The 66,984-nt window shown below is 42.4% G+C and overlaps 1 protein-coding gene and 1 long non-coding RNA gene across 2 annotated transcripts; both read right to left on the bottom strand.

The window, feature by feature from the left end:
• Positions 1-43,210: 43,210 nt before the first annotated feature.
• On the bottom strand, positions 43,211-65,406 carry LOC140785484 (uncharacterized). The gene is made up of 3 exons (XM_073133324.1): positions 64,944-65,406; positions 43,680-43,814; positions 43,211-43,562 (listed from the first exon to the last, which is right to left on the bottom strand). Exons 1-3 carry the CDS (start codon positions 65,341-65,343, stop codon positions 43,420-43,422), a joined length of 678 nt encoding a protein of 225 aa, XP_072989425.1. The 5' UTR covers positions 65,344-65,406; the 3' UTR covers positions 43,211-43,419.
• Positions 55,129-63,443, bottom strand: LOC140785492 (uncharacterized). Its single transcript, XR_012108469.1, has 2 exons — positions 62,283-63,443; positions 55,129-62,185 (listed from the first exon to the last, which is right to left on the bottom strand). It is a non-coding gene; the product is annotated as an uncharacterized lncRNA (long non-coding RNA).
• Positions 65,407-66,984: the final 1,578 nt, after the last annotated feature.

The raw sequence follows: 66,984 nt of genomic DNA, 5'->3' as shown, positions 1-66,984 counted from the left end.
AATTCTCGAACAACTTTCACATAAGTAGTCCCGCTCATCCGACACACCGATAACCATCCTTGCTTAGTAAATATCTATTCTATCCCCAAAGAAGAAAAATCGGAAATGACCACGGGTCGTTCACAGATAACAGGACGGGTGCCAAAATTATGTTTGTATCGCCCTGCAGCCATTGAAGTAGAAAACTTTGGAGCTGAAGATGGTGACGAAGGCGGCCTAGGTTTTTTGGAAACTGCAGCTTTTCTAGGCATTCTTGAGAAAGAAACAAGATCTTGATAAAAAATAGGAAAATTGATGGATGATCATACCTCGCAAAAGTGAAGAAAAACTAAGAAATTCGGCTGAAAGATGCTAGATCTGGAGGAGAACGACCCTTTAAAAGGGTTTGTAGTGAGAAATTTGATGAAAAATACCAAGATCTTGAAGATTTGAGAGGGGGAAAATGAAGGGTTTCTAGGGTTTGGAAGATAGAAGATGAAAACCTTTGGGTTCGGACGCAATATATAAAGAATCCTCGAGTGCGTTCGAACGCACTAGTCTGCGCGTTTGAACACGCCAGTCACCGCGTTCGAACCCAAAAATTTGCATTCGAAGGCCCCTTTTTTTTAAGTAATAAAAAATCAAAAAAAAAAATCTTTTTGGAGATGCACCTCTAAAAATTCAAAATAGATTCAAGACATAGAATATGACAATCGAATGAAATAAGTCATACACAGATCAATCAAATCATCAAAAGCATATTATAATCAATTCTAATGCAACACTAAAAATTAAATTAATCTTGATTGATCATAACAATATACATATGCAAGGTGAGCATAGATAACATGAAACATTCTTCTTAAATAAACTTTCCTATTTAATCAATGATACAACACAGTAGTCAAACCAACTTAGTATTTAAATTTGCACTTTTCGACTTATTCTCCATAACCGAACAAGAATTTTTCCTGTATTATTTTTTATACATAAACCATATAGGTGCAATGATGGCTTTCACACATGAGTAGGTAGCCCTTTTCTTGTAGTACATATTAAACAATATGCAAGAAGATATTCACAAACATCAAAAAAATTTATTTAATTTGCAAGCAATGTACTGAGTCAAATTGGACTCTAAATAAGATGGCTTTCACACAAACTCATTATAGCCCTTTTCATTGATCTTTTATGAACACATTTGTGATGACTAAGCATGAGGTCAAACTGTGCAAATCAACGTCAATAGTGAGCTATTTAAAGAAAAATTCATAATGTCATGCTCACTCAAGAATATACACACGTTATGAGTGCATTAAATTTAGTTTAACTATCATAGAAGTCGAGAGAGTGAGCAAATCAGAAATGATACAATATACTGCAAGATGACAAAATTGACTATCATAACTCATAATCAAGAGAAAAATCATATTTATATGTCAAGAGTATATTATTGAATCTAGTAGTGCATCAAATTTTTTTTAATGACAAACTCTTGACAAATCTGAAACTAAAACCAAAGAAAAGTTCAGATTAAAGAAAACCTAAAAAGAAACAAAAAGAAATAATAAAAAAGAAACACGCAAACCAAACTAAAAAAAAATCAATCCAAAGCACAAATCCCTAAAGAAGTACGAAGATACTCAAATCTCTGTAAATCCAAAGGTTTTGTAAATAGATCACCAAACTGTTTCTCCGTCTCAACATGTTCTAGTGCTATTGTTTTGTCTTCAACTAACTCGCGTATAAAATGATGTCGGATATCCATATGTTTTGTACGCGAGTGTTGAACAGAATTTTTCAATATATTAATAGCACTCATGTTGTCACAATAAAGCACCATAGTATCTTGTTCAATGCCGTAATCTTTGACCATCTGTTTCATCCATAGTAACTGTGAACAACAACTTCTCGCTGCAATGTACTCGGCCTCCGCAGTAGATAAAGTTATCGAGTTTTGTTTCTTACTGTGCCAAGCAACCAGATTGTTTCCAATATAAAAACATCCACCTGAGATACTTTTTCTATCATCACATGAACCTACCCAATCAGAACCGTGTATCCAGATATGATAGCTCCCGAGTCATACGTAAACCAGATACCTAAGTCAACTGTGCCATCGATATATTTTATGATACGTTTCACAGCAAACAAATGTGTCTCCTTAGGTTTAGACTAAAACCTACCACACACATCGACACTAAATACAATGTCTGGTCTACTAGCAGTTAAGTACAAAAGACTACCAATCATGCTCCTATATAGTATTTGATCAACACTTTCTCCTGAAATATCCTTACCTAGTTTGGTAGTTGTACTCATAGGAGTTCTAGCATGTTTTGCATTTTCTAAACTGAATTTAATCACAAGATCCTTAGCATACTTGGTTTGAGCGATAAATTTTCCTCTTTCCAATTGAGTAATTTGAAGTCCCAAAAAGAACTTTAACTCACCCATCATGCTCATCTCAAAATGACTATGCATAAGATCTACAAACTCCTTAGCTAATGATTGACTCGTTGCCCCGAAGACAATGTCATCCACATATATTTGTGCCACAACTAAACTCTTGTTCGACCGTGTAATGAACAATGTCTTGTCCACTCCCCCTCGAGTGAACCCCGCATTAACTAAAAAAATGTTCAACTTCTCATACCAAGCTCTTGGAGCTTGTTTTAGCCCGTAGATGTCCTTTTTTAGTTTAAACACATGAGAATGACATTTTTGATCTTCGAACCCTTTCGGTTGTTCCACATAAACATCTTCGTTTAGAGTACCATTCAAGAAAGCACTTTTAACATCCATTTGAAACAATTTAAATTTTAAGTGACAAGCAATAGCAAGCAGTATATGAATAGATTCTAATCTAGCAACATGAGCAAATGTCTCATCAAAATCTATACCCTCAACCTGAGTATATCCCTGTGCTACGAGTCTAGCTTTATTTCGAACTATATTGCCATGTTCATCACTTTTATTCTTGTAAATCCATTTTGTTCCAATGACGTTCACATTCTTAGGTCTAGGAACTAAATACCAAACATCATTTCTAGAAAATTGCTCTAATTCCTCATGCATAGCATTAACCCAAGAATTGTCTAACAATGCTTCCTTCACATTTTTAGGTTCAAAAGAAGATGTATAACAAGTAAATGATACCTCACTTTGGATTTGTCGTCTTGTCTTAATTGGTTCAGTCACATCTCCGATCACTTGTGATAGTGGATGATTTGATTTCACTCTGGCAGATGGTTCCGGTACATTGCAGTCATCTTTGTTCATTTCAACTTTGTCATCGTCCTGATTCTCAATTTCTAAATCAAGCTCCTTTCCTATTTCTTCGTCATATGTATCTGCAGAAACAGAAATAGGAGTAGCTTCAGTTAAATTAGCCGTGGATTCATCTATCATAACATTAGCAAATTCCATAACAGTAGAAGTGTCGAGATTAAATACTCTGTAGGCCCTACTATTATTCGAATACCCTAAGAAAATGCCTTCGCTACTTCTAGTGTCAAATTTAGTCAAATATTCTCGATCACATAAGATATAACATTTACTACCAAAAACTCGAAAATATTTAACACTAGGTTTCTTACCTTTCCAGATTTCATAAGCAGTCATTTTTGTACCTGGTCTTAGATAAACACGATTTATCACATGTACGACTGTATTGACCGCCTCCGCCCAAAACCTTTGAGTAATCTTTTTAGCGTAAAGCATAACCCTAACCATTTCCTGCACAACTCAGTTCTTTCTTTCAACAATCCCGTTTTGTTGTGGAGTTATAGGAGCTAAAAACTCATGTTGAATACCAAGAGAATCGCAAAATATAGAAAAATTTTCATTTTCAAATTCTCTACCATGATCAAAACGAATCCTAACTAGGGTTGTAGATTTTTCATTCTGCAATTTTAAGCATAGTGATTTAAAATTTCAAAGGTTTCAGACTTCTCACGTAGAAAGGCAACCCAGGTATATATGGAATAATCATCGACCATTAAGAATATATAGCGTTTACCTCCAAGACTTTCAATTTTTGTTGGACCCATCAAGTCCATGTGAACTAATTGAAGCACACGGTCGGTGGTAGCTGCATTTATCTTCTTGTGTGAGATCCGAATTTGTTTTCTAATTTGACATGAACCGCACACTCTTTTTGACATTTCTTTTATCATAGGTATTCCTCTTACCACTTCTTGTTTGGACAAAGTAAATAATTCCTTGTGATTCACATGTCTAAGACGTTGATGCCAAACATCTGCAATATCGAAAGAGGCACTGTTACATTTTAGTTTATGTGACGTTCCAACAACATAGCAATTATCAGATGTTCTAGATCCATAACATATAACATTACCACCATGATCTAGAATAGTACAATCATTTTTGAAGAATTTTACCTCATAATCTTCATCACAAAATTGACTGATACTCAGAAGATTTGCTTTCAAGCCCTTAACATAAAGAACATTTTCAAGAATAGGAACCCACGGAGAATTTACCTTTCCTTTACCTATTACCTTGGATGAGTTACTATCTCCGAATGTCACAACTCCCTCTTCATGTTTTTCAAGATTAGAAAATAATGACTTGTTACCCGACATATGTCTTGAACAGCCACTCTCTAAATACCACAAATCAAAATTTAAAGTTTTCAAGGCTGTATGCACAACATAACATTTCAAATCACTTTTCTTGACCCATATGACCTTTCTTTTCATTTCATAAATGAAAGTAGTTCTAGATTTTTGCAAAAAATTGTAATGAGGTCGAATATGCCCTAGAATGCCGCAATGATAGAATGTCGGAACAAACCCTTTTCTACTCACCTTTTGTCGAGGAGTGTGACTAAAGTTTACCTTTGGTGCCGTTGACGATCCACCAGTTTGTAGATTCACCTTCAATTTAGAAGCATTCATCCATGATTGCTTTGTAAATGCAGTTGATGACTTCAGATATTCTTCCTTTTGTATACCTACAGAAACGAAGACAATTTTATTATTATTTGAATTACTAGTGTATCCAACACCATACCTGTCTTTTCCAGAGATCTGAGCCTTTAGAATATCATCAAGTTTGTTCTTCCCTTTTAGAAATGTCACTTCCTTATTCAGTCGCTCTAGTTCAATTTCATCAGCCTTCATTTTATTTTTTGCATTGTCAAGTTGTTCAGAAAGGTTTTTGACACGTTCAAGTTCCAATTTGTACTTCTCCTCAAATTGAATTCTTTCTAATTTGATTACATTGAGTCATTGAAGTAGTCTAAGATTGCTTTTCTTGAGTTTAAACGACTCCAGGTACAGGTCATTATATGCCTTTTGAATTTTAGATTCATCTTCCTCAGCTGGTAACATATCCTGATCATTTGTACTATCAATATCAACAACAAAATCGATATTAAGTAGAGAAGAGGCAAAAGCAACAAAATTTTCTCTGTCTTTCCCAAAATCATCATCAGATTCATCTGAGTCATCCCAAGTAACTTTCATAGCTTTACCCTTCTTCTTAAGGCGATTAGGGCATTCTTGTGCTATGTGTCCAAAACCAGATCATTCAAAACATCAAACTTTATTCTCATAATTCTTATTTTTCTGTTTGACAAGTTTAGAAAGTTTTACAGCCATAGTTCCTTCGTGAGTAGTTTCTAAGATCGTCCAAGCTTCTTTTGCTATCTAACAAGTAGAAATTCTTCTAAATTCTTCCGAGGAAACACAACTAAAAATTACATTTATTGTCTTGCTATTCCATCCAACTTTTTTATAGTCTGACCTATTCCATGACTCTATCAGTTTATCAACAAGTTTATCATCCACCATGTACATTTGTCGACTCTAACCGTTCACAACGGCAAACCATACTCGTTCATCTATAGACTTCAAGTAAACTCTCATTCTAGCTTTCCAATATCCATAATTTGATCCATCTAGGATAGGAGGTCTAATAGATGATGGTCCATCTCTATGAAAATCCATGCCTGAGAGAACCTGCTCTAATACCAATTGAAAAACACCTAGACACAAGTATGTATCTAAATACTAGGCAATGATATCACTCGTTCGCTTAAGTAAAAATCCGTAGAAATATTAGAAACAAAAGCAGAGATGAACGCCAAGATTTTAACGTGGAAAAACTCAAACGGGAAAAAAAACCACAGATATAAACTCGGATCAAAACCAATCACTAGAATAGAGATAGGGCATCACAATGCTTCAAGAAGTCTCCTTCAATAATGCTTCTTCAAACCCCCTAGAGATAGGGCATCACAATCCTTATATATGAGCTCCAAAATAGAGCCAAATCTAAGTCTTATCCGTACACACGAAAGTCCAATTTTATCAAACTTCATTGACACATTCAAACGCGGTCCGGGTGCGTTCGAACGGCATGACTTGATCTCAAGTGAGTTCAAACGGGCCCGAGTGCGTTCAAATGCGACAACTTGAATTCTTCAGGTTGCGTTCGAACGCGTTTGTGAACGCAGCTCTCGGTTTGTGTGAACGCAAGTACCTGCGTTCGAACGTATTTGTGAACGCGACTCTCTGTATGTGTGAACGCAGTACCCGCGTTCGAATCCGTTTGTGAACGCAACTCTTTGTCTGTGTGAACGCAGATTCCGCGTTCGAACGCGTTTGTGAATGCGGTGTGAATCTTGCAATTCTTCAAACCAGAGATATTCTAGACTTGTGTAAATCTCATATACATAAAAAAATACACATAGAATATTTTGTACACAATTGCCAACAAATAAAAACCTAACACCTACACATCATCCCCCATCTCCGTTACAAAACCCAAGACCGACGGTGGTGGAATTAGAGAGGCGTGCAGCACCGGTGTGCTTCGTCGATGAGAAGGATTAGCATTTTGAGGATGAGGTTGATCCCTTTGGAGATGGTGATGGATGTGCTCGAGGATTTAGAGAAGGGGATCAACTTGCACAAAGGTTTAGTCCTGAACCAAGGATCTTTCGTGAAATCGACAATGCTATTCAGGGGAGAACCGCACGCTTGGATTTCTCAAAATTCCATGGCGGTGATCGAATGGATTGGGTGTTTCAAGTTGAACAATATTTTGATTGTTAAGGTACAGCGAAAGATGCAAAGGTCCAGATGATAAGCTTTCACCTCTAAGGAACGGCATTGCATTGGTATAGATCGGTAATTCGTGGTGGAGGATTTACTAGATGGGCTAATTTTTGTAGGAGGATTATATGCAGATTTGAGACAGCGACATATGAAGATTTTGCTGCCACATTAAGCAAGATGGTTCAGAGGATGACCGTATTTGAGTACCAAGCTGAGTTTGAAAGAGTTAGTAGTTGTTGTGTGCCATCTTTGCTCGAACCGACATTAATGAGCACATTTATTTTAAGGCTGCCGGATGAGATTCAGGCAAATGTTCGTGCTCTTTGCCCTACTACTCTTGAGGAGGCCGTGAGGATGGAGCAAAAGCGTAAGGCTCTAAAGATGGCAGCGAAAAGCAATTGAGGCAACTAAGATGGGCGATTTGTACCAAGAATGCCGGCTGGAAATTCTGCAGGTTCAAGGACAGCGGCTGCTAGTACTAGACCACGACAACCTTTGAGACCTTCTTCTAATGTTAGAAGAGGCACAAGACCCCCCATTCGGACTCTGGATGAAATTACGAGTTTCAGGTGATGCCTTTTTGTCTCACCAATGCTCCAGCTACTTTTCAATGCCTCATGAATGATATATTTTGGCCTCTCTTGCGTAGGTATGTCTTGGTATTTTTTGGCAACATTTGAGTGTATAACAGGACTGAATTGGAGAATTGGCTGTATTTGGAGGATATGCTGAATTTGTTGAAGTAAAACCAATTGAAGATTATGAAGTCCAAGTGCCTATGGAGAGTTCCACAAGTGGAGTATTTAGGCCACATCATTTCAGTGGATGGTGTAGTGGCGGATCCTCAAAAACTTGCATGCATGACTGCTTGGCCTATTCCTACTACTACCACTAGATTGAGAGGATTTTTGGGGCTGACTGGATATTATCGCCGAATCATCGCCGGATATGGCGAGATCGCTGCTCCTCTCACTTCTTTGTTGATGAATGATTCTTTTAGATGGACGGATGAGGCTAGCCAACAAGTCCTAAAAAATATGAAACCCTAATTCTAGAATTTTCCAGTCGATTGCGTTTGAATGCGCTCGATTGCATTTGAACGCGCCCGATCGCATTTGAACGCACCAAAAGACGTTCTCTATATGTGCGAACGCGATGTAGGGGTTTGAACGCGGGCGTTCAAACTCGCCAGACCGCATTCGAACGCACAATATGCGTTCTCTATATTTGCGAACCTGATATAGGCGTTCGCAAGGGCGTTCGAATGCGATCCCTCCTACGTTCGAACGCGACCTACATGAATTTTTTTTTAATGAAAATAAATACCTAATGCAATAAGAAAAGTTTCTAACTAAGTGTATCAGCCCACCACGCTCCCCCCACCTTGCCCTCAAGGTAAAAAGTTAGGGAAACAGCTCCAATATATTAGTCTCCAACTCCCATGTCGCCTCATCAGATGGCTTACCAAGCCACTCAGCTAGAATCTCCATCTCTAATCTGGTACCATGTCGCCATCGTCGGCGGCGTCTAGCAAGTGATCGAACTGGCTCTCCGATCTCTATCTTCTTTGATGGCTCTGGTAGAACCGATCCAACAATCTCATGATCTCCAATGCGCTCTCTCAATAATAAAACATGAAAAGTAGGATGTGCTCTCGACCCCCTCCGGCAGCTCCAAAAATAGGATGCACTCTCAATATGGCTGCACTCTCACAATCACTCAATTGCCGATGTTGAGCTCTTGCTCCCTATGGCTATAATCATAAACTTACTTCATGCGGTTTTGAGTAAGTTTAAGATGAGCACGCAACCTCCTCAATGTGGTGTCTCTATCCATCAAAGCTAAGTCCACCTCCGTACGATCTGCAGATGCCACTGGATCATAAGCGCGTAACGTCAGAGCCATGCATCCATACACCACCTCAAATGGAGTCATGCCAATACTGCTATGGTAGGCATGTTATAAGACCGCTCCGCTCACGGTAAGAACTCCAACCATCGTCTCGGCATCTCTCCCACAAAGCACCTCAAGTACCACTCAATGCCTCGATTGACCACCTCGGTTTGGCTGTCTGTTTGTGGATGGTAGGCCGAATTGAAGTTCAATCGAGTCCCATGCAACCTGAAAAGCTCAGTCCAAAAGTTACTCATAAATATACAATCATGATCCGAGACAATTGTGCGTGGCATGCCATGTAACTGAGCAACATCTCTAACAAAAATTTTAGCCACTAACTTGGCTGAAAACAAATGTGACAATGCCGAAAAGTGTGTATACTTGCTCAATCTATCAACCACCACAAAGATAACAGAATAACCATGTACCAGCAGAAGACTCTCTATGAAATCTATAGAAATGTCTTCCCAAACCCTCAAGTTAAGCTTGCTAAATATAGTCACCCCTACAAGCTCGTCCAGCAGCTCCTCTATAACCGGAATAGGATACCGATTTTTGACAGTAATAGTGTTTAGTGCCCGATAGTTAACACAAAAATGTCATGTCCTATTATTTTTTCCCACCAATAGCACGGGGGATGAGTATGAGCTATGACTTGGTTGTATGAGGCCTTGCTCCAAAATCTCGGCTATCATCTTGGAAATAACTTCTTTTCGCACATGTGGATACCGATATGACCTCACGTTCGCCGGTGCAGCCTCGGGCATAGTCTCTATGCGATGTTCTGTTGCTCTCCTCGGTGACAACTCCTATGACTCCTCAAACAATCTAGAAAAGTTATCTAATAAATATATAATTCAATGGTAGTACCTGAACTTGTTTGAGGTTATCTTCTACTGGTCCTAACTAAAGAAGATAGGCCAAATCTTACTAATACACTTAGTTAGGATCTTTTCTTATTGCATTATGTATTTATTTTCATTAAAATAAAATTCATATAGGTCGTGTTCAAACGCAGGTGGAGTCGCATTCAAATGCCCTAGTGAACGCCTTGTAAACGCCCATGTTCGAACACTTGTGTCACGTTCGCAAATCCAGAGAAGGGGCTTTTTGAGTGAGTTCAAACGCGATTGGGCACATTCGAAAGCGATCGATGGGAATCCTCTAGAATTAGGGTTTTATATTATTTTAGGACTTGTTGGCTAGCCTCTATAAATTCATAATGCTATTGGATTCTTGATTTCTTGCATCCTATCTTCTCTATAAACTCCTCCCTCCTCCCTCTTCACCATCCTTCCACCTCTACTATTGGCAAGGTTTCTTCTCCCTTCTAATCTCCCTCTTGAGTCACCCATCTTCTTTAGGATCTCGACCACTTCATTTCCCTTCGTCTACTTCCCTTAATCACTTCCACAATCAACCCTCATCTCCATATCCATCCATAACCCTAATATCCACTCCACCCGTCACCACCACCATCACCACGTTATTCTATATTTTCGTCCATGTTACATTTCTAATCTGTGAAGGGCTTAAATACAAAAGTTGTAGATCAGGAAATTACGGATCCAATCCAATTTGTTTCGTAATTTTCTAAGTAATGTAGAATATCTGACGAATAATTTCCCACCGTTGCGCGGACTAAATCCTGTAATAAATTTAGATGTTGAAGGAATCTTAGCATGACCTATCTTTGGTTCCAGATCCTATCAATTTGGTATCAAAGCCTATCAATTGGTATCAGAAATTATTAAATTGGTATCAGAGAAGATGAACCTCAGACTTCCATTAATGGTTGAAACAACGAAGATGACATCAACAAGGAGACCTATAGAGAGCACACCAAAAAGGGAGGACTCAATGCACGATAATCTTAACCGTGAGGCCGATTCCTTTCGAGCGACCACAGCAGAACTGAGTCAACCAATGTCCATGAGTTCAAATATGGATGAACTTAGGGACATGTTCCAAATATTGTTGCATAGAGTTGACAATATGCAAAAGGATCATAATGAATTCAAAGAATATGTCACGAATCGATTGGGTTCGTCATCTCCTTGACGACGAACGGAGTTTCAAGAAGGAGCAGCGGTGAGACCCTATCGAATCGATACTCTACAGGTCCAGGTGCGTGATATGAGTGTCAATGATCCCCTCCTACCTATGCCTTCACATCATCCCCCACCTTCGTTACAAAACCCAAGACCGACGGTGGTGGAACCCGAGAGGCGTGCGACATTTGTGCGCTTTGTCGATGAGGAGGATTGGCACTATCATGATGAGGTTGATCCCTATGGAAATGGTGATGTACGTGCTCAAGGATTTAGAGAAGGTGATCAACATGCACAAAGGTTTAGACCTAAACCAAGAATCTTTTGCGAACCCGACAACGCTATTCGAGGGAGAACTGCACATTTGGACTTTCTAAAATTCTAAGATGGTGATCCAACGGATTGGGTATTTCAAGTTGAACAATATTTTAATTGTAAAGGTACAATAGAAGATGCAAAAGTCCAGATGGCAAGCTTTCACCTCCAAACAACGGCATTGCATTGGTATAGATCGATAATTCGTGGTGGTGGATTTACCGAATGGGTTGATTTTTGTAGGAGGATTACACGCAGATTTGGAACTGCGGCATATGAAGATTTTACTGCCACATTAAGCAACATAGTTCAAAGGACGACCATATTGGAGTACCAAGCTGAGTTTGAAAGAGTTAGTAGTCATTGTGAGCCATCTTGGCCTGAACGGACATTGATGAGTACATTTATTTTAGGGCTGCGAGAGGAGATACAAATGGATGTTCGTGCTCTATGTCCTACTACTCTTGAGGAGACCTTCGAGAAGGCCAGGAGGATGGAACAAAAGCATAGGGCTTTAAGGATGGCAGCAAAAAACAATTGGGGCAACCAAGAAGGGCAGTTTGCACCTAGTACGCCGGTTGGAAATTCTGTGGTTTCAAAAGCAACGACTACGACTACTAGACCACGACCACCTTGGAGACCTTCTTCTGATGTTAGAGGAGGCACAAGACCCCCATTTGATCTCCTACACCTGCCCAGGTGGAGGAGCGGAGAGCGAAGGGCCTTTGCTTTCGATGTGATGAGCGTTTCACCCCTGGTTATCGATGTTCTAAACCGACCGGGAGTGTGATATTTATTGATGGCCTTGACGAAGATGATGAGATTGATGATGGTGGAGAGTGTCCAGAGGAGGCCCATGAGGAGGCCGTTGTGGAGGGCGTTGATGAAGATATCCAAGCTAAAATATCGATGCATGCATATTCGGGTACTTCTGCGCCGAGGACGTTACGAGTAGATGGACTCGTTAAAAAGCATTGTGTGCACATCCTCATCGATTCGGGGAGTACACACAACTTTCTAGACGAGAGGCTAGTGAGGAGATTGGGTTTGGATGCCGAATCGACTACGGGGTTTGACATTGCTATTGAAGACGGCACGAAGATTAGGGCAGAGAGCTTGTGTCGCCGAGTCGGTATAAGGGTGCAAGGACACGACATCATTGTGGACTTATATCCGTTGGTGTTGTGAGGAGCATACATTGTCCTTCGTGCTTAGTAGTTACAAAGTTTGGGACCCGTCATATTTGATTTTCGGAGCATGTGGATGAAATATAAATAAGAAAACAAAGATGTGCGGCTTGATGGTGTTCGGTCATCACTGATTCCTACGATACAGCCTATGATTTGGCCTATCTACTTCAGTTAGGACCAGCAAGAGATCAGCCTCAAATAAGTTCAGGTACTATCTTTGAATTGTCTAATTTATTAGATAACTTTTCTGGACTATTTGAGGAGCTGCAAGAGTTGCCACCAAGGAGAGCGGCGAACCATCGTATAGATATTGTACCCGGGGCTACACTGGCGAACATGAGGCCATATCGGTATCCACATGTGCAAAAAGAAGTTATCTTAAAGATGGTAGCCGAGATGTTGGAGCAAGGCCTTATACAACCAAGTCATAGCTCATATTCATCCCCTGTGCTTTTGGTGCGACAAAACGACGGGAGATGGTGTTTTTGTGTCGACTATCGAGCACTAAACGCTATTACCGTCAAGGACCGGTATACTATTCCGGTTGTCGAGGAGTTGCTGGATGAGCTTGCAGGAGCGATTATACATTATGGGACAGCGCATACACATTACGACATAGCAGCGATGGGTCACAAAATTGCTATGGTTTGATAATAAAATTTAATTGAAAAAGGGAAATGAAAATAGAGCGACGGATGCACTTCCTTGACTTTCCCTTCCTTGACGAGTTGAGGTATGCATGTACATTTGACCCATATATTTTGAGATTGTTGTAGGAGGTGATGGATGATCCGGAGCTTCATCCTGACTGGAGAATTGAGGCGGTTTGCTGCTGGACCGCGGATGCATTCGAGTGCCTGCAAATGACGGATTGCGACAGAAATTATTGGAGCACTTTCACCAAACTCTAGAGGCTGGTAATAACGGTGTCTTGAGGACTTATAGGAGGATATCTCTGAGTTGCACGTGGCCAGGATTGAGACGGGATGTGAGGAGTTTTGTCCGTGTTTGCAAAGTCTGTCAAAGGGCTAAAATAACCATTTTGAAACTGGCCAGATTACTACAACCTTTACCTATACCGCACCATGTTTGGGACGACATTTTTATAGACTTCATAGAGGATCTTCCGTTGGGACGTGGTTATTTTGTTATCTTTGTGGTGGTTGACAGATTGAGCAAGTATGCGCACTTTTTGACATTGTCACATCCGTTTTCAACCAAGATGGTGGCTAAATATTTTGTTAGAGATATTGCTTGATTACATGGCATGCCACGCACAATTGTCTTAGATCGTGATTATGTATTTATGAGAAACTTTTCGATTGAGTTTTTCAGATTGCAGGGGACTCGATTAAACTTTAGTTTGGCCTACCATCCATAGATAGACGGCCAAACCGAGGTGGTTAATCGAGGCATTGAGCAATATTTGAGGTGCTTTGTTGGAGAGATGCCGAGACGATGGTTGGAGTTCTTACCGTGGGCGGAGTGATCTTATAACACCGCCTACCATAGCAGCATTGGCATGACTCCATTTAAGGTGGTGTATGGACGCACGGCTCCGACGTTATGTGCTTATGATCCAGTGGCATCGACAGATAGGACGAAGGTGGACTTAGCATTGATGGATAGAGACGCCATATTGAGGAGGTTGTGTGCTCATCTTTAACTTGCTCAAAATCGCATGAAGCAAGTTTATGATCGTAGCCATAGGGAGCAGGAGTTTGACATCGACAGTTGGGCGTTTGTGAGGGTGCAACCGTATCGACAGGTGACCTTACGTCCGATGCGAAACCTAAAGTTAGCACATCGCTACTTTGGTCTATTTCGGGTGTTGGAGCGTATTGGTCCGGTTGCATATCGTTTGGAATTGCCAGAGGGGTCTAGAGTGCACCCTGTCTTTTATGTTTCATTATTGAGAGAGTGCATTGGAGATCATGAGATTGTTGGATCGGTTCTACCAGAGCCATTGGAGGAGATAGAGATCGTAGAGCCAGTTCGAGTACTTGCTAGACGTCGACGATGACATGGTACCAGATTGGAGATGGAGATTCTAGTTGAGTGGCTTGGCAAGCTATCTAATGAGGTGACATGGGAGTTGGAGACTAATATCTTGGAGCGTTTCCCTGACTTTTCACCTTGAGGGCAAGGTGGGGGAAGCGTGGTGGGCTGATACACTTAGGTATTTATTTTTATCAAAATAAAATTCCTGTAGGTCGTGTTCGAACGCAGGTGGAGTCGCGTTCGAACGCCCTTGTGAACGCTCGCGTTCGAACGCTTGTGTCTCGTTTGCAAATCCAGAGAAGGGGCTTTTTGAGTGCGTTTGGACACGATCGGGCACGTTCGAACGCGATCGACGGGAATCCTTTAGTGTAATGCCCCCGCCCGGCACGGGCACGTGCACGCCCACACGCCCACAAGTCGGGCGGGGCTCGTCACGCATAGATACTCTCCTTTGCACATATAATCATTACATCATCAAATAAAACCTACTAACATATCCATGATCACAACTATATTTAACAAGCTTGACTTGAGGGCCGGGTATCATCAAATTAGAGTTCATCCGGCGGATGCGCAGAAAACTGCATTTCAGACTCCAGACGGGCATTACGTGTTCCAGGAAATGCATTTTGGTCTCACCAATGCTCTAGCTACCTTGCAAGGCCTCACGAATGATATATTTCGGCCACTTTTGTGAAGTTATGTCTCGATATTTTTTGATGATATTTTGTTGTATAGCAGGACTGAATTGAGCATTGGCGGTATTTGGAGGACGTGCTGAATTTGTTGGAGCAAAACCAATTGAAGATCAAGAAGTCCAACTGCCTATGGGGAGTACCAAAGGTGGAGTATTTAGGCAACATCATTTCAGCTGATGGTGTAGCGGCAGATCCTCGAAAGGTTGCATGTATGACTGCTTGGCCTATTCCTACCACTACCACCGGATTGAGAGCAAACATCTTTTGTCCGTTCGAACACGATTGGGCACATTCGAACGCGATCGGCAGGAATCTTCTAGAATTAGAGTTACATATTATTTTAGGACTTGTTGGCTAGGCTCTATAAATATGTGTTGGCTAGGCTCTATAAATATGTGGATGGCAGCCAACTTCATTAGGCTATTGGATTATTGATTTCTTGCCTCTCTATCATCTCTCTAACCAAATCTCCCTCCTCCCTCTTCACCATCCTTCCACCTCTACCTTGGCAAGGTTTCTCCTAACTTCTATTCTCCTTCGACTATCGAGTCACCCCTCTTCTTTAGGATCTCGATCACTTCGTTCCCTTCGTATATATCCCTTAATCACATCCACCATCCACCTTCATCTCAATACCCATCCATTACCCTAACATCCACTCCACCCATCACCACCACCATCACCCATGTTTTTCTATGTTTTCGTCCCAGTGTTAGTCCGAATATGCAAAGGGCGTAAATACGAAAGTTGTATCAGGAAGTTACGAATCAAATCCCTTCGGTTTAGTAATTTTCAGACTACTAGAGGATATTTGACGAATATTTATCCACCGTTGTGTGGACTGCTTTCTGCAATAAATTCCAATCTTAAGGGAATTGTTTCGAAGCATATCTTTTGGTAGCGTAGAACTTATCAAGAAGATTAGAAGTTAGGAGAGATATTACCAACGGTAGAGGTGGTAGGTTGGTGAAGAGGGAGGTGGGAGATTAGGGTAGAGAGAAGATAGAGAGGCAAAAAATTAATATTCCAATAGCATAATAATTTTGGCTACCATCCACACATTTATAGAGGCTAGCCAAGAAGCCGTAATAACAATAACTAACCGTAATCCTAGTTGAATCCCACCGATCGCGTTCGAACGTGCTCGATCGCGTTCAAATGCACAAAAGTTATTGTTTGTATGTGCGAACACGATGCAGGCATTTGAACGCGCCCGATTACGTTCGAACGCACATTTTGCATTCTCTATTTTTGCGAACTTGATGTAGGCATTCGGAAGGGCATTCGAATGCGACCCCTTCCGTGTTCGAATGTGACCTATAGGAATTTTATTTTAATAAAAATAAACAACTAATGCAATAAGAAAAGACCCTAACTAAATGTATCACTCTTGTCGCCTATATTTCCCGCATCATTTTCATCATCATCTGATTATTGATGGCCATCTGTTCGGAAAGAGATTCAATCAAGGCTTGAAAACTAGGCACTTCCGTACTCAAATTTGGTCAGGCGGTTTCTGTGGGTGGAAGTGCTTACAGCCGTTTCCCCCTCCTTTATTGGGAAGATCTTATCCTTCTCATTTTGCTGTGCAGCCATGGCTCTAGTTGTCATCATAGAAAGAGCGTGTCTGAGAAACGGTGGGTTTGATACCACTCTTGGTACGATCTTCCCTTAGGCTAAGGTTTGGTCTATCCCGTTTTCAGATCTGGACAGGATATAGCATGGAATTTTGGAAGAGGATTCCAGAAGTTATAGCCGTTGGATCAATGTAAAATTTTGATATGTTGTAGACCTGGAAAAGAGTTTTCCAACGAATCTAATTTTAGGAAAATTGGACCGAAAGATCTAGCGATATCATTAGATATGCAGGAGAATATTAGGGAGTTCGTTCTATGGATCCGTGGATGGAGGCATGAGATCCTAGGTGGACTATGGAGGTGGTAGGCTAGCGGTAATGGGGTGGCACCAATGAGTAAGGTGGTGGTGGAATAATTATGGATGATGAAAAGGGTTAGGGCAAGGGTAGAGAGATTTGAAAAAGGGGGATGAAAGGCTCTGATACCAATTTGATAAGATCTAAAACCAAAGATAGGCTACGCTAAGATTCCTTCAAGATCTAAATTTATTATAGAAATCAGTCCGTGCAATCAAACAAAAATATTCGTGTGATATTCTCCGGTAGTCAGAAAATTACGAAATCAATTGGGTTGGATCTGCAACTTCCTAATGTACAACTTTCATATTTACGCACATTACATATTCGAACTGTAGCAGGGATGAAAATATGAAATAACGTGGGTGATGCTGGTGGTGACGGGTGGAGTGGATGTTAGGGTTATGGATGGGTATGCAGATGAGGGTGGATTGTGGAAGTGATTAAGAAAAGTAGACAAAGGGAACGAAGTGGTCGAGATCCCAAAGAAGAGGGGTGATTCGGCAGACGATAAAGATTAGAAGCGAGGAGAAATTAAGAATCCAATTCCAATATGAAGTTGGTTGCCATCCACATATTTATAGAGGCTAGCCAACAAGTCCTAAAACAATATAAACCCTAATTCTACAGGATTCCCATCGAACGCGCCCGATCGTGTTCGAACGCACTCAAAAAACCCCTTCTCTGGATTTGCGAACGCAACACAGGCATTCACAAGTCGTTCGAACGCGGACGTTCACAAATGCATTCGCAAGGCGTTCACAAACGCGAGTGTTCACAAGGCGTTCACAAGACGTTAACAAACGTTCACAAGGCATTGACAAGCATTGACAAGTGTTCACAAGATGTTCACAAGCGTTCGAACGCGACTACACCTACATTCGAAAGCGATAGTAATTTTATTTTAATGAAAATAAACACCTAATGCAATAAGAAAAGATCCTAATTAAGTGTATCAGCCCACCATGCTTCCCCCACCTTGCCCTCATAGTGAAAAGTCAGGAAAACTCTCCAAGAAATCAGTCTCCAACTCCCATGTCGCCTCATCAGATGGCTTGCCAAGCCACTTAACTAGAATCTCCATCTCCAATTTGTATCATCGTCGGCGTCTAGCAAGTACTCGAACTGGCTCTATGATCTCTATCTCCTCAAATGGCTCCGGTAGAACCAATCCAATAATCTCATGATCTCCAATGCGCTCTTTCAATAATAAAACATGAAAGACAGGGTGCACTCTCGACCCCTTCGGCAGCTCCAAACGATATGCAACTAGACCAATACGCTCCAACACCTAAATGCATCCGCGGGCCAGCAGCAAACTGCCTCGATTCTCCAACTCGGAATGGCGCTCCGGATCGTCCATCACTTCCTGCAACAATCTCAAAATATCTAGTTCAGATGTACATGCATATCTCAGGTCACCAAGGAAGAGAAATGTAGGAGATGAATTGGCTGCAAGCTCGGCGGTATCGAGTTGGCGCGATAGTGCATCCACCGCTCTATTTTCCGTTCCCTTATTGTATTGAATTTCATAATCATACCCCAGCAATTTTGTGACCCATCACTACTATGGCGGAGTGTGTATGCGCTGTCCCATAAAATATGGAAGGCTCCTTTGATCGGTTCGGATAATGAATCGTCTATCAATCAAATAAGGCCTCCACTTTGACACCGCATGTAGAATTGCCAACATCTCTCTCTTATAAGTCGATAATTGCTGATATTTTTGCGATAAAGCTTTGCTAAGATAGGCAATAGGATGTCATTCTTGCATTGGTACTGCTCCAATGCCAACATCCGATTCATTACACTCAACAATGAATTCTTTGGTGAAGTCTGGTAGTGCTAGAACGGGTGCCGTCGTCATTGTTGTTTTTAATTTTTTAAAGGCTAAAGTGGCTTCATCCGTCCATCTAAAAGAGTCCTTCAACAAAGAAGTGAGAGGAGCAGCGATCTTGCCATATCCGGCGATGAATCGACGATAATAACCAATCAGCCCCAAAAATCCTCTCAATCTGATGGTAGTAGTAGGAATAGGCCAAGCAGTCATACATGTCTCATCTTTTTTTCGCACCAAAAGCATGGGGAATGAGTATGAGCTATAACTTGGTTGTATAAGCCCTTGCTCCAACATCTCGGCTACCATCTTTGGGATAACACCTTTTTGCACATGTGGATACCGATATGGCCTCACGTTCGCCGGTGTAGCCCTGGGTACAATCTCTATGCGATGGTCCGCCGCTCTCCTCGATGGCAACTCCTGCGGCTCCTCAAACAGTTTAGAAAATTTATCTAATAGATTAGACAATTCAATGATAGTACCTGAACTCATTTGAGGCTCATCTCCTACTGGTCCTAACTGAAGAAGATTGGCCAAATCATACGCACCAAGCAGCCCCACCATAGGCTGCATCGTAGGAATCGGTTAAAGTCTGAACACCATCAAGCCGCACATCTTTGTTTCCTTGTTTATATTTCATCCACATGCTTCAAAAATCAAATGTGACGAGTCCCAAACTTTGTAACCACTGAGTACCAAGGATAATGTTCGTTCCTTATACCGCCAACGGATACAAGTCCACAATGATGTCGTGTCCTTGCACCCGTATACCGACTCGACGACATAAGCTCTCTGCCCTAAGCTTCGTGCCATCTACAATAGCAACATCAAACCCCGTAGTCGGTTCAGCATCCAAACCCAATCTCCTCACTAGCCTCTCGTCTAGAAAGTTGTGTACTCCCCAAATGTGCACACAATGCTTTCTATCGAGTCTGTCTACTCGTAACGTCCTCGGCGCGGAAGTACCTAAATATGCATGCATCAATATTTCAGCTTGGATATCGTCCTCCACGCCCTCCTCCATAGTCTCCTCATGGGTCTCCTCTGGACACTCTCCATCATCAACTATCTCATCATCCTCCTCTGGACCATCGATAAGCATCACGCTCCCGATCAGTTTAGAACACTAATGACCGGGGGTGAAACGCTCATCACATTGAAAGCAAAGGCCCTTCGCTCTTCGCTCCTCCACCTTGGCAGGTGTGAGAGTTTGAACGGGGGGTCTTGTGCCCCCTCTAACATCGAAAGAAGGTCTCAAATGTGGTTGTGGTCTAGTAGTCGTAGCCGTTATTTTTGAAACCACAGAATTTCAAATCAACGTTCTAGGTGCAAACCGCCCGTCTCGGTTGCCCCAATTAATTAAACTTGCCTTAGAGGCTTGCCTTATATGACTCGAACTAGGACTTGCCTTAGAGGCTTACATGACTTAATTAAACTTGCCTTAATGGATTATTGGCTTAATTAGACTTGCCTTAAATACTTAAATAAGAGATAAACATGACCTAGAGATAATATATGACTTAGCTAAATTAGCCTTCCTTTTCCTTCTCAGAATGATTCTTCATTCTCCCACAAATTAGAGTCCGAATCTAGAGAAATCTTGATTACGGAAGTTGTAGATCAGGACGTCATCAATCTTCTACAAGTGATTTCATGATATTTGGTCATTTATGGAATATCCATCTTATAATTTTCCAAAACTGCGTAGAGTTGAATTAGTTAACCAACAATTTCTAACTTAAGAAGACTCTAATTAAAGTAAATAAGAAGATAAGATAACTAGACTCAATCCATTAATCCATTGAGCCCAATCTTCCCTTGATGTGATCCGATCTGACCTGGTTCACATCATCATCCCTCTTCCCATCATCACCATCACCCGTCACCCTCACCATCACCCCCACTTTTGTGTATTTTCATCACAATTATATTTAGAATCTACAAAGGACATAAATACCAAAAAACATATATTAGGAAGTTATAGATCGACCACCCCTAGTTTTGTAATTTTCTATCTATGGTAGAATATTTGGTGATTATTTTCCTCCGACTACGCGAGCTTCCTTCCTACATTTGACCTTGATCGGGTAGCAGACGCACGGTTCATAATAAGTGGTCTCAGAGCCACCGTTCCTCAGCCACCATGCAAACAACTAGATCGATGGCATCAAGACCCAATAAAGGCACCTCCGCTGAGGGGGAAGCCACAAAGATTATCAGATCAGAGGCCAACCCTAACTCCCCGATCAGAACGTTTCCAATGACTTCTACGGTCAACTCAAATTTGATCAAGATGTTTGCAGATATGATGGAGACACAACGAGCCATACAAACATTAATGGAAGCCATGACTCAAGTCCTCTTAGGCGCACCAAGGGGTATGGCGACGACTGAGTTCCCCACTCGAGCCCGGGCTGCACCACCAACGGAGCCATATTTTCGCCAAGGGACACTGCCTCCACCTTTCCGTACCAGGCGAGAGGAAGATCATGAAGACCCCATGGTGGTCATGCCAGGTTTCCCTTGCTGCCCACGCTAGCCAAAAGGCACAATGTACCACTGCCGATTTTTCACTACGACGTACACTCGTTGGTTTTTCACCACGATTGAGCATCAGATCCACCACTCCACGATGACGATGATGAGTGGGTAGATTACGAAGAACCAGCGACCCCATGACACCATCCTAGGGATGCTGAATTCAACGAGGGGAAAGAAGGCCCAACCAACATGAAGAAGAAGAATGAGGCATCCGTGCAAATACTGTTCACCTCAACTTCCCACACTTCAATGAAGAAGACCCACTCGATTGGGTTTATCAAGCAGAGCGATTCTTCGAGTACCAAAGAACACCTAATGCGCAAAAGGTGTTGTTGGCATCTTTCCATCTCGAAGACACCGCCATCCGATGGTACTAGGCTACGAATCGAGCTGAACCTTATTGAGCGTGGGAGGAGTTCACTAATGCTATTTGTGTCTGATTTGGACCCTCCAGTTATGAGTATTTCTGGGCTGCTCTTACCAAGTTAACTCAAAGAACTACGATGAGAGCATATCAAGAGGAGTTCGAGCGTGTTAGCAATTGAGTTCGGGGCTAGTCGGATTCCCAACTCAAGAGCACATTCATTAGTGGCCTTAGGCGGGACATTCAAGCCGAAGTGAAGGCTGCTTGATACGATATCTGCTCTGATACCAACTTGATACAATCTCCCCTTTAGGCCAAGGCTCGATCTATCCCAATTTTTAGATTTAGAAAGGATCTAACATGTCTTTGGATCCATGGATTAAGGCACGAGATCCTAGGTGATGATGGAGGGTGATGGACCAGCGGTAATGGGGTGTCACTAGCGAATACGTGGAGGTGGAAGAGTTATGGTGATGGTAGGGGTTAGGGCAAGTGATTGATAGATTGGAAGAACGTGGAGGAGAAAATGAAGGAGACAAGGCCAAAACTCAATTCATTCAATAATGATTCCATGGTTGCCATCCACACCTTTACAGGCTAACCAAACAATTCAAAAATGGCAATTATTAACCCTAAAACAGTAGATTTTCACCAATTCCGGTCGAACGCACATTTTGCGTTCTCTGTATTTGCGAACCTAATGTAGGCATTCACAAGCACGTTCAAACGTGCCCGATCGCATTTGAACGCGGCGTTCGAACACCCGATCGCGTTCGAATGCACATTTTATGTTCTCTGTTTTTGCGAACTTGATGTAGGCGTTAACAAGCGCGTTCGAACACACTCCATCCATGTTTGAACGCGATATACAGAAAACTTATTTTTCTACAAAATAAAAACTAAAACAATAATAAAAGACACCCCTAAAGTGTATCCATGCTCGAGACATCATTAGTGAAGTCTGAATCGTATCAATTCACCATGCTTCCATACACCTTGTCCTTAAGGTAACTTGAGTCAAACTTGCTATGTTCGGTGGGTCATCCTCAGTCGAGCTTGGATACTTGTATTCCTACTAGCCCAAGGTGGGATTCGGGTCCATCTACATTAAGTCGACTTGGTCTCGGGTCGTCGAACCAATTGACTCAATGTCAATTCAGCTATAGAAATCTGGTGCATCCGATTGCGCTTAGGAGGTCAAGTTAGATGTAGTTGGCGAATCCTGATTAGGTCCACCTAGTGACTCGAGTTAGGTTCAACTAGCCAAACTGACTATTGGTTGTGCTCATAATCATTCTGCCCACTCCATGGATTAGGATCCAAGTCAAATGTGTCCTAGTATAAGCAAACTCGACGTAAGTCAAGTCGAGGGTTTCTAATCAGGTCCCTTATTTGACTTAATTGAGTTCTCAAGTCCAGAGATGACTCACACTTGACTTGTCCCCTTTGGTTCTTAGGTCCAACCTAGCTCATGTCTAGCAATTCAACCTGGTCAAGCCCAACCATGTAGCCATCTTGAAATTCCAACCACTTAGGGATTTCAAAAAAAATTGAAATCCCTAATATTTCGCTCATAATTCCCTCTCCATCAGCCATTGTCATAGGAGTTGCCTCGGCATGTGGCAGCCATGGCTGAGCACCTCCGGTAGTTGCTTTGGCAGGGTTCCTGATGGTGTGCCGGTAGTCGGCGGCAATGGAAGGCCGAAGTTGGCCCAAAAAATGAAATCTTTATCTCCTTATTCTCTATCCCATCGCAGCCACGGCAAGGAGCCTTCGGCCATCTGGAATATGTATAGCTGCCGATGAGGTCTCTCTTGGGGTGGCGGTGGTCGACTGCTTTGGAAGGCTGAGTTTGACAAAAACAAAATCTTCATCTCCTTCTTCTTTGTTTAGTTGCAGCCACGGCAAGAAGCTTTCAGCTGTCCAAGTGAGAAAAGCAGCGGCCCACGAGGTCTTTACGGGGCCGTCATCGGCCAGTGCTATCGTGGGTGGAAGATTGCAGCCTTCTCCTTTGAGTTGTAGCTCGGCGGGGAGCTGCGATGTCATCGTTGGTGATGACGCTATCGCGGTTGACTGTCGATTGATTGAGGAGAATGGTGGATGGTCGTTGGAGGCCATACGTGATTTCTTCCTAGTTGCCAACTCGCCATGGTTGCAAAGGGAGGTGGTGTAAGGTGGCCCAAGTGCTGGAACTTGCGGTTCTAGATCACCTCCCTCACCACTGATGAGGGATATTCAGCGACCATGCGTGGTCTTCCTCCATTCAACAGTGGTTCACACGGTTGTCAACTCGTTGAAGTACTCCATTCTAACGTCGAAAGAACCTTTCCAACTGTCGAGCTTGTCGAAGGAAACTACTACCTTGAAGCTGGACTCTTCGGCATTTCTACAGGGATAGGGAAGGGTGCGGTCAGCCTTTCACGGTTTATCAGCGAGGTCTCCGGTGCGTGGGAAGATATGGAGGTTCCGAGGGCTGCTACGAGGGTTGAGGATTCCATTTTAGCCGATGGGTATTCGTTGTGGCTGACCATGGGTCGGGGTGTAGAAGCTCGATCTTGATGTATAGCTGAACTCCTACTTTTTTGAGGAACGGGGAGGCCGTGAAGGATGTTGGGTATGCTGCGGAGGGCTCCCCATGCTGCCTTGCGATTGCCATGCTTGTTGAAAAAGGTTTCGACCACGCCCGTATTTCCTGCATCATCTCCATCATCATCTGATTATTGATGGCCATCTATTCGGAAAGATGCCCAAACATGGCTTGAATGCTAGGCTCTTTCGTATTCAGATTTGGTCAGACGGTTCCGCGGGTAGAAGTCCCCGCAACCATTTCCCCCTCTATTAGGGAAATCTCATCTTCCTCATCTCGTCGTGCAGCCATGGCTCTGGTTGTCATCATAGGAAGCACGCGTCCAAGGAATGGTGGCTCTGATACCAGCTTGATACGATCTCTACTCTAATACCAACTTGATATGATCTCCCCTTTAGGCCAAGGCTCGATCTATCCTGATTTTTAGATATGAAAAGGATCTGATATAAAACTTTGAAATTAGATCTCGAAAGATGTAGCTGTCGAATCGACGTGAAATTTTGATATGTTGGAGCCCTAGAAAAGAGCTTTCCAACAGATCAAGTTTTAGGTGAATCGGACAGTGGGATCTCTAGATATCATCTGATTAGTAGGCGGACATTAGGGAGTACGTCTTTGGATCTATGGATGGAGGCATGAGATCCTAAGTGATGATGGAGGGTGGTGGACCGGTGGTAATTGAGTGGCACCGGTGAATACATGAAGGTGGAAGGGTTATGGGTGATGGTAGGGGTTAGGTCAAGTGATAGATAGATTGGAAGAATGGGGAGGAGTGGGCCACCCCTAATGGACTAGGGTGAGTGACCGGTCGAGGGGGGCTAGAAGCGGCGTCGCTAGGGTATGAGAGAATGAGAGAGAAGAAGACGAAGGAGACAAGATCAAAACTCAATTCATTCAATAATAATTCAATGGTTGTCATCCACACCTTTAGAGGCTAACCAAACAATTCAAAAATGGCAATTATTAACCCTAAAATAGTAGATTTTTGCAAATCGTATTTGAACGCACTCGATCACATTCGAATGCACATTTTACGTTCTCTATTTTTGCAAACCTGATGATGGCGTTCACAAGCGCGTTCGAACACGCTCCATCTGCATTCGAACGTGACATTCGAACACGGCGTTTGAATGCGCCCGATCGCGTTCAAACGCACATTTTGCGTTCTCTATTTTTGCGAACCTGATGTAGGTGTTCACAAGTGCGTTCGAACGCACTTTATCCGCGTTCGAATGCAACATATAGAAAAATATTTTTCTATGAAATAAACACTAAAATAAGAATAAAAGACACCCCTAAGGTGTATCCATGCTCGAGACATCATCAGTGAAGTCCAAATTGTATCACTGCTCGACCAACAACATTGCTAGAGGCTTTTGCGACAACACAATTGATGGAAGAGAAGCTTCAAGAGCTACGGATAGCGGCAAAAGGGGGCTGGCCACCATGGAGTTTAGAGGAGTGCCTCGACAAACCGCTACCAAACATCATGTGTCAGCACCTCCACCGAGGACAAAGAAAGAAGAGCTAAAGGGCTGTGTTTTTATTGTGATGTGCGATTCATCCTCTGGCACAAATGTGCCCGACCGACGGCCATAGTGATGGTGTTGGACAAAGCATAGGATGTGGAGGAAGAGGAAATGGTGGAAGATGAACTAGAGGATATTTGGCGGAAGACCAAGAAGCATTGGAGAGCAGCGAGGAGGTCCATGCCGAGATATCCATGCATGCCTACACCAGCGCTAATGCACCTAGGACGTTGCGGGTCGATGGTACCGTGAAGAATCAAATAGTGAGGATCCTTATCGACACCAGGAGCACCCACAACTTCATGGATAAGGGTGTGGTCAAGAAGATAGAGATGGCAACAGATGCTACTTCAGGATTTGATGTAGTTTTGGGAGATGGCATGACGCTCTAGGCAGACAACGTATGCCGAGGGGTTCTTTAGAAGATTCCGAGCAATTCCTTCACCTTGGATTTTCACCCAATGACCTTACGAGGGGTTGACATTCTATTGAGGACTCAATGGATGCAAAGTTTGGGCTCGGTGCCCTTTGACTTCTCAGATATGTGGATGGACTTCAAATGAAGTGGCAAGAAAGTGCGGTTAGACGGAATTCGATCGCGGCTTGGAACACCGATGATTGGGGGTGAAACATTCATCACATTGAAAGCAAAGGCCCTTCGCCCTTCGCTACTCCACTTGAGCATGTGTGAGAGTTTGAATGGGGGGGTCGTGTGCCTCCTCTAACGTCGGAGGAAGGTCTCAAAGGTGGTTGTGGTCTAGTACTAGCAGTCACTGTCTTTGAACCCGCATAATTTCCAACCGGCATTCGAGGTGCAAACCACCCTCTTAGTTGCCCCAACTTGTTTTCGCTGCCATCTTGAGAGCCTTATGCTTTTCCATCCTCATAGGCTTTTCAAAGTCCTCCTTAAAAGTCGTAGGACAAAGAGCACGAACATCCTCTTGTATCTCCTCCGGCAGCCCTAAAATAAATGTGCTCATCAATGTCGGTTCAGGCCAAGGTGGCTCACATCGACTACTAACTCTTTCAAATTCGGCTTGGTACTCCAACCTGTAAATCCTCCAGCACGAATAACCGACCGATACCAATGCAATATCGTTCCTTCAAGGTGAAAGCTTGCCATCTGGACTTTCGTGTCCTCCACTATCCTTTGACAATCAAAGTATTGCTCCACTTGAAACGCCCAATCTGTTGGATCACCGCCTTGGAGTATTGGAAAGCCCAAGCGTGCGGTTCTCCCTCGAATAGCATTGTCGGGTTCGCGAAAGATTCTTGGTTCAGGTCTGAACCTTTATGCATATTGATCTCCTTCTCTAAATCCTCGAACACGTCCATCACCATCTCCGAAGGGATCAACCTCATCCTCAAAGTGCCAATCCTCCTCATCAACGAAGCGCACCGGTGCCGCACGCCTCTCAGGTTCCACCACCGACGGTCTTAGGTTTTGTAATAGAAATGGGGGATGATGTATAGGCATAGGTAAAAGAGGATCATTGACACTAACATGTCACACCTGGACCTATGGGGTATCAGTTCGGTGTGGTCCCACCGCTGGTCTTTCTTGAGGCATAGATCGTCGTCGTGGAGATGACGAAGCCGATCGGTTCATGACATATTCCTTTAGATCATTGTGATCCTTTTGCATTACATCAATTCAATGCAGCAATATTTGGAACCTGCCCAGTTAATCCGCCAAGCCCATATTCACACCCTTGGTCGTTGGTTGACTCGATCTTGCGTGGTCGCTCCGAAGGAATCGGCCTCACGGTTAGAGTTATCGTGGATTGATTCTTCCCTTGTTGGTGTGCTCTCCATTGGTTGTTGATGTCATCTTCCTTGTTTCCACCATTAATGGAGGTCTGTTGTTCGCCTAGCTCTGATACCAATGATAGGTTACAGAACAATTCCCTTAGGATCTGAATTTATTATAGGAAGTAGTTCGCGCAACCGAAAGAAAATATTCACCAAATATTCTCCTGTAGTCATAAAATTACGAAACAAGGTGGAATCGATCCAAAACTCTATAATCTACATTTTTCATACTTATGTCCTTCATAGATTCGAACGAAAATTGGGATGAAAATATGATATAATGTGGATGATGGTGGTGGTGACGGGTGGAGTGGAAGTTAGGGTTATAGATGATAATGAAGATTAGGGTGGATGGGTGATGTTGTTTAAGGGATAAAGACGAAGGGGAAGAAGTGGTCGAGATCTCAAAGAAGAGGGAGGAATTGACAGATGAGGGAGATTAGAAGTTAGGAGAGACCTTGCCAACGATAGAGGTGGTAGGTTAGTGAAGAGGGAGGAGGGAAATTAAGGTAGAGAGAAGATAGAGAGACAAGAAATTAGTATTCCAATAGCATAATGAATTTGGCTGCCATCCACATATTTATAGAGGCTAGCCAATAAGTCATAATAACAATAAGTAACGCAAATTCTAGAGGATCAGGCGTTCGAACGTGAAACACACATTTCACGTTCTCTGTATTTGCGAACCTGATGTAGGCATTCACAAAGACATTCAAACACGACCCCTTTTGTGTTCGAACGCGACCTACAGGAAATTTATTTTAATAAAAATAAACTAATACAGTAAGAAAAGATCATAACTAAATATATCACCGGTGCAGACGTTCGCAAGCACGTTCGAACGCACCCACCCGCGTTCAAACGCAACATTGATTTTTCTCTCAATAAAACACTAAAACAATAAGAAAAAGACACCCATAAGGTGTTTCCATGCTCGAAACGACATCGATGAAGTCCGAATCATATCAATCCACCATGCTTTCGCAACCTTGTCCTTAAGGTGTGAAATTAGGAAAGCGATCCATGATACCTGACTTAAGCTCCTCCATGACTAGACCCTCTGCACTAGCTCTCCATAGATCTGAAAATAGAAAAAAGGTTAGCGCTGAAAAGGAAGCGAGCTCGCTTGCGACTGGTAGGCGTGAAAGGGCATCAACAGCTCGGTTCTCGATCCACTTTTTGTAGACTAGCTCGTAGTCATACCCAAGGAGTTTCGTGACCCACCATTGTTGTGTCGGGCTGTGCACATGTTACTCTATGAAGTAGGGTAAGCTACGCTAGTCCGTGCGGATAGTAAATCGTCGGCCAATCAAATAGGGTTGCCAATTGGTGACAGCGTGCAGAATTGCTAGCATTTCATGCTCGTAGATGGATAACTGTCGTGACTAGTTCGACAATGCCTTGCTCATATATGCCACAGGCCTGCCCTCCTGCATCAAAATAGCTCCAATGCCCTCACCCGAGGTGTCGCATTCCACCACAAAGGGCTTCTTGAAATCTAGTAAAATCGATGTAGTAGACATGGCTATACTCAATGCTTTGAAAGCCTCCGCCTTGCTCGACCATTGAAACCCTCCTTTTCTAAGTAAGGAGGTTAGCAGGGCAGCGATCTTGCCGTAGTTGGCAATGAATCGCCGATAGTACCCCGTCAACCCAAGGAATCCCCACAATTCCTGCTGATTAGTGGGAATCGGCCAATCCACCATGTGTTTGATCTTGCTTGGATTGGCTTCCACTCCTCTCGCTAAGATTATGTGACCCAAGTACTCCACTCATGGCTCACCCCAAAGGCATTTGCTCATCTTGACTTTCAACTAGTTTAGTCGCAAGATATTCACCACCTCACGCACATGCCGCAAGTGTTCGCCACAATTCCTGCTATACACGAAAATATCGTCAAAGAAGACGAGCACATACCGACGCAAGAGCGGGCAAAAAAGGTCATTCATCAGGCCTTGGAAGGTCGTCGGTGCGTTGGTGAGCCCAAACAGCATGACTCAGAACTCGTAGTGGCCATCGTGAGTCTAAAACGCCATTTTGTGCACATCTTTTCGGTTGTCGTGGATTTGATGGTACCCCGCTCTTAAGTGAAGTTTGTAGATGTAAGCCGGACCTTGTAAGTTCATCCAGCAGCTCCTCGATCATCGGTATTGGGTACCGGTCTTTGACGGTGATTGCATTCAAGGCTCGGTAGTCGACGCAAAACTGCCAACTCCCGTCTTTCTTTCGAACTAGGCGCACCGACGATGAGTAGGCTCTCCTACTCGGTTGAATGATCCCTTGCTCTAGCATCTTGACCACCAATTTGCTGATCTCCTCTTTCTAGATATATGGGTATCGATATGGCCGAACATTTGCTGGTTCAGCCCTTGGAATGATCTGAATTCGATGGTCATGCCGACGGGACGGCGGCAGTCCTAGGGTATCCTCGAAGAGGTCGCTGAATTCCTGCAGCAGCTCCTTCATGTCAACAGGTATTCTATTTGATGGTGGATGTTCTAGTTCAACAATAGCCATTTGCATGAGTAGAGCTCGATCCCTTGCACATGGAAGTCCCAACAGCGATTGCAACGCTGGCCCTTGCCACAGTTGATTTCCATCCAATAGCCCTCTCCGACCATTCCTCCGAAATGTAAGTGTGAGGTTTCTAAATTCAAATGTTACGGGCCCTAAGATGATGTCGGCACCCTGCAAGGCCAATGGATAAAGATCCAATGTAAAAGTTTGGCCTTGCATTTTCAACTACACACCTCCACAAATAAAATCAGCTCGCAATGTGGTGCCATCTCCGATCGTCACATTGAACTCGTATGTGGGTTCCGACTCGAGCTCTATCTTCCTAAGAAGCCTCTTGTCAATGAAGTTATGAGTGGACGTGATATCGATCAAGATTCTCACTATGGTTCCCTTGACTACACCATTCACCCGCAAGGTCTTTGATGCAGCTATCCCAGAATAGGCGTGGAGGGAGATTTCAGCCATAATGTCTTCCACGGGCTGTTCCTCCGCTACTCCTTGTTGTTCAGCCACACCCTCATCTTCAGTTGCAACCTCATCCTCAGCTTCCTCCAATCCATATATTAGCATCACCGATCCCATTGGTTTAGCACAGCAATGTCCAGGTACGAACTTCTCATCACAGCGAAAGCATATGTCTTTGGCTCTTTGCTCCTCCACTTGAGCAGGTGTGAGTGCTCGACCCAGACCTTAAGGTGCGTACTTCACATCATGGGAGGGCCAATCGCATTTCCTACCACTATGGTAGGTTGAACCGGGTTGCGACTATCTTGGCTCGTCTAGTTCTATTTGATGTGTATCTTCATTGCCCACAGCCTCAAGATGAAAGTGCCGCGAAGTTGTTGATCAGTCCAAGGAGGTTGGCAACGGCTACTTATCCTCTTAAATTTTTCTTGGTATGCTCCAACCATGATCCTTTGTATCGTCTTTGAGAGAAGAGCATCGAAGTCTTCATACCCCGATGCTCCAAATCGCCGCGTGATATCGGTGTAGAAATCAGCACAACTTTCAATCGTATCACATGCATTGGCTACCCGAAACCAATGAAGTGCCGCATCTTCGAGGTGGAAGCTTGCAAGGGTCACCTTATACTCATCCGCTGTACCTTAGTAAGCGAAAAATTGTTTCGCCCTATACAACCAATCGATTAGGTCACCACCCTTAAACTTTGAGAATTCGAGACGCACGGTTCGCCCACGGATGTTGTTGTCTCGTTCTAGATCATATCCAAGCCCTTGTCTAACCTGAGAAGGATGCATCATGAATGGCTGATGATCCCTCCTTCGGTTTATGTTAACTCGACGCGGTTTTGGTTTGTCTTGCCCTGCCCAAGGGTCTAGATCTCCAAGATGATCTCCATTTAGGTTTGCTTGACGGATGGGCTCACCTACAACTTGGCCTGGCAGAACCACCCTTGCTGGTCTCTGCCCATAGGGTTGTGGCAGTAGAGGTTCTTGCTGGTGAAGATTCTGAATTGGTGGCGGTGGGTTCATGGTGGTAGACTCGCATCGAGGGGCCATTGGTGCATTTTCGATTACCATAGCTTCTCTTTGATAGATTATGGAACAATTCCCTTAAGATCTAATTTTATTGAAGGAAGCAGCCTGCGCAACCGATGAAAAATATACACCAAATATTCTTTCGTAGTCAAAAAATTACGAAACCAAGTGGAATCGATCCGAAAAATTAGATACTATACTCTATGGATAAAGGATCAAATTGATAGAGAAAGCACATCTTCTTAACCTGAAATGGCTAAGGAGAGGAAAGGTTCTAACTCCCTGATCTATGTTTTTTGTATACACCTTTCACAAATTCGAACTATAACTAGGACGAAAATATGATATCTTGATGGTGGTGGTGACGGGTGGAGTGAAAGTTAGGGTTATGGATGATAATGGAGATGAGGGTGGATGGGTGATGTTGTTTAAGGAAGAAAGATGAAGGGGAAGAAGTGGTCGAGATCCCAAAGAAGACGGAGGACTCGACAGTCGAGGGAGATTAGAAGTTAGGATAGACCTTGCCAACGGTACAAGTTGTAGGTTGGTAAAGAGGGAGGAGGGAGATTAGGGTAGAGAGAAGATAGAGATGCAAGAAATTAATATTCCAATAGCATAATAATTTTGGCTGCCATCCACACCTTTATAGAGGCTAGCCAACAAGCCCTAATAATATTAACTAACCCTAATCCTACTAGAATCCCGCCGATCACGTTCGAACATGCCCGATCGCATTCAAACTCACAAAAGACATTCCCTGTATGTGCGAACGACATGCAAGCATTCGAACGTGGTGTTCGAATGCAACCGATCGCGTTCGAATACATATTTTTTGTTTTCTATTTTTGCAAACCGGATGCAGGCGTTCACAAGTGCGTTCGAACGCGACCCATTCTGCATTCGAACGCGACCCTTTTCGTATTCAAATGCGATCTACAGGAATTTTATTTTTATGAAAATAAACAACTAATGCAATAAGAATAAACCCTAACTAAATGTATCAACCCACCACGCTTCCCCCACCTTGCCCTCAAGGTGTGAAGTTGGGGAAACGTTCCAAAATATCAGTCTCCAACTCCCATATCGCCTCATCGGATGATTTGCCAAGCCACTCGACTAGAATCTCCATCTCTAATCTAGTACTATGTCATCATCCGCGCCTAGCAAGTACATAAACTAGCTCTACGATATCTGTCTCCTTCAATGGCTCTGGTAGAGTTGATCCAATGAACTCATGATCACCAATCCACTCCCTCAGCAATGAAACATGGAAGACATGATGCACTCTCAACCCCTCCAACAGCTCCAAACGATATGCAACCGAACTGATACGCTCTAACATCCGAAACAAACCAAAGTAGCGATGTGTTAATTTTTGGTTACTCATTGGATGCAAGGTCACCTATCGATACGATTGTACCCTCACAAGCACCCAATTGCCAATGTCGAACTCCTGCTCCTGATGACTGTGATCATAAACTTGCTTCATGTGGCTTTGAGCAAGTTTAAGATGGGAACGCAACCTCATCAATGTGGCATCTTTATCCATCAAAACTAAGTCCACCTCCGTCCGACCTGCAGATGCCACTAGATCATAAGCGCGTAATGTTGGAGCTGTGCAACCATACACCACCTCAAATGGAGTCATGTTAATACTGTTCTGGTAGGTGGTGTTGTAAGACCACTCCACCCACGGTAAGAACTCCAATCATCGTCTCAACATCTCTCCAACATAGCACCTCAAGTACAGCTCAATGCCTCGATTGACCACCTCAATTTAGCCATCCGTCTGTGGATGGTAGGCCAAACTAATGTTTAATCGAGTCTCCGGAAATCTAAAAAACTCCATCCAAAAGTTTCTCATAAATATATGATCATGATCCGAGACAATTGTGTGTGGCATGCCATGTAACTGAGCAACATCTCTAGCAAAAATTTCAGCCACTGACTTGGCTGAAAATGGATGTGACAATGTCAAAAAGTGTGCATACTTGCTCAATCTGTCAACCACCACAAAGATAACAGAATAACCACGTATCAGCGGAAGACCCTCAATGAAATCCAAAGAAATATCTTCCCAAACACAATCCGGTATAGATAAAGGCTGTAGTAACCCAGCCGATTTCAATGTGTTTGCCTTAGCCCTTTGATAGACTTTGCAAGACAAAACTCCTCACATCTCGCCTCAATCTTGGCCATGTGCAACTCTGAAATATCCTCTTATAAGTGCTCAACACACCCTCATGACTAGCCTATGGAGTTTGATGGAAGTGCTCCAACAATTTCTGCCACAATCCATCATTTGCGGGCACTCGAATGCATTTGTAGTCCAACAGCAAACCGCCTCAATTCTCCAATTTTTGATGGTGCTCCAGATCATCAAACACCTCCTGCAACAATCTTAAAACATCTGGGTCAGATGTACATGCATATCTCAGCTCGTCAACGAAGGGAAATGTAGGAGAAGAACAGGCTACGAGCTCGACAGTATCGGGTTGGCGCGATAGTGCATCTCATAAAGTATGGAAGGCTCCTCTGATCGGTTCGGATAATGAATTGCCTACCGATCAAATAAGGCCTTCATTTTGTCACCGAATGCAGAATTGCCAACATCTCTCTGTCGTAAGTTGATAATTGCTGAGATTTTTGTAATAAAGCTTTGCTAAGAAAGTCAATAGGATGTCCTCCTTTTATTAGTATAGCTCCTATGCCAACTCCCGACGCATCACTGATACAATTCAGACTTCACCGACGTCGTCTCGAGCATGGATTCACTTTAGGAGTGTTTTTATTTCATGTTTTAGTGTTTAATTTCCATTAAAATAAGTTTTCTGTAAGTCGCGTTCAAACGCGGGTGGAGTGAGTTCGAACGCGGTTTGTGAACGGGGTTGTGAACGTGGTGAAGAGAATGTACTGTGCGTTCGAACGCACTGTGAACGCCTGCATCGCGCGTTCGATGGCGCGTTCGAACGCCTGCATCGCATTCGCAAATCCAGAAGAGTGAACTCGGTGCGTTCGAACGCGGTCTGGCGAGTTCGAACGCGGTCGACGAAAATTGTGTTTTTAGGGTTAATTTGAGTTGTTGGTTAGCCTATAAAAGGATGTGGTAGGCAACCAAATTGTGTTTTTAGGGTTAATTTGCCTTGCCTCCTTCGTCTTGACGAGCTCGACAGTATCGCGTCTGCTACCCGATCCAATGAACTCATGATCACCAAATTGGCCCTCTTCTCCCCCTTCGTCCAATCTATCCAACACTTGCCCTAATCCTTCCATCAACCACAACCCTTCCACCATCACTTTTCACCGGTGCCACCACATTAACGACGGTCCACCTTCAACCACCATTACCTAGGATCACGTGCCTCCATCCACGGATCCAAAACAGACCATCTGACCTTTGTCCACAAATCGGACGATATCTCGAGATCCCCACATCCGATTCGCCTGCAACTAGATTTGTTAGAAAGCTCTTTTCCGGGCCTACAATATATCAAAGTTTTACGTCGATCCGACGGCGGTATATTTCGAGATCTTATTTCAAAGTTCCGTGCCAGATCTAGTCCAAATCAAGAATTGGAAGAGATCGACCCTTCACCAAAAAGGCGAGATCGTATCAAGCTGGTATCAGAGCTCCATAGCCAGAGGCGTGATCGTATCAAGCTGGTATCAGAGCCAGGTTTCCTTGGACAAGCGCTTCCAATGACGACAACCAGATCCATGGCTGCACGGCGAGATAATGAAGAAGAGATTCTCCCAATGGAGGAGGGAGAAACGATTGCAGAGACTTTCACCCGTGGAACCGCCCGATCTAATCAGAATACAGAAGAACCTAGCGTTCAAGCCGTGTTGGGGTCTCTTTCAGAGCAAATGGCCATCAACAACCAGATGATGATGGAGATGATGCGGGAACTACGGGCGACAAGGGAAGCAATGGCGAACAAGAAAGCACCATCGACCGACGCGAGTCCACCCCCTTGAACCCACCGCCACCGGTTCAGCCTTTGCAACCACAAGAGCCGCTGCTACCACCACCCTATGGGCAGAGGCAAGCAAGGATGGTTACACCAGGTCCAGTTGCAGGTGAACCCATCCGACGGGTGAACCACTATGGAGACCGCCTTGGAGATCAAGATCCGTGGGCGGGTCAATACGATCCGGAACCACAACAAGTTAATCAAAACCGAAGGAGGGATCATCAACCCTTCATGGTGCATCCTCCCCCGGTTAGACAAGGACATGATCCGGAACGAGACAATGGCATCCGTGGACAAGTCGTGCGTCTCGAATTCCCCAAGTTCAAAGGTGGCGACTCGATCGATTGGTTGTATAGGGCGGAGCAATTCTTTGCATACCAAGGAACGGCGGAAGAGTACAAGCTGACGCTTGCGAGCTTCCACCTTGAGGATGCGGCGCTTCATTGGTTTCCAGCAGCCAATGCCACTGAGGCTATCGAAACTTGGGTTGAATTTTGCGCCGATATCACACGGCGATTTGGAGCATCGGGATATGAAGACTTTGATGCTCTCCTCTCAAAGACGGTGCAAAAGACCACGATTGGGTCATACCAAGAAGAATTTGAGAGGATTAGTAGCCGATGTCATCCACCATGGACGGATCGGCAACCGCGGCACCTTCATCTCCGGGCTGCGGGGGGTGACATACAAGCCGATGTGAGGGCTTTAAGGCCTAGAACCTTAAAGGAGGCCTTCGAAGATGCGGTGCTTATGGAAGACAAACATAGGGCCATGAAGATACACTTGAAACAGAGTTGGATGAGCCAAGGAAGCCGCAATCAAACTCAACCAAACATAGCGGCGGGAAATACTATCGGAGTACCAAGGGTTGCTGCTACAGTGGTACCTCCTCGAGCAACCTTGAAGCCATCCCAAGATGTGAAGTATGCACCTAGAGGTCCGGGACGAGCACTCACACCAGCCCAAGTAGAAGAAAGAAGAGCCAAGGGTCTATGCTTCCGTTGTGATGAGAAGTTTGTACCCGGGCATCGCTGCGCTAAACCGATGGGATCGGTGATGCTAATCGATGGATTGGAGGAAGCGGAGGACGAGTTTGCAGCTGAAGGTGCGGATGTGGCTGGACATCAAGGAGAAGAAGCTGAGGAGCAACCCATGGAGGACAGGATAGCCAAAATCTCCCTCCACGCCTATTCGGGGACAGCTACGCCAAAGACCTTGTGGGTGAACAGGGTAGTCAAGAAAACCACAGTAAGAATCTTGATTGACACCGGGTCCACCCACAACTTCATTGACAAGAGGCTCCTTAGGAAGATTGGGCTCGAGTCGGAACCCACGGAAGGGTTCAATGTGACGATCGGAGATGGCACCACATTACGAGCGGATTCTATTTGTGGAGGTGCGGAATTGAAGGTGCAAGGCCAAACTTTCACATTGGATCTTTATCCGTTGGCCTTGCAAGGTGCCGATATTGTTTTGGGGACCCAATGGCTTCGAAGGTTGGGGCCCGTGACATTTGATTTTACAAGCCTCACATTGACGTTTTGGAGAAATGACAAGAGAGTGCTGCTAGATGGAAGCCAACCGCTACTTGAACTTCCAAATGAAGGGGTCGCAAGGGAACTCGCTTCTTTCTCGGCGCCCACCTTTCCTTTCTTCTCAGATCTGTGGAGAGCTAGTGCAGAGGATAGTGAGCTGGTCCAACTCATGGAGGAGTTGAGAGAGAACCCCTCAAGCCACCCCGAGCACGAGGAGCGCGATGGGTTAGTACTAGAGTGCGGGCGAATCAAGGTACCTCGGAACGAAGAGCTACGGAGACTATTGATGGCACACTTCCATGATACTCCTATAGCAGGGCATGAAGGGGTATTACGTACCTACAAGCGGCTGGCCCAAAACTGTATATGGACAGCAATGAAGACGGACGTGAAGAAGTATGTGCATGAATGTCAAATCTGCCAACAAGTCAAATCGGAGGCACTCAAGCCTAGCGGGCTGCTACAACCACTACCTATACCAGAGCGTATTTGGGAGGATATCTCCATGGACTTCATCGAGGGGCTACCGAAGGTTCGGGGACAATCGATGGTGTTTGTTGTGGTGGATAGACTGAGCAAATATGCTCATTTCATAACATTGTCTCACCCGTTTTCAGCAAAAAAGGTTGCTGAAATTTTTGTTCGGGAAGTGGCACGCTTGCATGGGATGCCTAGGACGATCGTGTCAGACCGGGATCGCATCTTCATCGGTGAGTTTTGGTCCGAGTTCTTCATATTGCAAGGGACTCAAATCAACCTGAGTTCAGCTTATCACCCCGAGACGAATGGCCAAACCGAGGTGGTGAATCGCGGACTGGAGCAATACTTGCGATGCTTTGTGGCGGAACGACCAAAGGATTGGATCAAATTCCTTCCATGGGTTGAGTGGTCATACAATACTGCTCATCACTCTAGCATCGGCATGACCCCCTTTGAGGCGGTTTATGGGCGCACTCCCCCTGTCTTGCGTGCCTATGATAGACTCGCGGCGGCGGATAGGACCGAGCTTGACTTGGAGCTTGCTGATCGAGATGAAACATTGAGACTGCTCAAGACTCACCTAGCCACAGCCCAAAACCGCATGAAGCAAACTCATGACAAAGGCCGACGTGAGCGAGAATTTGAGGTGGATCAATTGGTGTTCGTTCGAGCTCAACCGTATCGACAATCCACATTAAGACCAATTTTGAACCAAAAGTTGGGTTACAAGTACTACGGTCCGTACCGAGTGCTACAACGAATCGGTCCAGTAGCTTACCGGTTGGACCTACCTGAAGGAACCAGGATACATCCGGTCTTCCATGTATCAGCATTGAAGGCCCAGATCGGGCCTAACCATGTGGTGGGTTCGGCCTTACCCGGACTAATGGAGGAGGATTAGAGACTGAAGTGCTAATTGTGTGGCTGGGCAAATCTACTGACGAGTCTACTTGGGAGCTAAAGTCAGATATCATGGATCGTTTTCCAAACTTCAAACCTTGAGGACAAGGTTGTAGAAGCGTGGTGGATTGATACGATTCGGATTTCACCGACGTCATCTCGAGCATGAATTCACTTTAGGAGTGTTTTTATTTCATGTTTTAGTATTTAATTTCCATTAAAATAAGTTTTCTGTAAGTCGCGTTCGAACGCGGGTGGAGTGAGTTCGAACGCGGTTTGTGAACGGGGTTGTGAACGTGGTGAAGAAAATGTACACCGCGTTCGAACGCACTGTGAACGCCTGCATCGTGTTCGCAAATCCAGAAGAGCGAACTCGGTGCGTTCGAACGCGGTCTGGCGAGTTCGAACGTGGTCGACGAAAAGTGTGTTTTTAGGGTTAATTTGAGTTGTTTGTTAGCCTATAAAAGGATATGGTAGGCAACCAAATTGATTATTGATTATTGAGATTGAGTTTTGCCTTGCCTCCTTCGTCTTCTTCGCTCCCGTTCTCTCAATCCCCAGCGACGCCAATTCTAACCTCCCTCGTCCGGCTAATCACCCTAGTCCCTTAGGAGTGGCCCTCTCCTCCCCCTTCGTCCAATCTATCCAACACTTGCCCTAACCTCTCCATCAACAACAACCCTTCCACCATCACATTTCACCGGTGCCACCACATTAACGACGGTCCACCTTCAACCACCATTACCTAGGATCACGTGCCTCCATCCACGGATCCAAAATAGACCATCTGACCTTTGTCCACAAATCGGACGATATCTCGAGATCCCCACATCCGATTCGCCTACAACTAGATTTGTTGGAAAGCTCGTTTCGGGGGCTACAACATATCAAAGTTTTACGTCGATCCGACGACAGCATATTTCAAGATCTTATTTCAAAGTTCCGTGCTAGATCTAGTCTAGATCAAGAATTGGAAGAGATCGACCCTTCACCAAAAAGGCGAGATCGTATCAAGCTGGTATTAGAGCTCCATAGCCAGACGCGTGATCGTATCAATCACATTCCACAACGAACTCTTTGGCGAAGTCCGGTAGAGCTAGAACGGTCGTCGTTGTCATTGCTGTTTTCAGTTTTTCAAAGGCTGTAGTGGCTCCCATCCGTCCATCTAAAAAAATCCTTCTTCAAGAAAGAAGTGAGAGGATCTGCGATCTTAACATACCCGGCAATGAAGAGCTAATAATATCCGGTCAGCCCCAAAAATCCTTGCAATCCTGTGGTAGTAGTAGGAATCGGCCAAGCGGTCATGCATGCTACCTTTTGAGGATACGGCGCTACACCTTACACTAAAATGATGTGGCCTAAATACTCCACTTATGGTACTCCCCATAAACACTTGGACTTCTTGATCTACAATAAGTTTTGCTTCAACAAATTCAGCACATTCTCCAAATACCGCCAATGCTCCAATTTAGTCCTGCTATTCACCAAAATGTCGTCAAAAAATACCAAAACATACCTTCACAATAGTGCCCAAAATATATCATTCATGATGCCATGAAAGGTAACTAGAGTATTGGTGAGACCAAAAGGCATCACCCAAAACTCGTAATGCTCGTCCGGAGTCCAAAATGCAGTTTTGTGCACATTCGCTGGGTGAACTCTAATTTGATGATACTCGGCCCTCAAGTCAAGTTTGCTGAATATAGTTGCCCTTGCAAGCTCGTCCAGTAGCTTTTCTATAATTGGAATGGGACACCAGTCCTTGACGGTAGTAGCGTTTAGTGCCCAATAGGCAACACAAAAATGCCATGTCCCATACTTTTTTCGCATCAATAGCACAAGCGATGAATATGAGCTATGACTTGGTTGAATGAGGCTTTGCTCCAACATCTTGGCTACCATCTTGAAAATAATTTCATCATCCTCCTCAAGACCATCGATAAGCATCACACTCCCAATCAGTTTAGAACACCGATGATCGGAGGTGAAGCGCTCATCACATCGAAAGCAAAGTCCTTTCACTCTTCGCTCATCCACCTGAGCAGGTGTGAGAGTTCGAACGGGGGGGGGTCTTATGCCTCCTCTAACATCGAAAGAAGGTCTCAATGGTGGTCCTGGTCTAGTACTAGCAGCTACTCTCTTTGAAGCTACAGAATTTCCAGCCGGCATTCTAGGCACAAACAGCCCATCTTGGTTGGCCCAACTTATTTTTACTGCCATCTTGAGGGCCTTATGCTTTTGCTCCATCCTCACAGCCTTCTCAAAGGCCTCCTCAAGAGTGGTAGGACATGGAGCATGAACATCCGCCTGTATCTCCTCTCACAACCCTAAAATAAAGGTGCTCGTCAAAGTCGGTTCAGGCTAAGTGATATGCTCTAATTCCTCTTGATAGGCTCTGATACCACTTTAATAAGCTCTAATACCACTTTGATAAGCTCTAATACCACTTAATAGGCTCTGATAATAATTTGTAGGCTCTGATACCAAATTGATAGGCTCTAATACCACTTGTTAGACTCTGATACCACTTTTTAAGCTCTAATACAAATTGATTAAGCTCTGATACCAATTGATAGGCTCTGATACCAATTGATATGATTTGGAACTAAAGATAAGCTACGCAATGATTCCTTCAAGATTTAGATATATGATAGGAATCAGTCTGCGGGACCGTGGAAATATATTCTTCAAATATTCTTTAGTAGTCATAAAATTACAAAACTAATTGGGTTAGTTCTGTAACTTCCTAATCTACAACTTTTGTATTTACGCCCTTTGCAGATTGGGATAAAAATATGGAATAACATGGGTGATGGTGGTGGTTATAGGTGAGTGGATGTTAAGGTTATGGATGGGTATGGAGATGAAGGTAGATGGTGAAAGTGGTTAAAGGATATAAACGAAGGGAACGAAGTGGTCAAAATCCCAAAGAAGAGGGGGGGCTTGACAGTCGAGGAAGATTAGAAGTTAGGAGAAGCCTTGCCAATGGTAGAGGTGGAAGGTTGGTGAAGAGGGAAGAGGGAGAAGTCAAGAGAGAAAATAAGAGGCAAGAAACTAATAATTCAATTGCATAATAAATTTGGCTGCCATACACATATATATAGAAGCTAGCCAACAAGTCCCAAAACAATATGAAACCCTAATTCTAGAACGCGCCCACCAAAACACGTTCTCTATAAGTGCGAACACGATGCAGCCATTCGAATGCAGGCGTTCAAACTCACCCGACTGCGTTCTCTGTATTTGCGAACCTAATGCAGGCGTTCCCAAGGGTGATCGAATGCGACCCTTCCTACGTTCGAACATGAATGCCCAACTGCCGATGTCGAACTCTTGCTTCTTATGGCTACAATGATAAACTTCCTTCATGCAGTTTTGAGCGAGTTTTAGATGAGCACGCAACCTCCACAATGTGGCATCTCTATCCATTAAAGCTAAGTCCACCTTCGTACGATCTGCAAATGCCATTAGATCATAAGCGCGTAACGTTGGAGCCGTGCGTCCAACACCACCTAAAATGGAGTCATGTCAATGCTGCTATGGTAGGTAGTGTTATAAGACCACTCCGACCGCAGTAAGAACTCCAACCATTATCTCGACATCTCTCCAACAAAGCACCTCAAGTACTGCTCAATGCCTCGATTGATCATCTCGGTTTGGCCGTCCGTCTACGAATGGTAAGCCGAACTGAAGTTCAATCTAGTTCCCTGCAACCTAAAAAACTCAGTCCAAAAGTCACTCATAAATACACGATCATGATCTGAGACAATCGTGCATGGCATGCCATGTAATCGAGCAACATCTCTAACAAAAATTTTAGCTACCAACATAGCTAAAAACGGATCATCATAAGGATGTGCAAGCATGGTTTGGGCGCCCCTTTCCTTTGTCGACCCTTGTTGATAGCTGAACTACCTTCAAAGACCCTAGACATGCTACCACCTACCTCCACCTCCACCAGAGACCTAGCCGAGCACCATTGCCACTCAACGTCCATACTTCCAATCTGCTCCGATAAATCAATACCTCTGATCTGCTCCAGTAGAACACCCCTTCCACCCCATATCTACTTCCCCAATTTTGCCCCATTCCGACAGCTAGATCCACTACCCTGTCCGTGAATACTCCCAGATTTCACCACAACCGCTAGAATCCAATTATATGACCAGATTTGGTATCTCCATATTTTTGTGGGTTAGATTCTATAATTAGTTCAGAGTTATGTTATTTTTTGGGCCTGGGATCTAACATCTTCGTCAATAGTATATTCACGGATATCTTGGTTCCTCGCAGCTGATGATTAATAATCAGAACAAGAATGGGATGATCAAAACAAGCAGACAGGAAGAGTTTTTCCATGTGAAAGAGGCATTCTCAAAATAATGGTAATACAATGGTCCGCAACATTCCCATCACATTTTTATCCCTCGAAATGAATTACCTGCAACAGTAACATAGACAAATAAATCTATAACTCACTATTTGGCATAATGTACTATTCATGTAAATCACAAGTAACAGTAGGTTTTGAATAGTTTAGAAAGGATATACTCATACATCATCATGCAGCATATATCTTGTTATCAAGAAAAGAAAAACATTTAGCACCAGTGCCTATTGCAGGTAATAGAAAAGTACAGCACGAAAACTGTCCAAGAGGACATCCAACCAGACATGCAGTGATGTGATATCATACATGTCCACTACGTAAAATTCCATGAAAATAGCCACCGACCATGATGAAGGATACGAGAGATACAACGCCAGCTGGAAATATCCTTCCAGATTTCTTAAAGCGGGAGCCCATGACTGCCAGAAGGGCTGCAGATATTCCTGTCATGCAAAAAGATAATCAAGTAAAAGTTGTAGGGACAAATCAAGATTAAGCTTAAAAAGCCCAAGGGCACAAGGGTTGCAACTGAAGCGCGCAGGAGAATCCAGTTTTCCTACCTAGCCCCACGGACGATGCAAAGGCAGGTTGTACAGGAAGTTGTGTGTAGACATAGTATAATATCATAGATGATATGCCTCCAGCTGCGGCTGACTTCAGGCTTCCACTTTTGACATATCCGATGATTCCACCAACTGCTCAGATACCAATTGAAACAATATAAAAGCTTAAATTTTAAAGATGTGGAAGCATCATTGTAGTGTAAGCTATTTAATATCAGTTGTAAGGGAACGGTACTCGAATTCTACATTCTATGCAGTTCAGTTGTGATATATGCCAAAAGTTGATGAGCTCATCACCAAAAATAAAACATTGTGAAAAGAGTAACACCAACAATGGACATAGGAACACCACATTGAAGGTTGTAGCCTTGTAGGTAAAATAGTATAACTTAGTTCTATGCTGTTAAAAATCAATGTTTCAGTTTTCAATTTCGTTCCCTCAAAAAGACAAAAAATCAGAGTTTCAGCCAGTTTTGGCAGTTTCAGTTTTGATACTTTTCAATATACAAAAATCAAAATATATTTAAAAAAGTAGCAGAAACAATAGCAGTACATTTCCATAGGAAATAATAGAAATTATAAAAGCTTATACATGTTTAGCACAATAAGCACTGCTTCAAACCAAACAGAATTTCCATGTATGTTGTGCACATGGATTGGTCGACCGATCCGAACCCAACCCTAGTCAATTGATTGGGATCAGTCCACTCGATCTGGATCGGATGGTTCGAGTGAGATGCATAACAGATCTAACCCGAGTCCAACACCAGGAAATCAATAATTAATGTTCTCAATCCCCTATCATCTTCCTCCTCTCTCTCTCTCCCTACCAGAACTATTGCTTCTCCGATGTAGAGATCCAATTCTGCCAAACTTCGCGACTTCAATTGTGATTATTTTTATTTTATTTCTCTCTTCTCGTCTTCACTGTATTTTTTTTTCTCCTCTTCTTCGCTGTGGCAAATTTTTTTTTTTAACTTTTCTTTCGCCCACTATATCTCTTCTTCACTGTAGTAGTTTTGAGTAGCTTGGTACTTTTTTTAGTTTTTATGTTTCATACGTGAGTAATTATTATTTTCTTATTTTTATCATTTGATTTTCTTGTATTTTTAAATAATATTTAAAAATTTTATGTAATAAAAAAATAGTCTAATCCAAGCAACTGATCTAGTTAATACAGTCGATATGTTTCATTTTTTTAGGAGGCCAATCCAGATCCCGATTTTTTAAATCTTGGTTTTACAAGTTTGACAAGTCTAACAACCATTGTTAGCAAAGATCTTGCTAAAGCCTAACCCACACAAAAGGTATAAAAAAAACATAACTCAAACACTTTGAGTTACCATTAGTTAATTGCCCACTCAATTTATGTTTTTCACTTGTGAGGGAGATTTTTCAACGTCAAAGAGAAAATATTTAGCCTTAATTTTCTATTTGCTTGGAATATCTTAGAGACTACACATGAAGGTATGGCTAATATCAAATTATCTAAATTTTAGAGATTGACTATGAGCTTTGAGACCTTAAATAGTTCCATGCGAAACTGAACAACATTGTAACTTCAAGTTTTAATCTTGGTGAAAGAATGTCTAAAAGAAAAATAGTGAGGAAAATTGTAAAGTCCTTACCTAACAGATTTCAAGCAAAGGTCACTGCAATCGAAGAAGTCAAAGATGTCGACTCTCTAAGAGTAGAGCAATTCGTAAGTAATCCGCAGATTTATGAAAATACTCTTCAACTACCTAAAATGCAAAAGTATTGCCCTTGTCTTCTATTTCCTTAAATGCTTTTGATTCTGATGATGACATTAATCCTGAAATGTTTGCCTTATTTGCCAAAAAAAATTAAGAATTATTTTAACAATACTAACAATGCTGCAGGAAATATGAAAGGAGAGAATCTTAAAAAAGGAAGATACTCTAGCAATTGCTCCATTGCCCCTATGCCTAAAGGCACCAAACCTAAGAACAAAGAGGAGGAATTCAGTGCTTCGAGTGTCTTTTAGCTTTGGGCACATCACTCAAGAGTGCCCTAGTCGCAAGAAAAAGGGCAAGGGTATGAAATGATTGGAACAATTTGGATGAAGAAGAATATGAGTCTGAACAGGATAAACAGTCTTTAATACTTTCTTGTTATTTACTGATGAATTTTGTCAGATCTCTTTTTCCGATGAGCAGAATGATAGCAAAGATAGAGAAGACATCGACACAAATATTTGAACAGCCTACAACACATTGTTCAGAGAATCCTAAAATCTGAATAAGTTTAACATGAATAGTAGAAAGACTCAAGGCGACAAATGATGAAAAGATGTTCCTATCAAATCAAGTAGAAGATATAAAGGCCCAAATTGAGAAGAAATACAAAAAGAGGGCACTTCTCGAGAAACAAGATAAGTCTCTCTCTCTCTCTCTCTCAAACTATGAATTCTAAAATTTCTCTTTTAAGAGATGGTTTACTAAAGAAAATTAAATCCTTAAAATTTCAGTACAAAGGTCTAATGCCTTCTTTAAAAAATTCTGCGTAGGTTCATAGTAGTTAAAAACCAACTCCTTGGAGCTAAAAAGGAGAGCAAGAAAAAGGACACCGTTACACAAGAAATACATCAAAGAGCAATGTAATGTATATTCTACTCCTTTGTTTGTGAAAATTATAATTGATTGTAATGGGAGCCATGATATTAGTTGGAAGGATCATGTTTTTTAAGACTTTTGATGTTCTTGATGAATCTTTATTCATAAATACTTCGATGAATTTCATTGATCTTTTTTTTAACTTTTTTTGGAAAAAGATTCATAACACTGGAATTTATTGATAATCATACATTGAAGATCTAGAGGTGGACTAGTACAATCATATGATACATGATTACGGATGACGTGACTGGCTAAATAATGAGCTTTAACATTCTTGCTTTGGCTAGTATAATAAACTCTTGAAAAGGGATAGAGACATCGACCTCGAACATTCCTAGACAATGGTCCACATAGATCTTTAACTGCTTCCACAACACTATGGCAGTCACTAAATAGCTATTTAGAAGGGGGGGCCACTTCCTTAGAAAGCAAAGGAACTTGATACCTTCAAGAACTGCAAGTGCTTCACCATTAATTAATCTGCTACAATAGATTGAGATAAATGGCTTTACCCAAGCTCCATGCCATGCTGCATCAACCCAGGATGCAACATCCCCACGAGAAGGATAAGCTCCATCCATAGTGTCATGCAGTGGGGGAATATAAACATTAATGTTTAATGTAACAATAAGGTCCTAACCGGGAACAAGAGGATTTGGCAAAGAATTTAGACCAGGACCAGGAGAAAGCCACCTAGCAACATTAGCAGTGATCTCGAATGAGTCGATCTTAGCATTTCTAAACACTTAGAATTTCTAGCCTTCCAGAGGTAAGTTATGTTACTAGAGAGCTGACAGTTGGGGAAGAGAATCCACACATTGAGCCACTCAGGAATGATATCTAGTTTGAGTCTGAGATTGCTGGCGAACCAAGAAAGCCTGAAGAGGACAATCCAGAATTAGGTGTTCCAGGGTTTTGGGCTTGTCGACACAGAAAGGGCAGTTATCATCCAAAGTAGGGAGTTAGGGTGAAGCTCTCACGGGGATAGTGTCGGTGATGCACCACCAAAGAAAGGTCTTTACTCGAGGGTTGGCATCCTTGCAATGCCAAATGAGTTTCCAGATTTTTACCAGTGTTAGAGGATGAAGTGCAACTTGTCTAGGCACTTGGAATAGAGAGATAAAGGCAGACTTAGCGGAGAACTTAAACTTCATTAATTTGCTTTCACAAATTAGCTCATGTATTAGGTGAATTGGTTTTCAGCTCCATTTGATTTCATTTTATCAATGAATTATTCTCTTATCCTAATCCTCTCTCTCCCCCTCGTGCATTCTTCTTTCCCCATGTCGAGCTCTCAACCACAGCAAGGGTCCCCCGCCCCACGTATATCTCTCTCTCAACCCCCAACTTGAAACAGCCACCAACACCATCTAGCCCTAACTAAGACGCCATAGCCAACTTAGCTCCACCACCAGTCTTTCAAGCCTCCATCTCTAATCTTTATACCACCTACCACCTAGCCATCCTAATCACCAAGATCTCCTCCACCAAAACCACTATCGAACAACCCTTATCCAACCCTCATCACCTACCAGCAACCCTAGCCATAGCTAATCACCATCCTGTGTTCCCAGACCTTCAGTCACTATTCCGATCATATCTCTCGATCTAACCGTTCAAGCATTGAGATCTTGACTCCATTGTATTCCTCTCTTTCAGGGGGAACGACATATAAAAATTTCATGGGGTTCCAACAATTAGATCTCCCGAAAACTCACTCACAAGTTTCGCCCAAAATTCTATCCATAACTAGTTGCGGATCGAATCAAGACGCTTCAAAGGGAGTTCGTAACACATTTCTCCTGAGAGTTTCTCTCATATGGATTATAGAGGATCAAGTCTAGGTAGCTTTCTATTTAGTAGTAGTATTCCATAAGGACTTCCCCCATTCATTATGGAGGACCAAATGTTGTTAGGGTTATTGACATGCCTCCATGCTAACTTTAGAACTAGAGATTGGTTAACTAGGTGAGGATGGCGAATACCTAGATCGCTGTCAAAGGTCAGCTAGCAGAGCTTACAGGAGGATAGTGAAGGCCATGAAATATAGAGTTGAGAACAATTTGATAAGGACCAACTTGCTTGCATGAGAAATAAATTTGCATTTCCGGCCTTTGCTTTGCATGTGGGAACTCGAGACAGACTCACACCTAGTCAAGCCGGACGACTTGACTAAATGCTTGCATTCCAATTTCCCTTGTGTTTCAGGCCAAAAGGATGACCACATGGAAGGACCACCCAAGGTGATTAGGCTAGGGCTATAGAAGATTTATCCGAACCCTTTTAATCGGATCAACAAGAGCTGGTTCCGCAAAACCGAACCCAAGCTTGAAGGGATCAAGTCCACTAAACCGCACCGAGCTAATGCTAACAAATTCCAGACTGCGTTGTTGTGGATTGAACCCTAGTTGAATTCAAAGGTGCCGAGAAGTCAAGAGGATACAACTTGAAGACGGACCTGAATCGAACATGGACGCAACTAAACCGAATCAAGGCGAGCACAGAAGGTCAACTGGCCACAATGGTACTGGGATACCGAGAGGCGAAGACATTGGCTCAACTCCGTTATATAAAGGGATCTTACCTTCCATGAGAGTAGCAAAGGAGAAACGGAGGTTGTAGCAGCCGAGTATCTTTCCCAACTCGACTTGCTAACTATTGTCCGGTTAAAAGTTGGCAACTCGAGTGGGAAAGATGCTTTGTCGCTAGATGAACGCCACTTGGAAGCTCGCCAACTAAAGAGTCCTACGGAAGAACATACAATGGGTGGAGCCAGACCAACAACTGCATTTGCGGCTAAATGTTTGTCCCAGCTTGAATTACCAACCACACCGTCTAGAAGGTTGGTAATTCAAACTGGGGGCAACGCTCAAGACCTCTCCCACAACCTCTCCCTCTCGTCCGATCATCCCCTCTTGTCCCTGAGAGTACAATTCACTTCTTCCCCCTCGTCTAGCTTTATGCTTTATCCCACTACCACAACCATCTTCCACCTTCTATAACCCTAACCCTAGCCACAACTCTATTTTTTACCTTCCATATCCATCTATCCACCCCTAACCTTTGGTCAGTTTATTCTTGTAACTCTTAATTTACTCAACTGATCAATGTGATTCTGGTTGCATTAGATCCCTAACTTTCAGAGGGACAACCTATCAGAATATCAGGCCTTTTGGACTAGCTAGATTGATCAGCATTGATCTCCAAACTTCCAGTTCTAGATTTGTTCAGAGTTGTCCCTTTGTTGCAATCACATCTAACCCGAGGGTGGTCGTAACAGTTAACCTCAAACTAGTCTCACTACTTCTGTTTCAAATTTGGTGGAAACCGAACAAATATTTTGAAACTGAGATTTTGAACGTTTACCTTAAATTATATATGGAAAACAATGAATTATTCTATATTTTGTTGACTAGTATTACTTTGGATATCAAATTAGTTTAAAAAAAGGATTTAACTAAAAGTTACCTAAAGAAAACCACAAAATTCAGACATCCCTTAACACCCAAAATGTAAATTCCTCAAATACTCAAAAGCCCAAACCCCTAAGAGACAGTTCAAAATCTAAATAAAGCCTAAATCCTAACTTATACACACACACACGTGTGTGTGTGTGTTGTTGATTGTGCAATTCAAAGTTAGGATAGCTTCAAAGTTCAAACACTAACAGATTCCAATGGAATGTGTAACTAGCACAAAATATGAAGAATGTACAAGGATAAATATGTATACACCTCTTGGCTACAAGAGGTTTTAATTGTCAAAAGGTACCAGAAAGATAAAATATTAGAAGGGACATGAAGAATATTAAATATGAAAACTTGTTATCTAGAAAGAATATGGATGTGAATGCTCTTTGTTTTTCAAAATGAAGGGTTTCATTTTTGTAATTTTCTAATCGTTCCAAACTATCACAAAAGCTTATGAAAGACACAATTCAAGACAAACAAAAAATAGATCAAGAGATACTATATAGAAAGAAAGGGAGAGGATATCAAACTTCCACTTTCAAGTTGCTCCACCAACGTCACCTAGATCTTTGATGTGGCCGACACAAACTTCCGGCCTGTAGTCCATACAGACCAGAAGTATCAATCGGCCATTGAACTTCTAGCAGAAAAGGAGATTGCAGGTAGATATCTAACAGGATTAAAGACACCCTAGGCAAGAATGTGTTGGCCATGCAAAAGATCTGAGACCGTGCCAGCTGTAGCATGCCATGGCAATACAGTTCTTGCTTTTGGATAACCCTCAAGAAGTTCACAACTCCATGCTTAATCTAGCAATTTTCTAAGTCCAAGACTCTAGTTTGGTTTTTCCTTCTCCAAATCTATTTGTTCTTACTAGAGCAATAGCCTCTATAATTTGGTTATTTTGGCTATAAAAAGTTAAATATTAAAAATGCCATGAAACAACCATAATTCAGAAGAAGATCAGCCATACAAGACAACTAACTATGACAAACTATATTGATATTGATGTAGGATGGATATAGGGATCAGATGGTTTCAAGGAAGAAAATCAATGATAAGTAAAGATATAGACTTTAGCAATATAAACAACAAATAGAATAGAAAAGAAGGAAAAGATCACAAGAGAAAAGGTTTTAGATATGAAATTGATTTTTTTTTAAATATTGCTACAGTACCATCGCATAAAATAATTCTTTTTCTAGTTTTACTGTAGCAGAAGAAAAACGAAAAAAAATTATAGAGAAGAAAATGAGAGAAAGGGAAAGGGATGAAAGAATAGATGAGAAAAATAGGAGATTAAATTAACAATAGATATTACAAAATCACTCCCATGGGGCTTCACATCTGGGCATTTGGCTCATGCGAAGGAAGAAAGGAAAAAGTCTATTTTTTGTTATTTTCTAAATATAAAGCGATAATCATTCTTATAAAGACTTTCATTTCATTTTTCTTTTTCTAATCAAGGTGGATGAGAAACTTTTAATGGATTCAAAGCCACACTTGAATTAGGCCAAAAGAGACTCTTTGGCATAGGTACAGAAAAGCTTAACAGATTAACCAAAAGACCTACATTGAGCATAAATAAACCCAAACACAAAAATTAGGAAAACACATAAAAATAGGTCAAATAAATTACCAAACATTGGAAATAACTAAGTACACTTAATCCCAGCTAAACTTGACTCAATAAAGACAGCAAGGATGATATGCACATGGGAAGTTAATAGGAATGCAAACTAGAAGTTTATGTCCTAAATCAAATAGGAGCCATGATATCATATTTGAATTGTTCCATCTACAACTTAAAACTTTGTATTGAATGGGTTGAAAAACTTAGAATAATGACTATACCACACAAATATGCAAGATCTAGGATAGCTTATGATAATCTTGGTCAAAACCTCTGAAACTCGGCATTGGGATTAAGATCGGTTGTCCAGAAAAACGATATGTATCTGCCGTATCGGCCATTTCGGCCGCCCATATCAAATCAAACTATTTTTTCATTATGGAAAATTCTAAATATCATCTAAAAATTCAGAAAAATAATGTGAACCGGGTTAGGTCAGATGAATCGAGTTTAGTTATCTTATTTATTCTGCTTATGCGATTTAGTCAGTTTTAGTAGATTAGAATTTAATTAGCTAAGTTAGATCAATTAAGTTTTGCATAGTTTCAAAAAAATAATTATAAGATATTCATCAGATGTTTGAAAATTATAAAATTTCTTAAATAATCAATGATGTCATAATCTACTACTTTCGTATTCAAAGTTTTCTCAAATTCGAACTCTATTGGCAACAGAACGACGAACGAATCCAAGAAGGATAAGATTGATTTAGCTAAAGTCATGTTTATCTCTAATTCATGTTTAATGTAAGACCTTAGCAAATTCTAGTACGAGTCGATTTAGGACTAGCCTCTACATATATGTGGAGTGCAGCTCTAATTCAATCAATCAATCACTAAGCAAAGATTATTTGGCTAAGGCTTGTCGCCCCCCTATCTCCTCTCTTCTTCTCTTGGCCACCAATCACACCATCTCCCACTACCGAGCCACCTTCCATTGGCATGGTTCTCAACTAGCTTCTAACCCCCTTCTTTCCTCCTTAATCTCTTCTTAATCTCTACTCTCGAATCGATAACCAAGAGCACTTCAAATTCTGCACTAATCAACCATCCACATCCATCTCGCCAACACTAACCTTTGATCATTGTATCCATCATAACTTTCGACCTACCCATCTGATCGACGAGATTTCAATTACGTTGGATTCCTTAATTCCAAATAAACAACAAGCCAAATCTCAGCTTGTTCCAACAGTTTAGTCAACCAGCATTGCCTTTGAAAGTTTCATGTCCAGATTTGTTCTGAACTGCACCTTGTTACGGTCTTTAAATTTTTTTCCCTTCTCTTTCCCTTCTAAAAACTAAAAAATTATATTAACTTACTCAAAACTTTAAATTTTTTTCTTTCTTTCTCTTTCCCTTCTCTTTCCCTTCTCTTTCCCTCTCTTATTGTCTGCAAGTCAATTTTTTTTTCATTTCTTTTCTCTCCCTTTTCTTTCCTTTCATATTGCCACTTACCAATTTTTTTTCATTTCTTCTCTCTTCCTTTCTCTCTCTCTTTCTCTCCCTCTTCCTCTCTCTCGATCTCTTGATCGCAAGGCAATATTTTTTTTCTTCTCCTTCCCTTATCTCTCCCTCTCTCTTTCTCTCTCACTCTCCACTCTCTCATCTCTCCAACTCACTCTCTGTGACTGCATAGAGTGAGATAGAGGTCAAAAAGAGAAAGGAAGGGAAGGCAACTTGTAGGAGAGAGTAGAGGGAGAAAGAAAGAAGGCGTCAGAGAGAGAGAAAGGGAAACAAAAAATACTAACTCGAGATCACCGGATCTTGGTCGTTCAACGTTGCCGAATGTCGAGGTCGCTGAGATCTACCATGGGTGCCGCCCGTGGGGAGAAAAGAAAGAGAAACAAGAGGAAGATAAAGAAACAAAAAAGAGAAACAAGAGAGAAAGAGAAGGGGGACAATATTGATGTCCCCGTTTCTGGATCTAGAAAAAGTATCGCCGGTAAATCAAGATCAGCTATGGTCGATCCCACTCGAGATTGGCCAAAACACAGGACCATGGTCAAAACCTTTCATAGTTTGGCAAGATAAGCATGAAAGAGCACCTTATCCCACCAGCCATTCATGAAGATTAGCTATATGGTTAGCTATATAGCAGCAATCATTTCTATTGAGAAAGATATGAAACTTTATATAGTAAATATTCATATACTAACATTTGTATAAGCTAAAAAAAAGTAAAATAAGATGAACAAATAAGATAAGATAGAAAATTGTCCAAGTCCTATACTAAATCAGATACAACATGATGGGATCCCATCAAATTCACAAAGTTACCTCCATATTAAACAAAAATAGACATATAATAATCAAGTATTGTCCTAATATGTCATCAATCATCTCTCTAGATGATAACTAATATAACTGTTTAACTCAACTATAAACATTATAGAGCCTATTTCATCCTCCAACATCATACGAGAGAATCCCATAAGTCTAATGTGAAGTAGGCCCCTGTGTACTTGGAAACATGCAAAAGCCTGACAAACTAATCTTCTAAATACTTGAGAAGGCATGATAAGTAAGAAAAAGCATGAGAAAGATATTGGATGAAAAATATTATTTAATTAGCATCTATGCTACTTGGAACGAAAGAAACTAATAAATTCATCAAACAAATATAGTTGAAGATAATTTCCAATACATTTAATGCTAAGACGAGAAAAGGCATACACCGTGCCAAACATTCCAATATTAGATTCCTATACAGCTTATAGCTATTTTCTATCACAACTTTATCCATGGGTACTCCCTTAAAAGCACAGCATATAATCAACAAAGAAGCCGAAATCACTGTTTTCAATGGCGGATTTCGGAGCCGCCATGGCGGGGCAGGGCACCGGCCGCCCCACTAAGCCAATTGACACCGGCGAAAGGCGGTCGACCGCCTAGGCGCTAAAAAGCGCTAGGCGGGTCAGCGTTTCGGCCCGTCATTTCCTGATGTGGGTCATAAGTAAAGTGGGTTAGATATTAAAGAGGATCGAGTTTAATAACCAACCTATATTAAAAAAAAAAAACTCGCTCCTCTCTTGCTCCCTGCTCTCTCTTGATAGCACACCGGCAAACACTAAAAAATAAATTCCTTCCACGGTGGGCAACAGAGAAGGTGGCGAACTGTCTCTCCCACAACAAAGTCGCAAGCAACTGGCGACAGCAGGTGGCGGTCCCTCTCCCACCCTCTCCCACAACGGACAGTACTCCTGTCTATCTCACTTTCTCCTACTCTCTTACAGTTTTACTGTTTTTAAATGTTCCTGAGTATAAATGTTCCCAATTTCTTGAGCTTGAGCTTAAATGTTCAAGTACTCTTAATCTATTGTGGTAAGCAACTATGGGAATTAATTAGAATTAATTGCTAATGTAATTTAGCTTATGAATTATTGAATTAAGATTACTGAATTTTTTATTTTTTCAATGTCTTGCATTATTAGTTTGAGTCCTTGAGGAATTACTAATTGCCTGCAATTAGTTATCAATTAGTTTTTTTTTCAATTTTGAAATGTGAATAAACTAGAGATAGTAATCAGCAATTAGTTATCAATTACCGTTTTTATTATTTTTAAGTCAGTAAATACTTACTACTTATTAGTTATTGTCTTCCTATTCTATACAGTAATTTTAGTTTTTAAAATGTAAGTTAACTGGTAGAGGAAGTAAAAGTGTAAAACCGTAATTACTAATTAGTTACTGAGTACTGTTTTACTGTTTTTACTTTTTATTGCTAGAGGAACTTGACAGAGGCATTTAACTTTTAAATCTAAAAATAGATTTGAACTCACAAGATCGAGAAGAGTTCAGATCTAAGTTTCGATGCCCAGGGCGAAATCCAGGACTTATCTCAAATACTTGAGAAAATGATATCTTTAGATTCAACAACCAAAGCGGCTTGAGATTTGGAAGGTAGGTAGATCAGGGATGTAGGAACGAATCCACTGGAGTGGATGGTGGAAAGGAGGCCAAGATGGTCGTAGAGATTGGCCTAGGGCTAGCGGTGGTGATGACGTAGTGGGTGGTGGTTGCAATTGGTGGTTGTAGTCAAAAAAGAAGAGGATAGGGCAGAAGTAGGCCGTTCCCCAGGGTCGAGGGGGTGCGGCCAGACAAGGAGGAAGGCAGCAAGGTCAGCTCTAGATGGGGATAGGGTCAGCCAAGCATTGTAGGGTCGAACAAGGGAGGAAGAATGAGATGATCCTAAAGTTATTCATTAGTCAAAGCAGTGATGGCCGTGTCAGTGGCACGTGCCGTGCCGTGCCATGCATCGGGTGGCACGTGCCGGTCGGCACGGGGCGTGCAGAGTGGCACGCCCCCCTCGTGCCAGTGGCATGCCCCCCGTGCTAGTGGCACACATTTATAATATTTTTAATAAATTTTTTTAGGATATTTAGAGATATTGTTTGGTCTTTGGGATGTCAATCTTTGAGTTTTTGTCTAAATATATGTATTAAAATTTAAAATCTACATTACAATATGTTATCTTTAGATTATTTTTGTAAATAACCTATTTTATTAAAGATAAGACAACAGTTGAATATAAATATTATTCAACACATAATATAATTGAATACATTCATTAAAATTAATATTAATAATTAAATACTCCATAAAATGATTTAATACTCCATAATATAATTGAACACATAATAACATTCAATACATAATTGATCATTCAATATATAATTGATAATAGTTCAATAATTAAAACTAATATCTAATTGAAGGTAAAATGACGAGGAGGATCAAAGACTTCATTTGCTGGCACAAGAATAATATCGGAATATTGCGTTAAATACTGTCGATATTCTTTAAAACTCATCCACTGATAATATTACTCGTTATAACATCTCACATAGTCTTTATACAAATAAGAATTTTATAATTCTTCGATGATATGATATGAATATTGAATATGCACAGGAACTACCGGCATCGGCACAGGCACACCATAAGCATATACAGATTGTGGATATAAAGTATAATAAAGGTGTTGTGGCTCTGCTGGGTGTGATTGATATGATGGTAATGATGAACTCATATCATCCTGTAGGCACACCTCTCCTAATATCTTACTACTTACATACTTAAGTCCTTCCCTCATCTGACTGTAATCATAGTGAGCTTGAGATGGTCCCTTTTTTTCTTCTGTCTCTGATAAATTTGGCTTTGTGGTTGTCTAGGTCCGGCAAATGAGTTGTCATTCTAATTTTAAAAAATGACAAATAAGTTGTCATTGTAAAAATGACAAATGGCAAAAGTTAATTGATGGAAATAAGAAAATATTAAAAAAAATAGGTTCTACATGTCATATCATGTTTGTGAAGAAAATAAGTAAAGTTGATTTAATAAAGATTGATGGAAATAGAAAAAATTTTAAAAAAATGTCTACATTGGCACATGACCGGCACGAGGCTGTGTCGGACGGCACATAGCCGTACCGGACCGGCACGGCTCGGCACGGGGGCGTGCCACTGGCACACCCCGTGCCAAGTGTCGTGCCTCTACTGGCACGACCATCTTTGATCATTGGTATCAGAGCCAGGCGAACCTCAGACCTCCATTAATAGTAGAAACAAGAAAGATGGCATCAACAATGAGACCAATGGAGAGCACACCGACAAGAGAAAACTCAATCCACGACAACCCTAACCATGAGGCCGATTCTTTTGGAGCGACCATGATAGGACCGAGTCAACCAACATCCATGGGTGTGAATATAGGCTTGGTAGATGAACTTAGGGGCATGTTCCAAACATTGCTGCATAGGGTTGACGCAATGCAGAATGATCATAATACTTTAAAGGAATATGTCATAAACCGATCGGCTTCGTCATCTCCTCGATGAAGATCGGTGCCTTAAGGACTAGCAATGGGACCACACCGAATTGATATCCCATAGGTCCAGGTGCGACATGCTAATGTCAATGATCCTCTTTTACCTATTCCTACACATCATTCCCCACCTCTAATACACAATCCAAGATTGGCAGTGGTGGAACCCGAGAGGCGTGTGGCACCGGTGCGTTTCATCAATGAAGAGGATTGGCACTTAGAGGATGATGTTGATCCCTTCGGAGATGGTGATAGGCATGCTCCAGGATATAAAGAAGGAGATCAACAAGCACAAAGGTTCAGACCTGAATTAAGGATCTTTGGAAAACCCGATAATGCTATCCAAGGGAGAACCGCACACTTGGACTTTTCAAAATTCTAAAACGGTGATCCGACGGATTAGGTGTTTCAAGCGGAACAATACTTTGATTGTCAAGAGACAGCAGAGGACGCAAAGATACAGATGGCAAGCTTTCACCTCCAAGGAACGGCATTGTATTAATATAAATTGATTATTCGTGGTGAAAGATTTACCAGTTGGGCTGACTTTTGTAGAAGGATTACACACAGATTTGGGACAGCGGCATATGAAGATTTTGCTGCCATATTAATCAAGATAATTCAAAGGACGACCGTATTAGAGTACCAAGCAAAATTTGAAAGAATTAGTAGTCGTTGCAAGCCACCTTGGCCCGAAACAACATTAATGAGCACATTCATTTCAGGTCTACGGGAGGAGATATAGGCGGATGTTCATGCACTTTGTCCTATCACTCTTGTGGAGGCCTCTATAAAAGTGTGGATGACAGCCATTTCTTATCTCTTTATCTTCTCTCTAGTCTCTCTACCCTAATCTCCCTCCTCCCTCTTCACCAACTTATCACCTCACCGTTGGCAAGGTCTGTCGAATCCTCCATCTTCCTTGGGACCTTGACCACTTCTTCCCCATCGTCTTTATCCCTTAAACTACATCGACAATCCATCCTCATCTCCATTATCATCCATAACCCTAACATCCACTCCACTCGTCACCACCACCATCATCCGCACTATATCGTCTTTTCATTCCAGTTGCAGTTCGAATCTGCGAAAGGTGTAAATACGAAAAACGTAGATCAGGTTATTACGAATTGATCCCACTTGGTTTCGTAATTTTCGACTAACAGGAGAATATTTGGTAAATATTTTTCTTCAATTGCACGGACTACTTCCTGCAATAAATCCAGATATTGAAAGAATCGTTCCATAGTCTATCAGTGACATCGTCGATCACCACATCAAACCCTATCGTTGTCTCTATCTCTAATCCCAGCTTCCGGACCAACCATTCTTCTAAGAAGTTATGTGTACTATCTGAATCGATGAGGATATGTACACAATGCTTCTTGATTAAGTCTTCCACCCAAAGAGTTTTCGATGCGGTGACCCCTGAGTACACGTGCTTCGATATCTCCACTAGCACATCCTCTTCCACGTACTCATCTATGATCTGCTGCTGGGCCTCCTCCGCACTCTCCTCTTCTGCAATAAGATCCTCCTCAACATCTTCATGGTTGTCAACCAACCATCACTCCCCATTAATTTTGTGCACCGAAGCCCAAGCATAAAACATTCGTCACAACAGAAGCAAAGAATTTTTGCCCTTTGCTCCTCCACCTATGCAGATGTGAGAGTTCAAACAACAGGACAATGCCACCCTTCACGTAGCTGAGTCGTAGTGGAGGCTTTGGGTTCTAAAAAACTGCTGCTGACCTCTATCCTACAACAGCCTCGACAATTGTCGTCAGCGGCCTAGCCAGATAGCGGCTATCGCGACTAGTCCAAGAAGTCTTGTTTTGACTCCTCAAATCCCAATGCTATTTCTCCATCAATATCGCATATAAGCATCATCCAAGATGGCTAGATGAAGAGCTTTGGCGCCCGCTTGGATGTCTCTCCGCAGCCCAAACACAGAAGTGCTTCATAACAACGGTCCGGCCATATCAAGTTGCATTGACTACTAGTTCTTTCAGATTCTTGGTGTGCTGCCACAATAGTCCGCTGCGGCAACTTCGTGAGAGCATCAAAATCACCGTATCCTTCAAATCCAAACCGCCGTGAAATACCAGCATTGAAATCAGCCCACCTTGCAAGTCTATCGCTAATCGAAGCTGACCTATACCAATGTAATGTAGGACCTTCAAAACGAAAACTTGCAAGTAATACATTAGACTCCTCCGTTGTCCTTTGTAAGGCAAAAAACTGCTCCGCACAGTAGAACTATTCAATAGGATCTCCTTTGAACTTGGGAAAATCGGCCTAGTCGTGCGGCCTTGGATGTCGTGATCATCTGCCGATGGTGACCAGTTTACAGATCTGAACGGAGGGGGCTCTTGGTCAACTCAATTGTACCCTCACGTACTCGAGATCCGTCTCAAAGTGGATAATCGTCCTTTGGAGTTTGCCATCCTTCATGACCGACGTCTACTACACATAAATCGATTCACCCAGTAGTGGACCTAGTAGTTCTTCCTTTGTGGCTTCGGGCCCTCGGGCATGGGCAGCAACGGTTCAAGTGGCGGGGCTAGTTCTTCCATCGTGGTGGCTGCAAATGGAAGGCTCGATGTTATCGCCTTGGTAGCAACAGCATCGGCTAGGATTGCCATCATCCGTTCTTGCGATACCCTAGCCGCTTCTCAGTCCGCCCACATTTGCTCAATCATGCGGAGGATTAGCAAATCCATGAAGACTTTCCTAACCTCCAACCAGTCCAGCCTATCCATATGTGGTTTCGGCTTACTAGCGCTGGCCGAGGTGGGCTCTAGTCTTCCTCTGCCTTGGTCCGAGCTCAACGCGATCAAATCTCCTCCATATGCGCAAGTTCGTCTACGGTTCTTTGAGACCCCCTATTCACCGTTAATGGAGCTCTACGGTGGTCCGAGATAAAGGCTTTAACTTTTGAATCTAAAAATCAATTTGACCTTTTACAAGATTGAGAGTTCAGATCTATAATCAAATCTAAATTTCAGCGCTCGGAGCAAAAGCTAGGACTTACCATGAATACTTGAGAAAATGATATCTTTAGATTTGACGATCAAAGAGGCTTGAGATTTGGAAGGTAGGTAGATCAGGGAGGTAGGAACAAATCTACTGGAGTGGATAGTGGAAAGGAAGCCGAGATGGTAGTGGAGGTTGGCCTATGGCTAGCGGTGGAGATGACGTAGTAGGTGGCAGTTGCGATTGGTGGTTGTAGTCAGTAAAGAAGAGAATAGAGGATCACCTGTGTCGAGATGGCACGCAGTTAAGGCTTGAACGAAGCGATAAAAAGATTAGGGTAGAGAGGAAGAAAAGGGATGGAACTCAATATTCAATTATAATAATATTTTTAGTCGCCATCCACACCTTAAGAGGCTAAGCAAACAAGCCAAAAATAACAAATAATAACCCCAAAAACAATGAATTCCCGCCGATCGCGTTCAAACGGGGTCGAGCACGTTCGAACACGGATTTCGCGTTCTCTGCCGATGCGAACGTATATAGGCGTTCGCACGTCGGCGTTCGAACGAGGTTTGTGTGTTCGAAAGCACAAATTGCATTATCTATCAATATGAACGCCTGCAAGCGCTGCAGGCGTTCGCAAGGGGCATTCGAATGCGACCCTCCCGCGTTCGAACGCGATATACAAAATCCTTATTTTCTGAAAGAAACCACTAAAACACAATAAGAGTAGACTCTCATAGAGTGTATCCATACTCGAGATGACTCGGTGAGATCTGAATCACATCATTCCACCATGCTTCTACTCACTTTATCCTCAAAGTGCAAATTCAGGATATCGCTCCATCAAGGTTGCCTCGGGTTCCCATGTGGCTTGCTGCTATGTCTGTTCGATCCAGCTTACCAGTACCTCTGTGACTATTCGTCCTTCACATCTGACCCTTCTTCGTGCTAGGACCTTCTCTAGAATGAGCTCAACTACCTCTAATTCGGGCTCAGGTAGTTGTGCTGCAACTTGCTCAACTGGACTAACTCAAGCTCTCAAGTTGGATACATGGAAAACCGGGTGAACTCAAGATGACTCGGGTAGGTCCAACTTATATGTAACCACTCCCACCTTCTCTAGGATATGGAATGGACCAAAGAAATGATGTGCCAACTTTTGGTTCTGAGTAGTTCGTACCGAGATTTGCCAGTACGGTTGGACTCGAACATAGACCCAATCGCCAACTTCATAGCTTCTTTCCTGATGTTTGCGATCATACACTTGCTAGATGAAGCTTGAGCCGCTTGTGTACTTCATCCCGTTCCACTAGTATCTCATCTATGTCGGTACGGTCAGGTGTGCTCGGTCGATCATATGATCGCAATGTTAGGGGCATGCGCTCATAGACAGCCTCAAAAAAGGTCATCCCAATAGCGGTGTGATGAGCCGTGTTGTATGAGTACTCCACCCAGGGTAGATAAGCTAGCCATATCTTCAATTGCTCCCTAGCGAAGCATCGCAAATATTGCTTGAGGTAGTGATTGACAACTTTAGATTGCCCATCGGTTTTTTGATGATACGCCGAGCTCATTTTCAATTTAGTACCTTGTTGTTTGAAGTACTCTTGTCAAAAATAACTCATGAAGATTGAATCACGATTTGAAACTATTGACCTTGGCATTCCATACAACCGGGCTATTTCCTTCACAAAAATTTCTGCTACCTTCCTTGCAGTGTACTGGTGCGCTAGAGCTGTAAAGTGTGCACTCTTCGTCAACCGGTCGACCACCACCATTATCACCGTATGTCCTCTGAACTGGGGCAGTCCTTCAATGAAGTTCATCGTCACATCTTCCTAAATTTGCCCCAAAATGGGTAGGGGTTGCAGCAGCCCCGTCGGTTTGGTCGAGTCCTCCTTGGCGCGTTGACAGATTTCACATGCTCGAACATAGGACAGCACTTCCTTTCTCACCCCCCCTGCTCATACACAATTTTGTGTCAACCTCTTATAAGTTATAAAGGTTCCCTTATGCCCCGCCATGAGAGTATCGTGGAAGTAGCAAATCAAAATCACCCGTAGTTCAGGTTTGACCGGTACTCGTGCTCACCCCCGGTCTAGTAGTAGACCGTCCTTCACTTCTAACCCGGGATAGCTAGATGGTTCTTCCTCTACCTTCTTCATGAGCTCCCTCATCTCTAGATCTTCCACACATGTAGCTCTAATCTCTGAAAGGAAGGGGAAGACAGAAATAGAAATCATAGCTAGGTTGGCCGGTTCGGGTTGCTGCGATAGTGCATCGGCGACCCGATTTTCAGTTCCCTTCTTATACATCAATTCGTAGTCGTAACCCAACAACTTTGTCACCCACCGCTGTTATGCCGGAGTGTGAATCCGTTGCCCAATGAAGTAGGAAAGACTTCGCTGGTCGGTACGCACCACGAATCGTCGACCGATGAGGTATGGTCTCTATTTGGTGACGGCATGGATAATGGCTAGCATCTCTCGCTCATATGTAGACATCATTTGGTTCTTCATTGACAACGCCTTGCTTATGTACGCCACCGACCTCCTTTCTTGCATGAGGACAGCTCCAATTCCAGTTCCTGACGCATTGCATTCCACCACAAAGGGTTTGGTAAAATCGGGTAACGCCAAAACTGGAGCGGTGGTTATTGCCTTCTTCAACTCTTCAAAGGCCTTCGTTGCAAGCAATCACCCCACCGCATAGCGCCTAAGCAAAAAGCGAGCACCTAGGCAGAAGATAAGCGCTAAAATTTTTAATATATTAAAACCTAAAAATAGTTATATATGATATGTAATATATACTAATATAGTATATATAGAAATTTTAATTACTCATAAGTGGAAGGAGTGCTACTTGTAGTAGCTACTGCTCCTATTTGGTGCATTAACATTTTGCAAAAAATATGGAAGTCTGAATAGTAGGCACGAGCACCTTTCCTTCTAACCAAACATACACCACTATACCACTACACCAACCAACTATTTTAGTGGGTAACCCACTAATTGCAATCACATAAGTAGGACGCAGTATGTGGTCCAATAAAGACATGGGTTTATTATGGGTATAGAGAGAAGTAAGTACTTTAATTTATTAGCACCAGTGCTGCCATTATTTTGAGTAGCACTTTGCTAGTGACTGGCGTGATTCCCAACTCTGCTTTAAAACGCAGTCCAGTCACCTCCATCGTCTAAACTACCATCTTGGATAGAGAGAGCAAGATCAAAAAGTAGAGTGATAGAGAGAGCTTATAAGAGAGATGAGAAGGGTCTGCTAATTCAGCGAAGGTGTCACCTCAGAATCAATGACTTCAGTGATGGCAGCGGAGGAAGCGAAGAAGAGGAAAGGAGAGGAGATGGAGGAGATCGAAGAGGATGGCGAAGAGGAGTTGGGGCTTGGGTTGTTCTTGAGGGCGAAGAAGGTTACGCGGCACATGGTGGGCCAAGAGAGTGCTGCCTTCTCACTTAGCAGGACGGCCAGTGCGCCGCCCTGCCAAGGCGACCGACTGCCTTTGCAGCCTTTCAATACACTGGTTTAGATTATGGATAGCATCATATGATTCTCTCTAACTGTTTGGATGGCAATCGGTTTTATCATGTAGGACTCAAAGTTTGAATATGGAAAAGCGTTCAATTACTGACTTCCAAATCAGATTCCTAAACAAACCACAAATCTAGTAAAGATCATAAGGCGATAAAGGTATGATATTTAGGATTGAAACCCAATTATTTGGCATCAGTTTTAGACTTGGCTTATCTTAGCAGGTTTATTTGTCATAATTTCTCATGGTGCACTGGTGTAGCATATAAATAATATATGGAGATATATGAAATTTATATTCAATACAGATATCAGAAGTTATCATGCCAACCCCAAGGAAAAATAAGAGCTTTAATGTTGGCAGGAGATGTTAGGATATAGTTCAGGAGTTCCATGGATTTTAGGATTTGATTGGCTTAGGTTATTAGGATTATACAAGTGTTATTTACGTTTAGGTTTGTTGAACAGGATTTAAGTCTGTAGGGATTTAGGTTTGGGAGTTAGGACAGGGATTTGATAAACTAGGATGTGAGTTTAGGGGCAGGCCAAAGGAGTTTGATGTCATGTTTCTGCAGCAAACAAGATTTGAATAAAGAACAAGGAAAAGACATTAAAGAACTAAGATTATGTCATCCCAAGATTGAGATGAAGACAAGTTCCAAACTAGTGGCCAACTTATTGACAGCCCTAATATTTGGTGCGATGAGCCAAACAAATCCATCAACTTATATTTGGATTTAACATCACTAAATAGTTCTACACTTCTGCAGGATATCTCCTGCATTTATTGAGAGCAGACCTGTCAAACTCTAATCTAGAATAAGAATTACAACTGGACACTCTTCATAAATCTCTATAATCAACCATATAAAACTACGACCAAAAAAGCCTAACATCCAAAATTCTACAGTAAATTAAATGGGCACCATAACTTCATGAACTTAGGAGGTAGGTTCCTAATAGATCTATCATTCCACCAACTTAACGACTTTGTCAAGATATTATTATTAACATGACATCTTCCAGTTCCAAAACTCACCATACAATTCCAAGAAACAAAATCCTAATAAAACCATATCTTGCTAACTTCAACTCTGATCACAAAGCAGCGAAGTCAACAGCTTCAAGATCTATAGATAAAAAGCCAACCAATCGAATTCAAAGACCATTACCTCCAACAAGAGCAGCATAACCCAAAGTCAGCTTCTGCGACATGGACATCCCTCCCATCTTCTCTTTCTCCTCACCCGATCCTCCTTCCTCCTCCGGCTCAGACCCACCTCCACTTCCTCCGTCTCCATCACCACCACTACCACCACTCCCACCGCCACCAAATCCCTCCCCACCACCACCTCCGCCGTCGATTTCCTCTTCCAACTTTATCTCCCGCCTAAGAGGGGTCGACGCCGCTTCCGAGTTGGCGACGGACGAGATAGAAGAGGCAACAATGCCGGTAAAGCGGCGAGTAGTCGAAGAGGAGATAAAAAGCTTGGCGAAGGAGAGAGTCGAAGGAGGGCGGAGGCAGAGGAGAGGAGGCTGCGAAGGAAAGGCGAGAAGGGCCGAGGTAGTCATTTTTGCGAGGACGAGAACAAATTAGAATGGCAAGAGTGGAACGTTCGTGTAAGCTTTGGGTCTGACTCTGGAAGAGTCTAGAAGTTTATTGGATCTAACTCGGCTACGTGGACAGGGTGGACCTGATAGTTAATTGTTGCCGACTAACTGTTGATTCAGGTCGGGTTGGATCAGGCTGGATTTGGGTCCGATCAATGAGGTTGACATGTTTTTGTGAGATCAAACCCAATATATTATTTAGGGGTACAAGAGCAACTCCAACCCGGCCAGTCGAGCTCCAATCGAACTCCAATTTTAAAAATATCAAATTTGCCAAATAATTATTATATTCAATAATTTTAATTTTATCTGTATCTTTTATTAAATAATCTAATTAGTTAAACTGAATTTATAATTAGTTTTACTAATCAGTTTTTAATAAAAATAATACCATTAGAAAGGTCTCGTTAAGACCTTTAAAAAAGTCTAATATTAAATTATTTTTGAGTTAATTTAAATTTTAAATTTTTTATTATTTATAAATATGAGTATAATAAATTATGTATCATAAAATATAATTACTCAAAATTATTTCCCAATGTAAATATTAAATATTAAATGTTAAAATACATTAGATATTAAATACGTCAAACATGAAATACATCAAACATGAAATACATCAAATACGAAATCGGAACCTATGGCTACGGAACCGAAACCGACTGGTCAGCATTCAAACCTTGGTGTGAACGCAGATTGGTGTGAACGCAGATTCCGCGTTCGAACGCGTTTGTAAACGCGGTGTGAACTCAACGGTTTTTCTCCAATAATCTTGCAATTCTTCAAACCAGAGATATTCTAGACTTGTGTAAAGCTCATATACATTAAAAAATACACTTAAAATATTTTGTACACAATTGCCAATAAATAAAAACCTAACAATCTCCCCCTTTGGCAATTTGTGACAAAACACCTAGGTTACAAGATATTACAAAGACTTCAAATTGAGCAATCAACAAGTCTAGAATATTTTGCACATCAATCCCTGCAAATAAACATATACCAATCAATATCAAGTGAAAATAACTTGAAATGAATAAACAATCCAAACGCAAGTTATCAATGGAGCATAAGTTCAAAAGTACTTAAATAGACAAAGTTCACAATTCCTCCAAGCAAAGTTATAAGCAAGGTTAGAAAGATAAAAAGACTCTAATAAACTCCCCCTATTACCATGCTCCCCCTACACACCTAGACACTCTCCCCCTTTTTGACACAAATGCCAAAGACTAGGAACTCGGAGGAAACTGACGCTGAAGAATCGTCAACACAGAGTCAAGTACAGTCCCCTGACGAGCTTGCTCAGCTCATAAATCATTCGCTGCCGAATGGAGATCCTGCACTTGAGTACTAAGCTGATCGAAACGGTCAGAGTACTATGCTAACTCCCTTCAGAGTGAGATATGTCATCGTCAGAGCTATCATTAGAACTATCGAGGTGCGATGAGCGACCAGTGGCGGAAGAGGACGGCTTGAGAGGAGACGACTGGTCGTGAGCTTGACTCCGCTTAAGAGTAATCCGATCCAACAATTTGTGCGAAGTAAGAGAAGGTTCCGAAGCATCCACACGCACCCTACTTTGAGTGCACAAATTTATAATAA

Source organism: Typha latifolia, chromosome 1 (assembly GCF_019914945.1).
Source record: "Typha latifolia isolate L0001 chromosome 1, TyphaL0001v2, whole genome shotgun sequence".
NCBI classification, from domain to species: domain Eukaryota; kingdom Viridiplantae; phylum Streptophyta; class Magnoliopsida; order Poales; family Typhaceae; genus Typha; species Typha latifolia.
This window is presented reverse-complemented; position numbering and strand designations above follow the sequence as displayed.

Excerpts from the sequence above, each read along its gene's own strand:
- LOC140785484 (XM_073133324.1), bottom strand. The coding sequence starts at position 65,343 with ATGACTACCTCGGCCCTTCTCGCCTTTCCTTCGCAGCCTCCTCTCCTC. Across the intron at positions 43,815-64,943 it reads TTATGCTGCTCTTGTTGGAG|TTGGTGGAATCATCGGATAT; the intron begins GTAATGGTCTTT and ends GTATCTGAGCAG. Across the intron at positions 43,563-43,679 it reads TGCATCGTCCGTGGGGCTAG|GAATATCTGCAGCCCTTCTG; the intron begins GTAGGAAAACTG and ends TTTGCATGACAG.